The sequence below is a fragment of the Cucumis sativus genome, chromosome 3, assembly GCF_000004075.3.
Source record: "Cucumis sativus cultivar 9930 chromosome 3, Cucumber_9930_V3, whole genome shotgun sequence".
Taxonomy (NCBI): domain Eukaryota; kingdom Viridiplantae; phylum Streptophyta; class Magnoliopsida; order Cucurbitales; family Cucurbitaceae; genus Cucumis; species Cucumis sativus.
In genome coordinates this window covers 3,163,379-3,214,205 of record NC_026657.2, presented here as the reverse complement: position 1 = coordinate 3,214,205, position 50,827 = coordinate 3,163,379, and the positions used below count along the sequence as shown (strand labels likewise).

Genomic DNA, 50,827 nt, shown 5'->3' with positions numbered 1-50,827 from the left:
GTAAAGAAGAGAGTGGCAGTGCAGGTAGGTTCAGTGTTTAGACAGCTTTTTTTTTCTTTTCTTTTTTTGTATCCATGCCATTTTAATTACAATTTTTTACAGAGAGATAAAAAAAAAGAAGAGAAGAAGGAAGAAGATAAATTTATGAACCAAAGCTTACTTTTTTCTTCTATTTATTTCTCTCTCTCTTAATTATTGTTTTTTTTTTCCTTCTTTTTCTTTAGAAAGTCGGTCTCTTGACGCATATTCACAGATTGGGAGGGGAGGGGGGGGGGGGGGGGGTGGAATCGTGGTGTGTTTAGTGCTACAAAGCCTGCTTTTTTTTTTTTTTTTTTTAGATAGAGAGAAAAAATTAAAGAAAAAAAATAAAAGAACCTGATGCCCGTTTGATGTGTTAGTGGGTGGTGCTGTTTTTCTCTCCTTCTTTCTCTCTCTTTCTCTCTTCACACTTCTCTTTGTCCATATCCCCTTTCAAAGACCCTATTTTTCATTTTTCTTCTTGTGAACTTGCTGCTAATTTCATCATCAGATGCTTAGGTTTGTGTTTTTACATCTCTGTTTCTATGGATCCTTTTCTGGGTGTCTTCCTTTTTTCTTTCCCATTAATTTTCTTGTTTTTGTTGGTTAATCTCTTGCCTTTTGGGTTATTTCATGATCTATCTCTACAATTTTCTGTCTTGGTTTTGTTTTGGTCTTTGGGGTTTGAGTTCTGTTTTTGATTCCTGTTTCTTTGGATTTGGGTTTCTTTCGTTTGAGCTTCACTGTTCACTCTACCAAGATTTGGGGTTCTTTAAATTTGGGGTTCTTCTAAGAAAATAAAGTAGATTTCTTCCACTATGGTTGTTTTTGCTGTGTTTTTAGTTTTTGTACTGATTGGTTTCTTCAATCGGTTGTTTACTTGATGATTCTTTGATGGGGTTTGTCTTTTGATTTTGAAGTTTCTTCAAATTTTATGCCTTTTTTGGGTTTGGTCATACGACTCTTCAGATGAATTCTCTTCCTAATCTTTCCTCTTGCTATCATCTACTTATTGCCGGAGATGGTTGCTACTTTAGAGACTTTTCGGTGTTGATTTTGAGCTTTATTTTCTGGGTTTAATCCAACATGAAATGATCTTCAAAACTCAGTGAATTTTGTTCTTGTTTCTGCTTTTGGGACTATTCTTCGCTTATCTTTTTGGTTGTTTTCTTTGACTATTCATTCCAGAGGTTTTCTTCATCTTCCTTCTCATCACATAAAATAACGTTTCAGTTGGTTCTGGAGTCTTCTATTCTGCCTTAACTTGCTTGGATCTCTCTTATAATTCATGATTTCATGTTCATTTCTTTACTTCCTGTAGGTTAATGGATGAAGATTCTGGTGGGGTTGTTTTGATCTTTCTTCATCTGGGTTTGGTTTGTGAGGATTTTTGTGTAAAAGAAGACTGAAGAAGGAAGAAGAAAACTGAAAAAAAGAGAGAGAGTAAGAAATCAGGAAGAGAGAGAGAAGGAAAGGACTGTACTTTTCTTTTTATATATGCTGAAGTCTAAGTTAAAGATAAGGCCTAGTAGTGGAGATAGTAGTAGTAGTAGAAGTAGAGCTTGTGACTGTTTAAAGAACAGCACAAGATCATTAGAGAAGCTTTTCATCAGATGTTATCCATTGAAAACCCTCCACCAGATCCCCCATATCAGCAACTGAAAACCAACAAAGATGAGAGACCTTCTCAAAACTTCCCTTTGCCAGAGGAGGATCTATCAAACGCCGCCACCGCCGCCGCTGCTGTTCTTGACCACTCCACATTCTCAAACTTCTCCTTGAGGTAATGATTTTAACTTCCTCTTCTTCATCATATTCTTCTTCTCTTCTGCTGTTTCTTAGCCTTTTGATTTGATGAACAGTGGATCTATATGCTTTCAACCTAATTGTAAACCCCCTTTGTTACTTTAATTAATCATGTCTACAACTTTCTTCTGTCTTTGTGTTATATATTTGTTTATTTTTTAACTTCAAAGCCGTAAATTTCTCCTGTTTTTCTCTTTGATGATCTCAAAGTTTCTATGCGCCCCCCATCTGGGAAAGATCTCTGCTGGGGTAGATCCACATGGTAAATTGTTGCTTGCTTGTAGTTTGCCCCACCAATGGGGCCAAACTCAAGATACCCATCTTGTCCCTATTCTTATACCTCTTAAGCTGTTTATACTTAACAACTTTTGCTTCTCAATGGGTTCATTTTACCTGTTTCATTCTTCAATATTCTCATAACATGTTTATATTTCTTTTTACTGAAAATCTTTGCCTTTCTTCTTCCTTGATGTTACTGTGGATGTCGACTTCACAGTCAGGGTCATTGTCTCTAGAACTGCATTTGGAAACTTTTAATGTTTTTCTTTTTCCCCACCATATCATGTATTTTACAAATTTTGATGATGTTCATTCACCAGACCAGAGTGGTCAACATCGTTTGATTCTCTTGATTCACTTTTATCCTCTTTTGGAACCATTCATTTGCTTTCTCGGTCATGTATTAGTGTGAATAATCTTATTTTTTCACGATTTTGGTTATTGCTAATTCTTTGGTCTCTATACTTCTAAACTGAAGACTTGTGGGTTTGTGAGAGTTTTTGAATATATATCAATCATCATTTTTATTAATTGAAAGAAATGGTTTTGAAATGCAGAGATTATGTCTTTGATTCACGAGGCAAGGATATACGAAACAACTGGCCATTTTCCCTCAAAAGTTTGCAGCTTTGCTTGAAACATGGTGTAAAGGATTTATTACCACCTTTACAGTCTCCTAATTGTGTGAGAAACCAGCGCCTTGTGGAGCTTGGAGGTGGAAGTTCAACATCGGAGTTCCGAGATACAAGTGTTTTTCATGAGGAGTTTTCTGGGCCCAAAGAACATGTAGAACTAGACACATCAGATGCTAAATTGGATCAAAAGCAAGTAAGCACTTGCATTGAATCAAGTTCATGTAGATGTGAAGGAGAAAATGGTTTCTCTTCCACCATGACAAGCATCTCACAACCCCAAAAAGAATTGGTTTCCACAAGTGGACCATCTAGTTCGTCTTTAAAACCCGATCATTTATTGGAAACCCCAGTTGTAGTACAGCCTTCTGGTTTTCCAGCATCTGAAAAGAACGGAAGTAAAATTAAAACCCCGGGTAAAAGGTGCAAGATAATAAGAAAATCTACCAACCACGGTGAACAAACATCGGCTGCAGATATTGCTATGAGCTTTAGTACGTTATCAGAGTCTATGGCTTCAAAAATATGCCCTGTCTGCAAGACTTTCTCCTCTTCATCAAACACCACTTTAAATGCTCATATCGATCAGTGTCTTTCTATAGCATCGACTCCAAAGTGTACATCAGACTCTAAACTCACAAGGTTGAGGATCAAGCCAAGGAAGACGAAGTTGATGGTTGATATTTATGCTACAGCTCGTACTTGCACGTTGGAAGAGCTTGACAGAAGAAATGGTACAGCGTGGGCTAGTTTGTCAGGTCTTCCTGCTCAGGATATCGAAAATTGTCAGATTAATGGAGGGAAAAAGCAGAAAGTGATGCCTGATCATCCTGATGAGGATGACATTGGCAATAATGCAGGTGCAGTTTATATTGATGCCAATGGCACTAAACTTCGAATTTTGTCCAAGTTTAATTCTCCTCCATCTAATTTGCCAAAAGTGCAAAATGATCTTGGTTCGAAGAAACTCGGAGGATTAAAGGGAAGGAAGTTTCATTCAGTGAAAAAGAAGAAATACCATGCATCTAAACATCACAAGCATTTCAAATTAGCTGCTCAAGGTAGCAAAGTTCCACCTCAAAAGTGCATTTCTCAGGTAAATACTGGAAACTTGAATTTTCATATGAATTATGGTGAATATTTTATGCACTTGAAAAATCGAGGTCATTTTCACAGTTTCTGTTCTTTTTTAAATTGATGTTTCTACAGTTAGGGTATTTTCTGTAATCATGCACCTTCTTTCTGTTAAAGTTATGTTATAATGAATTATTTACTAATCATGCAATGCTTAGAACTGTAATATTATTTTAGAATATCATTCCTGCAAATTTCTACCAATATGACATTCTCATTTAGCGTCGTATGGATTCTGAGTTTATCTATTCTCAATTGACTGTTAAGGTTCAAGAAGGAGAGAATCAATGGAAAGGATGTAGTAGCCTGGAGGCACATAAAATAACAAAGCAAGCGAAACCCCATGATTCTGGAACTTTACGACAATGGGCGTGTTCAAAAAGAACTAGAGCCAGTAAGAGCTCCAGAAAAGAGGGCTATCAACCTTCTACATTTAAATGGCATTTGTCTCATGAAACGGTGGTCGACACTGATCGCTCGGTTTTAGCTGACTCTTTTATCGAGAGAAGTCAAGTTCGGGATCAGACCAATTTTTCTGAGCATTGTGTTTCATCTCCTGAAAGCAGTGAGAGAACTGATAACTCGGAATACGAAGCCCATATTTCAGACAAAAGAGGGTGGTCTCTTGTCAGGAGGAATCTGAGGAGTTCATTTTCTGGAGAAATGGTTGATAGTGGTTCTCCAACACAAACGAAAAAGACTACCAACCATCTGAGCAAAGGTAGCGGTTATGTTGACAACAATTATATGGTAAACTCTCAAAATACCAATGGCAAAATCATAAAAGATTATCAGCCATCTGATTTTCCGCCTGGTTTTAACAAGATATCAAGAAATTACCATGCAAATGGAGTGAAAACCAGAAATTTGAACTCTTCTCGAAGAAAAGAGATACATGTCAGTGGTCGATCATCTACCGGGTCTAAGTCTCCTCAGTTTAATCAATTTTCTACTTATGAAAAGCCTGATGAACATTTTGGGTCACATGTAGATGAAGAGATAATTGCCTGGCATTCGAGTTTTGATCACAGCCATAGTTCATCCGATGAGAGCATTGAAAGTGATCAATCTGCAAAGGAAGAGGTTACTGAAGTAGCATCTCCCAAAGTAAGCATTGAACTCAAAAACAGAAGTAATAGAGAAGCAATGAGCAAAGCCATGGCTTTGATGAGTAGTTCAGATTCGGAACCTGAGTATGATGGACGCCACAAGGACAAAAACATGGATTCTCATGTTAGAATGGGTGCTGAGTTTCAGGAAAAAATCAAGCGCCTTGAGCTTGGTAGTAAAGAGAATTCATTTCACGAAGATGTTAGTGTAGATTCTTCTTCAAAACTAGCTCCAAAGGAGGGCTTCATGTGCTTTTGTAAATCCATGGATCCACAGTTTCAGAAGACGAACAATAATGTCACTCGGTGTGGCATGCTACAATCCAGTCAGAATTGTTCCTGCTCCTTCTATGGATCAGATGGAACAAAAGGTGGTCTCAGTGAATCCAGTTTTGGTCATGGACAAGAGATGTTTTTTGCCGATGAAGACTGCAGTGCTATGATGGGGCATGATGCTCAAAGGGAATTGGATTCTGAAGCCCGTCAAGGAAGTTCTTGTTTCGAGGTAGATCCAATATCTATTCCAGGACCTCCAGGATCATTTTTGCCGAGCCCCCCCAGGGATATGAGATCTGAAGAATATAGAGGAAATTCTTCATTGAGCAATAGCTGGGTTCATTCTTGTCAAGATCAGCATGATTTGATTGATGGGGATTCATCAGGTTCTCCTATTTCTGCAACATCAACCATCTCTAACTCGACAGCATCCAGATCTTGTTTTAAGCATAACAATTCATCTGGAGTATCTTCCGATATATTTCACGAGAAACTGGGGTCTGTATCTTCAAAAGCCGGTGCATTACCTTCTGTCGAAAATGATGTTGGCTTGACTCATGTAGTTTGTACAGATGATGGAAGGATAAACGGTGATAAGTTTAAAGTCAGTAAGTTATCTGTTGAAAGGGGAACTCCTGGTGCTGTAAATGATGGCCAACCTTGCCGTTGTCAGAGGGTCGACAGAGTTTCTCAAGGCATCAATGTAACTTATCAAGAACCACAACTGACAAGGCAACAGATGTCGACTTTGGAAACCATGCCAACCATAGACAGAAAGCAGATAACTTATAGTCTGAATGTTAGACCAAACAACTTGGATATTATGCCCGAAGGGCCTGCTTTGAGCAATGGCCGACAGGCAACGCCGGAGAATATGGGGTTCCCAGTCAATAAGTCGCCTTTCAAGTCCTATCCTATTGATGGTTTCTCCGATTCAGGACCGAGGTTTTCGAGTAATTGTGAGCCTGCCAGTCCAGTTACCTCTAATCCAGTACTGAGGTTAATGGGTAAGAACTTGATGGTTGTAAACAAAGATGAGGAAGATGTAGCTATGCCAGTTAAGAAGACCCAGCCGCATCCGCAACAGCAACCACAACATCACCATGTCTCTAGTCAGGTTCCAAGTTTTTCTAGCGGTTCCATGCAAAATGTTCGAAATCAAGCCTCTGGTTCCTTTCCTCATTGGCCACATCAAGATTCTTTGAAAGATCAAAATGCAGGTAATGTGTTGGGCCAGTATCTTGATGTAAGGTTGTCAAAGGGCTTCAGGAACCCTGGAAATCTGAATATGCCATTATCACATGGGCGGGAACAGACCACTTTGTTTCTGAAGCAGCAGACAGATGGTGGGCATACAGCCTCCCAAGCATATGAAAGGGACTACACAAACGAAGCATTGAACCGGCCTGAGCGCAAACTAAGCGAAGCATCTATGTACAACACTAGTAGAGCCCTCAAAATGCCTGATCATCAGCAAATGAATTCACTTTCTACAACCAATGCCATTAAGGAAATTAATGCAATGGGTGATACTTCTTACTGTGAAGCCAGATTCATTGCCAATGATCCAAAGTACCCTGGAGGAATGAGAACTACTCTTCAGATAATAGCACCTGCTGTTTCAATCCCTTTCTCTTCCAGTGGCAATCCATTGCATGTAAATGCATTTTGTTATCAGCCAAAGGATGCTTTAAATCTCGATAAACCTGCACCAATACACAATTCCAGTTTTCAGTCGACCCCCTCCCGCAAAGATCGTGCCAGTCCTGTGAAGTGGGATTGCAATTCAGAACCGCCATATGTCTGCAGGAGGGGAGTCTTTTAATAACTATATTATATCCACAGTAAAGAGTTACTCGAGATCTTTGCTCGTCGTAGGTTTTGCTAGCAAGTTCCTGCCATCAAACAATCAGTGCTAATATCCAAATGTTTCTTCCAAATGTTTGGTCATTTTTTTCCAGTAGCCAAATGTTTTTGAGATGCTTGTAGGCTTGTGCTGACTTACAGAAACCATCAAGCGATGACGAAAGCAGACGGGTGACGATACATTTTACCAGATGAAGAAGATACATACAATGGAGAATCAGAGAGGGGGGCTGTGTTACTAGCCAGTTCTAAAGCTATGAAGAGAGTAGATAATATATATTGTACAAGTGGTTTTCGAAGAATAATCGTCTTGAACCTTTGACCAAAACACAATGGAACTGAGCTTTCCCGATATTTAAAGCGTTTTTTCCTGCTCATTTTTCCAAGTAAATAAGTATTAGTCATTCTTTTTACCTAACCTTGATAGGTCTGAATTCATGACAACCGTTCGTTTTGGTGCTAGTCTAACAGGTTGCACAGATTTAATACAAAACATGACTTATTAGTCCATACACGTGACTAGGAAAAAAGAAGAAACAGACAACAAAGATAAAAAGGAGATTCCTTCATAGTCAAATCAATAGCAGCAATAACCATTACTGAGTAGAATATAGTTAAGCTGCACTAGATTAGATTAACTTCCATATCACTGTATTGAATATGAAATTTTAGTTGTACAATGAATGGAACAGAACAAGCCAAACTTGATGAGATCCCATAATTAGTTGACATTTTTGTCATTTGATGCAGTCTTTATCTTTCTTAGTCAAGATCACATTTTGATGATATAATTAGCTGTATTTTGATGAAAACAGAGATGGTCAAGTCTTGTTTTTGTATATTGATGTCATTTTCTTGTCACACAAGATCTCTCTCTCTCTCTCTCTCTCTCTATGTGAAGAATTTTGTTGTCAAAGAAGTGGAAGGGATTTAAGTCAGGTTGGAAAAGCTTCTATACGCATTCTTCACACACAACTCTTAAACATTGCTTTTATAGCAAGAAATGCATTGATGGAGTTAGTATTAGGTTGTTTATATTAGGGTGGCACTAGAAATTTTTTTAGATAGATGAACATGTTCTTGCATGACAAAGGTGATAGGTGGACCATATATATATGTGTGTGGCACGCGTATATATATCTATATATATATCCGTTAAAGAATTGATTAGCTGAGAGAGAGAGCACTTTTAAGAAGAGAAGGTAAAAAAAAGAGAAGTGATACGGATGTTGGGAATATTTGGAGACAAGAATGGAAATGGAGGGCTATCCCTTTAAACTTTTGATCTAAAGCTCTCTCTCCCTATCTCTCTCTTTTTCTCTCTCATTACTGCTTTTTTCTTGTGTGTGTCTATGGAACCAAACCTTTTTCTCTTTGCCCAAAACCATCATTAAAGCCATATTTTGTGTTCTCAAGTGCTGCTTCTAACTTTTGATGAGATAGTTTTCATTCCTACAGCTAAACTAGCACTAAACTTAAACCAGGATGATCGTATACTTATTAATATTAGTTGAAGAGAAAATAACCGTGCAATGATAATATTAAACTCTAAATGTTCAAGTAAGAGTAAGTCAATGATATATTTCTTCTTTTTTATGTATATATTTAATAAATTTAAATTCTTATTTGATCTCTATTTTTGTGGGTTTAATTCATTTTCATACATTCATCTTCAAATAACTATTTTTAACTTTTGTTTATTTAATCTATGAACTTTTAAAATATCCTTTTTGGACTTGTCTCTTTTCCTTTTAAAAATGGCCATTTTAATCTATATTTGCATATTTTTTTAACACAAAACGTATACAAAGCAGAAACTCAATTGATACAAATCTATGACTACACTTCAAGAACTTTTGTCGGTAACGTCTTGGATGTAATGTTTGGTGTTTCGAACATGTAAAGGGTTATATTAGCATTTGTCATATTCATAATATTTACAAATTTGACTTTAGGGTTTAGAGGAGTGTGTTTATATATATTCTCTAACCCTAGAAGCACTCATGATCTATAATCTAAATTATTTTTAATGATAAGATGTTTTCTTTCTATTCGTAAATTGTGAACGTAGCTAATATCGTGTTAGTGAACCATGTAAAATATGTGTGTTGATTATCTTTTGTTTTACACATTTTCTCTATTTATGATTGTTAATTCTTGACATATTTAATGCATTACGTGAATATGCTGAAGTTAAGACTAACTTGAACTAATGCAAAAACTCAAAAGTATAAAAACTAAAATTTTGACTATGGTATTACGTTAGTTTATTGATAAATCCTAAACCCTAAATTGGTTGAGAAGTGAGTTGGATTTTTTTTTGTATGTATGTGATTAATAAATACATACTTTGCATGGTGAAATCTAGACTGTTCCCAAAACTCTCTCTAGAAAATGGAGTCTTTGCTACTGTGGTCCACTTGCTTTGCTTCCACTTTACTTTACATATTGCCTTACATTACTCTCCCCCTCAAAAGCTTTCAACAACATTAAACAATTTAACCCACTCGTGGGGCTCTCTCTCAAACATTTCATATTACCCACCCACAACATCCCCAACATATAAAAATCCCATCCTATGCATCACAAATTTCACCCTTCTTAACATTCACTTCCCTTTCTGACCACACACAGGAACTTACCTTGGAATCCGTAAACTTGTCCCCATCTCGCTCTCAACATATGTCTATATCATTTCCATTGTAACCAAAGTCTCGTATTGGTTAGAAGTTAAAAGGATCGGTTTTGAAGTACTATGAGATCTCTTTGGAGTAAATGAATGGTAACATATAATTGTACTATGTTGTTTTGATTTTTTGATTTTGACCATTTATTCGTTTACTTTTTCTTTTCTTTTTTTTTTTATTCTGAATGACTAAAATTTTAAAATGCATTACTAAAAGTCTTTTGATAGAGTTGAATGACACTAAAAGTAAATGTTACATATGGATTAAATTGTACTTTGGAGCAAGTGGCTAATAGAAAATGGATCGTGATGAAACTGGCTGTTTATATATTGTTAATTAATTTAGCCATTGCCCTCTTCTGCTATAAGTTTATGGGCAAGTCATTTTTGAGCCAAGTATTAAGATAAGCATTTAGCCATTAGTTAAAGGCTCTTTCCAATGTATATTATCAATGCCATAACCTTATCCCATCTTTTTCTCTTGGGCTTCTCATTTATATAATATCCTTTGTGCTTCCTGTTGTCATTTTATAAACCAACAATTATAATTTATGTTGTGTTTGTATTGAGTTCACGTACATTTAAAAAGTCAATTCTCAATTCAAACAGGCCATAATCTCATTTAAGCCAAGCAGTTTGAAGAAAAATTTACAAAACGAAAGAAGTGATATGTTCATTCCATTTCAAGTGTGAGTTCAGCAAAAATGGCATAAAAAAAACACTAGCATTTATGATCCACATTAATCTGATTTTACATACAACACTTGGTTACTGAACTGTCAAAACTAGTTTACCAAGTGCCTGGATTTATTAACTACATCAGATCTTGCTCCGAAGCCGAACGATCTTCGCTAACGTTTCTTGTGCTGCCAGGGTTTGAGCATGGTTATGTCCCAACATGACTGTTCTTATACTTATGCAAGTTCTACATAGTTCTTCGGCGCTGTCGAAGTGTCCACCTCTTAGTAGTAGTTTCGCTCGAGTTTCAAGCAATGTAGCTTTTAGCAACGTCACATCTTGCCACACGTATTCATCAACTCGTTGATAGCCTTGGAACTTTTTCTTCCAACACAAGGACCCTTCACACCAGTCTTGTATTTGTGATACAAATGACTTCTCTACTTCCTCAAGTGCATTTGTGCATACCTTTAGCAATTCTAGTGCTGAGTTACATCTCGAAAAGGTTGTGAAGGCCCGAATCGCCAAAGGAAGGGCAGCCTTTTTTATGTATAGGACCATATCAACAGCCTTTAGTTGTACGAATGGAGGTTCAGATTTGAAACCAAAAACGAGAAATGCAGATGCCCATAAATGATCCAAGTTTGCCATTGTGTTACTACTACATTTCCTTATCCCTTGAACTATAGACTTGGCAGCTGATAAACCCTCCTTTCTTTTGGCAAACACTTGAGTTATGGGATGGAATTGGATCCAACTACCAGTTTGCTTGTTCGCCTTCCGGGCGAGTCCGAACTTGATCAGAAGAAGAGCTGATTCTTCCTCACTCTTCCAAGCTTGTGAAGCTAAACAAGTGGAGCAACAACCAAACATGAAACTCAAGTATTTACTCCAAATTTTAAACCCTTTTCTTGAGACAGCCATATCCTTTGCTGCTGTGGCTAGTACAGACACTGAGATGGGTGCTGGGGCGAGCCAGGCACCGACCAGAAATATTCCGGATGCTAACGGTCCATTAGTTTGCTCCAATATGGAAAAAGAAAAGTAAATGATCTTCATCAGGAAGGGATTGCTTTTGCAGTAGTGCTCTTCGTTTATGCTTATATAAGGGCAGGGAGAACATTCATCGATGGGTACTTGTTCAATAGCTTCAAAAAGAGAAGACGGGGTGATTGCAAGCTCGCAAAGCAGCGATCCAATCACCCAAAGTCCATATGTCAATCTCCCAAGCCTCTCATCGAACTTCTTCAGATATTCCAATTCATCTGCTGGGTATTCTTTCTTCCTTCTTCCTCTCATCAAAACCATTGCATCAGCCAAAGCCAATGGATGAATGTTAATCATCCGAAAACTCATCACCTTAGAGAGTCTCGTAGTGATGATCACATGGGATCCTCCGGTGTTCCTCGGCAACAAATCGTTCAAATCTTTCCCTTCCCACCAGTCCTCTTCTGCCTCAAGATTATCAATGATTAACAAATATGGCATGTCTCCAAACAGCTCCCTCTTGACTCTTTTGAATGCCTCTTGTTCTTGCTCCTCGAAACTCCGAAACCGTCCTCTATCCTTTTCAGCATCAGCACTTATGTCTAACCCTAAGTTCAAAGATAAGTTCAATATATTCTGTCGAAAGTACCGAGCTTCACCACCGACCCATAAAACCATCTTGTATCTTTGGGAGTATCTATAAGCAAATTCCAGAGCAAGTTCTGTCTTTCCAATTCCAGGGTTTCCATTGATGCACACTATGCTGCTGCTCATGCTCTTGTGATTCCCACTCTTGACCATTTCTTTGTGCTTCGATCTCTTGAATGAATTTCTTCCTTTAACTGGTTCAATCCATGTCTCCAAAGTTGGATTATCAGACCTCCCTATCTCCAAATTGATGAACCTACTTCCCCTCACACTAACGGGCTCACTTTCTTCATCTGCTAAGCCTTCAGATTGCTGGCTGGAATTCCCTTCAACGATCAGAGTAGAAACCGTACCGTCTTGCTTGTGATAGCTTCGATTACCAAACAGAGTAGCTTCCATTTCCATAATCTCCTTTTCCCTCCCTAAAAAGCATCTGTTTCTTGGAAATGGCAGCTCCTCATATCTTTCAACATCACTTTCAGTACTCATCCTCCCAAGCTTTCCCCTCAAAATCCCAGCCGCTTTAGCTATACAGCTTCTCCAATTACCTTCATTGGCTTCCAACTTGTATTCATGGAACCTCAACAATCCCTGCACTGTCTCTTTGTACTCTTTATCCATGGAATTATAGTTGAGAAAGCTTGAGATCTCCGACGACTCCATGTCGAAAAAGAATGGAATCAAGTTCTTCTTCTGTGCAAAGAATCTCACCTCCTCCAAGGTGAAATGGTTATGGAAACTAGAGCTTGTGAGGACGACGACTCCGAAAGTTACTGAGCTGATAACGCGGTCAGCGATCTCGTGGCTTTGGTTATCGGAGTACTTGGACCGGTCAGCAATGAAGCAGGCAATTCCTTGAAGTTCAAGTTCTGATTTGAGCCACTTACAGAAGCGTATCAAGCCATTAGCTTGGCCATGAAAGCCAATGTAGACATCACAGCTTCTGAGTTTAGAGGTGGAAACAGGAGAGAGGGGGCCGCCGCATTTGGCGAAGGAGGTCCGAGGAACGGGGAAGGAGAACGAAATGCGAGGCGGGGCGGAGTCGGGGACCGGAACACAGGCGACAAACTGAACCTTAGAATCAGAAGGGTCATCGGAATATTCATATTGGTCCGAGGGAGGAGTGTAGGAACTACTCGGAATATCCTCAGATTGGGAAACCAGCGGTGAATGACAAGTCAGCGCCGCCGTGCTCTCCGCCGGAATAGGCTTCTCTTCTGGTTTAAGGACCACCGCCCTCGGCGAAATGTACGGCGACTGCAAAGCCGAAACAAACGCCGATGACGGCGGCGATAAAAGGGAAGGGGAGTTATAAGGAGATGATTCGATTGAGCTTTTGAGCTCCGGCAATGCCAAATCGGAAGACGTCCCAGGCGGTTTACTGGAAGTTGGAGCTATTTTAATGGTGAGACAGGTGGAAATAGCCGGAGTAGATTCTGATTCAACCCCATCAGAATCCATAGCTTTAAAAAACTTGAAAGCGGATCCAACTTGAGAAACTTTCAACTCATTCACTCTGATTTAATGCAACAGTAAAAAAGAAAAACCCGGGCCTTACTCTGTTCAACCGCCATGGAAGAACAGAAAACAAAATGGAAAGCTCCAGAAACAATAAAGAACCAAACCCAAAACTCAAAATCGAAGAAACAAAAAAAGTTAAGAGCAAAAACGAAAGATGGGTTTTCGATGAAAAGAGAAGAACAGAAAACAGGAACCCTTAATCACATTTTCAAATCAAAACCCAAGATCAAAAAGAAGAAAAAAAAGAAACCCAGAAAGTTGCAGTAAGTTACCTTGGCACTGCTTCATTGACGGCCAAAAAAACCCATATCTCTCTCTCTCTCTTTATCTATCTCTATCTCACTGTGAAACAAGTACTACAAGTTGGATCTGAGAGGCATTTGAATAAAGAAAAAAAAAACAGAGGAGTGAATAGTTTAGCCATATTCCTCAGCCATAGCTTAGAATAAAAAATAGAAAAACTGTCTCGAAATGGGGCAATGGGTTTTTGTTTTACGTGCGATTGAATTCCATTTACAATGGAAAGGGGAGAAAAGGGTCAAAAGAAAAATGGGTCACAGTCACAGAGACCGAAAATTAGTCAGAAAAAACACAGAGGGAGAGAGAGAAAGGGGGGAGGGGGTATTGGGAGTGGAACCATTAATCCATCACCATGGATGGGCTGTAAGTGAAGAGAAACTTGAACAAATTAAAAAGTAAAGTAGAAGAAGAAGAAGAAGAAGAAGAAGAAGAAGAAGAAGAATAGTTGTGAGAATCAGATGGAGACGAGAAAGGGAGGAGATGAAATTTGAATGAAGAGGGAGAAGAGGGGATTGGGTTAATAATAATAATAATGTGTTGAATCTGACAAAATATGAAACAATCTGCTGTGGAAATTGTACCCATTAAGACCAGTCCAACTGAACCAGATGCTCAGTAGTAGACATTGTTTGATACCAACCTCTGTTTTTTTCTTCCCTTCTTCTTTTCTTCTCCTTTATTTCTTTCTTTCTTAAATTAAAATACATACTCTCAATTTTGAGAAATGGCAACAAATAAAACATTTTTAAGCAAAATATTTAACCAATTTCTTTTTATTTTTTTAAAAAAACTCTTCATACATATATATTAATATTACATCATTTAATCACATCTAACACACATCTTTGGTTGCATTTCACAATCGTCTCAACTGTATCGACTCAACTATTTTTCGATTACTATTATATTTAATGACTCGATGACCCAAATCCAAAACATGAGCATTTTACTTTTCAGACTCACGCTTCCCCTGTATCCTTTCTCGATATCTTTTAAGTCTAGATTCACCCATCAACTTTGAGCTTCCATGGTAAGTACAATTATTATTTTTATAATTTTTTAGTCATTTAATATAAAATTTTAGTATTAATTAATTTTTAAAAAATAATAATTAAATATATAACAATCATTTTATAAAATTACAAATATAACGACTTTTAACCTATTTTATTATATTTACAATTTTTTAAAAATATTGGTATATAATTAAATTACTCTATTTGCAATTATCTCTTTATTTTAATTATTTTTAATAATTAATAACTACTATTTAAAATACTTGTTTATTTTTAGTAATTGAATAATTAATAATCAACGTAACAACAAATTAAAGTATAATTTATGACTACATTTCTCTTACATCTAATTTAAGCAATTATTTAATTTTAGTTTATACATATATAATTTGTAAATCAATTTCAAATACTTTTAGCTTTCAAATATTAATTATACTACCTACCTAAACACATATATTAATTATCTCAAACATTTAAATATCAAATATAAGACATTTAATGTTCATATCATCAAACAATTATATGTAATCCAAACTAGTTATTATATATAAAAAAAAAAAATCTGTATAAAAACATATAAATAAATTCAGAATATATGAACTAAAATTAAGATAAAATATATAAAGTAAAGTTAGATACTTAAAAGTACAAAATCTAAAATTGAATAACTTTTACTTACGTTGGTCAGATTGACATTTTAACTTTTTTTTTTTCTTTTATGACTTATATCAAATACTTTTAAAAGGTAATAGGAACAACGAACCTCAAAATTTATGAAATTAACTTACGATTTAATCCTTATTTAGAGTTAATATGAGCTTACATTACCTACTTTGTTTAATAAATCACCAAGGGCTTTTGTTTCACATGCTACCATACAACTATACAACCAATTTAATAACACACCAAGATTAACGGTAGAGAGTTTGAGTACGAACAACATTGATTAAGGACATTAATTGTACATTAACCTAACACTAACCTTTTCAAACTAATTATCACTAATTTTGTTGTTTTAAACTCTCAAAATATCTTTTTTATAATTATTTTGTTTTAAAATTATTCAATTAAAACATAAGTGGATTAGATTTATTAAATTGTTTAATTTTCACTCTATGGTTTCTCTAAAACTTGTTGGGGTGGTAATTACAATTGCAATTTCTCTTGTTTGAAGGTTAATTACTAATTATTGCATTAATATATTTTTAAGTTAAATTGTAAAAAAATTTCTTAAAACTAGTCATCCACACCTATTTTTTGTATATTATAAATATAGTAAAATGAGTGATATTAGACGGCACAACTATGAGAGAGAGTTATTCACCTTTTAAATTTGCTACTTTAAAAATATAGTTAGATGAATCCTATTATCATTTCTTTTTTTCTATTATTTGAAGCACTCCAAAATTCATATAGTTAAATATTTAAATATTATTTTTTTAAGGGAAAAATACTTTTTAGTTTTAAAAAATAAAACAAGAAGATATATATATATATATATATTTTAAAAAAAGTGGGATATAAATGATAAAAAGAAGAAAAAGAAAGGTAATGGACATTTATTTAATGTAAGGGACCCATTAAATAAATACATTAAATAAATGAATAAAAATTACAATTTAAATTATTATTCGAAGAAAAAGAAAATAAAATGGAGAGAGACTGTTGTTACTTACAAGTTATAACCTATTTTGGTCTATGCACTAAAAAAACCCATTTCTTCTTAATTCTACTTTGGAAAAAAAATAGTTATAACTGTGCTTTCATATCTTCGTTATCTCAGTTCATTCATATATCTCTTCTATTGATGGTAAAATTTGTTTTCATAATCTCACAATCTCTCTCGTTTAATAATTAGATGTGATTTCAGTTCATTCATATATTTCTCTCTTGTTAATGGTAAGATTTAAATAAGTAAAAACACAATTGAAATTCATTGTGACAATTAATAAACGATAAATTTTAATTTGGAGAAGATCAATATGACCTGCAATTAGATGGACAGATATACGCATTTGAGTGTCTCTTTCCATATAATTTTTTAACACTTGAGTTAGAAATATATATATGTCCGTAGAAGTAGAAAATTTGAGTATTAGAATGAATAACTTAAAACCAGCTCTTCCAATAAGGTAGGCTTTCTAAATTATCTTATTATCTTATCATCCTTTGTCGGTCATCCAGATCTTATGTGTTGTATCCTTTCTTTGGAAGAGTCGAGGCTTTGCATGTTAGCCTTAACCTGTTTTGATTTTAAGTTATTACTTTCAACTTAAATTTTATGTTATCCTCTTGATTATGTTATTGTTGTTTCGGTTTTTACAAGTTCTTTCTACTTATCATGTCATAAAAAAATGAATTGTTGAGAGAAAAACGCAGTCCCTATTATAAATAGATGCCATTAATTGTCAAGTGTCACACCCTCCACATTCCACTATATTGCTATGCGTCACTTTCTTCCACATGGAATAACTTTGCTTCTTGCATTGATATCAATCCTTAGTAACTATTTTAACTTAAAACCTCCCCCAACTTTGCCATTGGTGAGTTTTGCATGACAAAGGCACCATGAAATTTTCAAACGAAGGGAAGAAAGTGGAACTTTTTCGATTTTTGATTTTCTTAATTTTTATTTATTTTAATATTATATTTTCTCTATTTTCGTATTCCCATCGGCTCTCTTTTTTTATAATAGTCTCCCCATTTCCCCTACAAATTGAACTCATGAATTTAAGTATATGGTCCAGTTAATTAACATTTGACCATTTTGTGAAAATCATTTATATTCAAGATCCATCTAGGGCTAATTACTACATTATATTTACAATATTAGGCCATTGCATTATATATGTTTATCAGCATTAACTCAACTAGGTTAAGTTTCAATATTTTACTACTCGATGACTACAAAAATAAATATATTTTCAAAACCTAAGACCAAGTGAATTTATTTTTATAAACCTAGGAACTCAGTACATTTTTTTAAACTCGAGAATAAAACACACACATTCATTAAAATTTGCGGGACAAAAAAGATATATAGTTTTTCCTTTTATGTATTTGTTTTAAAATTAATTCATTAATTATATACTTAGACACTTTTCGGTACAACAATCATAGGATAGGATTTGTCGAGCATCGTATACCATTTACCAAACTATTGAAAATTATTTTAGAATTTTAGAATTTACAGGTGTGCAATGAAAACAAAACTGAAGGCATGAGATTAAAAGATGGTTATAGAAAATGATTTTAATTAGTATATGGATAGAAAGTTAATTAATTACTCCAAATTCATGATAAATGAGTATACTTGGAATCAAAATTATTAAAGAGGAAAAGGAAAAAGAAAAATAGAAATTGTAGGAAATGAAAAATCCAAAATAATAATAATAAAAGAAGGATTTAATTTATTGCTTGATGAGCTAGAAAACCAAAGCAAAATAATAATGCATGAATTGATTATCCCATGTGCTTGCTTCTCTTCTTAATTTCATTTTATACAACTTTTAGTAATTTTGATTAGTAATGATTGAGGAAACTACTATATTTTTTTATTTGTTTATGTGATTCTATTTATTATTTATTATTTATTATTTATTATTTATATTAATTATTATTTAAAGTAGATTCTACTTAGCTTTAGCCATTAATTATTAAAGAAAAAATATATATAATGTAGATATATCTTTTAAGATGTAGGCCATCCATCTATGAATAATTGACTATGACTAAGAGAATATATGAGATTTCAAGGATATTTCTCTTTTATATTATAACAATTCTTTTTATACAAATAAAACTAATAATAATAAATTTACAAATATAAACAAGAATTTGCTTTTAAAACAATTATATTCCTAAAATATATTTCTATAAGACGTTTTTGTTGATTGTTTTCTTTAAAGAAAAATAAGTTTAACTATATATATATATATATTACTTAATTTTGAATTATTTTAAAAATTTGTTAGTGCAGATGTAAAAGAAAATTAAGGTTTAAATCAAGTTATATTTTTCTATAGATAAAAGGAAATGGAATAATGATGGAAGGTTGATTGAATTGTTTACAATGTTCACAATTAATTAGGAAACTCTAAATATATTTTAGCGTAATTTCTAAAATGTTTAGGAAATATATAAAATGAAACAAAATAATAAATCATACAAACTACTTTTGAATTAATAAATAAATATTTTATCTTCAAGTTAGTAAGTATTTTATTATTAGTTTGTAGGACAAAGTTGGAAGATAATTATTTAACTATACTAAATAAAAATTGATAGAGATTTTATATTTTTAAATTTAAAACAACCGTCTATTAATTAATTACAAACTAACTATAATAATATTATTATTTTTTATTCACATTTATAACCTTTCATATTTTCTTTCTTTCTTACAAAAAAAAAAAATGATGAATGTAGCTAAAATCTAGTTGGTTGATTTGGTTTGAAAACTAGGCTTAGATTGTTTGGTTGTTTAAAGAATAAAATAAACAAAAGTCAAAATGTTTAATTTAAATTTTAATATATAGTTGAGTTTAGTCGCAGTTAAATTTTCATTTTCTATTAGTTTGGTTGCTACATAAGGACCTAGAGTGAAGAGAATCAAAATAGAGAAATTAAAAGAAACACAAATGTACATATAAACTCTTTTTTATATCTCAACTTAAATTCTTTTTTCAACCGGTGGTTAAAGTATGATTTATTTTTGTTTGGGGTAAGTTAGGAGATGGATAGATTGAGATGAGAGTTTAATGAGATGAGGGGTTAGAGGTAAAGTCACATGGAACATTAAAAGCCCTCCAAAAAGGCAAAGTCTCTGATTTTAATTATTAATTTAAATAGTATAGTGTCCAACTAAGTTTGTTGGGTATTTCTTTTGAATTTGATTTTGGAGAGAGAGAGATGGAGGAATCTTAATAAAGAAATGAAAATTGGAATATTTTGGAGATTGGAATTAAGAAGAAGAAAGAGGAGAGAATGGGTGGGTGGCCCATTGACCAGCTCTAAAGCACCTATTCTTATTAAGAATTATTATGACCAATTAGAAGTACTCCCTAAGCCCAATCAAATTCCTTCTCCCTCTTTCTAATTATCCTAATTCTTCACATTATTCTCATTCAACACTTTTTTCAATTTTCAAATATTTACTCTTTTTTTATTTAATATCAATTTTCACAACTAAAATACATCACGCAATCCATAAAATATAATATTAAAATAATAAAATATAATAACTAATATTTTTTACAATTTGTATTACTTCTTTTAATATCAATTTTGTACCCCTAAATTTTAAAAACTATACTGAATCAATTTAAACATGGATGAAGAATGATTGTAGAGAACAAAACATATCAAAATTTCATATTATATTTTGAAATTGGAATGAAATTTTGTTCTTTTTCATCTTAACAAAAAAAAAAAATGGTAACCATATGTAAAAGAAAGTTCATATCTTAGATACTATTTGGGTTGTAAATTAATATACCTTTAAAAATAATATTAAATTCTTGATCAAAAGTTTGAAATTTAAAATGGAATAAAAAGTGGTTTTCACTTCCAAAACATATTTGGTTTTTAAATATGATTAAGAGGTAATTTTTTAAGTGACAGCCATGGTTTGTTTTTATACCATTTATGATCTTTCTTTTACAAAGGAAAATATTTATGAATTTGACCAAAATAAACCAAATTAACTTAATTTAAAAAAATAATTTTATTAAAAGTTAGGTTTTAAATATGCATTTTAATTTTGAAACAAAATTTTAAATTTAACTATCAATTAAATTAAGTTTTTGGGTTAACGAATGAATTAAGATGTTATGGTGAGATGGACGGTTGTTTCATTTACCCTTTTATTTAACAAGTATAATTTGATTTAAATGTATTGTTCGCTAAAATAGATAAAATATTTGTGTTTATGATGTGTAGTAATTTTTTACTCTTTGGTAGTTTTCTTTTTATGAGTATAAATATTTAAATTTTTAAAATTGTTCTTAGAAAAACCAAAGAAGGATTATACGTTTAAATAAATAAAAAAACTAACAACACAATAATTTTTTTTCCAAACAAATTCTAAAATAACTTCTTCCAAAATGAAAAATTCTAAAATAAAAAACGGCTTGAAACTATTTTGAAATGATAAATAACACACATGGTATTCTAAACTCGAGATTAAAAGATAAAATTATCTTAATAAAACTAGTATTAAAATACAATTTTATCAATAATTATGAAAATATGAACGTAAATGCATTCTAAAAGAGTTTCTTAATTAGATTATCTTTTCATTTTATAAATATCATAGTTATTAGCAATTCAATTTTTTTCAATTATACAAGTGTTATATATATAACATTTCTTCATATTATATATATATATGGAAATAATGTATAATAACATGATAAACATAAAATAAATTAAATGCAAATTTTATACGTAATTAAATAAAATAAATATCTTCTTATTTACACCTATTAAAAATACCAAAAAATATAATAGAAACAGAGAGCAAGTGGAATATAGCCATAAAAGCAAGTTTAGTTTAATAATAATATAATAACAAGTGCACGAAAAAAAGAAAAGCAAAGATTATTGGTCTAAAAAATCCAAATTTACATGTGACTTAACACTTTGAATCATGTCGGTTAGGAAGAGACTTAATTATTCGAATAATTTTAGTAATTGAGTTGCGCTTCAAAGTTAGATATTTCCATGAACTTTGATGGGAAAGAACTTTCCTAACCTTTTTTTGCCTGCATATAGTTGATTGCTCTTTTTCGATTCTTCGCTTACCAACTAATGTTGAGTTGATAGACACATAAACTGGATTAAACTATGCTCGATCTCACCTTTTGTTTCTTTTTTCCAACCCTCTTCCATATGTCTAAAAGCAAACTACCAACAATATTGTTGAACATCACACGTATGGCTTATTGTTGTGAATAAGAGAAGAAAACTTGTATGTATATATAGAGTGAGAAATACAAATATAGTAAAGAAAGAAATAAACGATAAAGAAACTAAATGGTTTATGAGAAAATGGAATGGTTTAGAACTTATTTTACTTCCTTCTTACCATAAAATTTCACCATTTTTCTAAAAAAAAAAAAACTTACAACTTCTCCATCACAAAAAAGTAATAAATATTGGAACCTTACCACTAAAGTGAATATTTGAGGAATAAAGAGTCATGTTACTCATCCAAATTCATAAGAGACACATGTGATGGGTAGATCCAAATTAGAAAAAGAAGGAGGACAAAGTCTTAGGTCATCCTACCTATATATAATTGGAAATCAAGTGAAGTTAAATTTATTTCAATTATGTGGAAGCTTGGTACACCATTATTCTCTCCTTCAATTCAACCCTTAAAGCTTATGTGCCAAGCATCACATTGTATGCAATTCTTTTTTTGTGCAACTTGCATGATCCTAGGTCATTTAATTTTAGTTACCTCTTGTCCATCACCTCATCACCCTCACTTTTTTCCGATCACCTCATTCTTAGTTACCTTATATTGGTTACGTCGTCTTCCTAATAAAAAATTTCATCGTTGAAGCATGTGCAAGTCAAGTGATATTTCTTTTAGCCAAGTTGTACATCAACAATGTCTACTTGAATTTTGACTTTAAGAAACGTTTAATGATCATAAAACTAATTTTCTTTATGAGTGATTTTGGACCAAAAAGATAATTCTTTATAATAAGTGCAAAAGAAAACTTAATCAAGGCTAATAAAGAATCATGACAAGCTAAGGAAAGGGAGCTGATACCCCGATCAACCTTGAGTTTCAAGGGTGATCAGGAGCCCACTTGGCTAATGATCCAAAGTTGGGTCTTTGACCCAATTTCCTATGGCTTGGCCTCGAAGTTCAGCTTTTGCACAGATACACCTCTGAGCCCAAGAATACCACATAGGATTCAATTAGGTTATCAAATAACTAGATTCAATTAATATATGAAAAAACAAACAAAATCTGTTAACGCTAATCTATATTGACAAGTCTAAAAACAAACAAGAATTGTTAAGACTATTATCTGCTATGGCAAGCGAACAAATTGAAATAGAGAAATCTTCTCACCATCCTTGATAGAATGTCCTATTAAATATACAAAAGATCAAACAATCTGCCACATGATTTTATAAACGCGCATTCAATTCAATAACCTCCTCCACAGTGGGTCTCACAACAACAAAATCAACCTCATCTACTTTCAATAATCATATTATATCAAGTTCTACCCTAATTGAATCAACGCCTTAAGATACAACCGTCATTACTCCTTAATCTACCAAGTATCACCCACACATCCACCAACAAACGATCGCGATCCTCTAAAACAATCAAACTACCAACAAAAGATCATGATCCTCTAAAACAATCAAACTTTGTAATTTAACAAGTTTCTTATATAGTTAAACAAAACTATACCTTAATAAAAGATTAAAGGAAAGAGAAAAAAAAGAAAGAAAGAAGATGAATGAAACAAAGGGCATTGCCATTGTTAATTTGTTCATCACAAGGAGAAGATTGATCAGACGGTGAAGGATGGGTGAGCGGTGTGGGTTTGTACTGTGTGGTGCTTAACGCAACCCATTTGCTCGCCATCTGGCCCCATCACTCTCCTCCACGTTCTTACTCTTTCTTCTTTCCAACAAATTTCCCTTTTTTTTCCTTTCTCTGTTTTTTTTTTCTTTCTCGTCTCCAGTTCTTCCCCCATGGCTTTGATTCTTTCAATTCCCCTTTCTTTCTATTGATTTACCACTTTCCTTCTTCATTTCCGGTTTCCAATTCCCTTTAATTTTCCTTCTCCCTCTGCTCCTTTTCAATCCCCTCTTCAAAACCTTCTACTTTTGGTTGGAGGTGGAGGGGCTTTGAAATTCAAGGTACGTTCCCATTTCTTCCACTATCTTGCTCTCTCTTTTCATTTTTGGGTTTACTAACCCTCGATTACTTGTGTTGATTAATTTAAGAATTTGGGCTGTTTAAGCTTCTTGTTCTTTCCAATTTATTAACCCTGCTTTGCCTGTTTTACTTGCGATCGAATACCCACTTTCGATTTTGTTTCTGGGTTTTGTTTTCGTTTGCTTTTGATACATGGGTTGATTCGGTTTTTGTTTTTTTTTTTTCAATGTAATTTATTTTTTAGTATTTGGGTTATTAATTGATTGTTTCGCTATGTTTTTTTTTAGATTTAAGTGTTGTTGAGGCGGAAGGATTCCTGTTGTCTTGATCTGACTGACATTTCGAGTATTTGGGGTGTCGGAGATCTCCTTGGATTTGTTTTATGGATTTTGAAAGCGAATGCTCGGCTCTTGAATCTGTGGAAGACAATGAAGTGAACCAGGAAGCTATTCCTTTTGATGATGTCAACCGAATCAGAATCAATGGCACTTGTGCTAATGATGCTGACCAGTCTTGTGCTGCTGAAAGTGGTCTTGATGCTAGGGTATCCATTTCACCGGCTGCTAAGGGAGAAGATTTAAGTGGAGAAGCTTTGAATTCACCTCCTTCCATAACCAAATCTCCTATTGACCTTTCTTCTCCTGTAACAAAAGGGTATGGATTGAAGAAATGGAAGCGTATTCCTAGAGACTTTGTGAAGGATATGAATTCAAGTGATGATACTAGTAAAATTTTGAAGAGGGCACTCTCTACTTCTGGGAATCCAGTTAAACCTCAACTTTCTCCATCGGAGAATAAGCAAAATAATGAAGGTTCTGTTGGATCTGTAACCCCGTTGAGGAATATAGGAAATGTTGATGGCTTGGTTTTCCATGGTTCTAGTTCCAATTCCAGGTTTGCTACGGGGTCTGCCTTTAACCATGGCACAGATTCTGAAAACAGTGAAGATCGAAGTAGCAAATCTTCCACAGCAGCCAGTGTTCCGAAGGCAAGGTACGATCTGAATACCGTCTTAGGACATGTGCGGGAAAAGAATAGGATAAAGAGCATCAGTGGGAAAAGTACAGGTGGTTCTGGCCAAAAGGGTCAACAGGGAAAGGGACGTGTTGAAGGCAGTAAAAAGGCAAGGGGAGAAAGAATCAAAGTTGAGAAGGAGAATTCTCAGTCTAGCATTGAATCTGACTCAAGGAGCTCATGCTTTGTCTTTAGGCAGGGCACTCTTGCTGCTGCTAGCAATGGGAACCAAAATGAAAGGTCCGTTACGGATGATGGAGACAATAGCGATGGAGCTTATGCAGGTGATCAACAGTTTAGTGAAGAAGCTGAAACTGCATATAGGAAAGAGGATGAGGTAGAAGCTGAAGATGTTACTCAAGATAATCTGGCAGCAGACTTGTCTTGGGAAGTTAAGGATGAGAAGGATAGGAATCACTGGTCACCCTTGAACAAGGATCCCATGGACGAGTCTATTATCAGCCTCCAGTCTGCGCAACATGCGCTTGAAAAAGGTTCATATACTATTTCTTTAAATTTTTTGATTCCCTATAGTTTTTAATTGCTATCATGATGGGATTATTAGGCAAATGTACTTGTATCCGTTATTTTATACTCTTCCTAATCAAGGATCGTGGTATTGAAATTCTAACAAACAATTTCTTCCCCTTAAAGACTTTTTTCTTGAGACTTCATGATTTGATAGTGAAGTAATGATTTATCATCCATCATGGCTTTCTTGAAGCTTTCTTCATGGAAGCCTTTAAAACTGTCATCAACATATCACCATCTTTCATAAAGCTTATGGATGTTTGAATCTCTCGTCATCTCCCACATGCTTTGGCTTCTAGTTGATATTGGATAACGTTATTTTATCACTTTTTGGCCAATGTTTATATCGATGCATTATTTGTGACAAATATGATCAACTGAAATCCTTGCTTCTTTTTCTACTCCCTCCCCTTCTACATAGCTAGCAGTCTGATATTCTACAGTGATCATTGGCAAAAAATTTAGTGACGGACTTGTATGTAAATAGGCCTTGAGACTTGTTACCTCAGTGTCCCAACTAGGTCTACATGTCGTTGAGTTAGCAATCATTAGCTGATCATTTGTGTGTACTTGTAGAGAGGCGGGAAATTTTGTACCATTGAACAAGTAGAGGAGTGAAGTTGTTGGTATGGCAAAGTTTGTGTGTGATTTTTGATATTAGAACATGTTTGTTGACTTGAAAATATCACCTACTGCCCATGGTGTGCTCAAGCCATTGTAGAGACCAAACTATGTCATTTCATTCCTTCATTTTTTCTGAGTAAAAATTGTTTCTATTAAAGAAAATGTCCTATGAGTTTTCTAAGCAATCAAATGTAGTAGAGAGTCAAACGTTTACGAATAGTTGAGATTTATGCAAGCTTGCATGAACAGTTATGATTATTATATTTTTATTTATTACATAGTGTCAGGATGGTTGATTAGGTTGTCATTCCACATCCGATGTGACTTTTTGTGTGTGAAATTCTGTTAATTTATCAATATGTTATTCTACACCATGGAATTTGGTTTTTATCCATCCAATCTGGCTGTTTCTTGCTGGATTTTTCTGCAGAGTTGAGCTAACAATGTGGCATCTAACAATATGTTACTCTGCACTTGCTAGAAATCAAGAAGCTAAGGGAGATTGGAAAGGACGAGATAGCATCTTCCAGCATAATCAATGATGCTGAACCATCAAGTTTTGCGTATGACAACCTAGAAACACAAAAATCTAGTTCATCTTTCCAAATGGGGCCCGGGAAGGCTGCTACAAGTTCTGCCGAATCCACAGTTCTGTCCTTGACAGGAAAGGTGAAACTTTTGGAGACCAAATTAGAGGAGACGATTGCCATGCTCAAATCAAAGGAATCCCGAGTTACTGAACTGGAATCATCCATTAGCACCAGCAAGTCACCCAAGGAGGAAGAAGTAATGGAAATAGAGAAGGAATTTGAGAGGTCTTTTAGGCAAAGACTGGAAGCAGAAATTGAATATTTGGCAATAGTAAGAGCAATTGAGAATCTACAATGTGGAATAGTAGTTGATGGTAAAAAAAATTTGGCAGATGAGCAAGTAGAGATGATGAGCAGACTTAGAGAAGCTGAAAGTAAAGCTACAGCGCTTAAGGAACGAGCAGAGGGATTGGAAAAATACTGTGGTGACGTATTGGAAACCGAGGAGGTTTTAACGACTCAAGGGGAAGTATTCAAGGTTAGTTCTTGTGCATTTCTGCAGTTGATACTCCTGATCCTCGTTCTTTGGCTTTTTGTCTTGCAAATGCCTTCACCTGCTGAACTAGTTGTACCAACATAATTAAGCCTAGAAAAAGGAGATACATATTTTGTGAATTGAACAGTGTTTTAAACTAAACGTTTTTTTTTTTTTTTGGTTCCCTTTTATCATTTTGCATAGAAAGAAAAAAATGGAGGAAAAGGAAAGGGGCAAGTAGGAATCTCAGTTGTAAGTTGTTTAATGGGTTTTTTTGTTTTCCTTTTGTTTTCTTCTGCTGTAACTGTTGTAGTCATGATTTTTGATAGACAACTAATAGAGCTTCTAAAAACGTTGCAACCGCTCGATGAATTGGTATACGGTATTAACTTCTTGGAATCGAATGCATTCATTCATTGAGATTATATGTTTCTGTTATTAGTTAATGTATTTGATGAACAAACATTATGTAATAATATTATTATTTATGGCTGTATCGACTCGAGGTGGCTGTAACTCAACCCTCGGGTCAAGTTTATTGGAACAACTCTTGTTCTTTTGGGAAGACTGTAGGCATAATACTACTTGGTGGAAATGCCATATTGTGAATTATTGAAGACATGATATTGATGTTGATGTTGTGCACTGAAACTTATTCTTTCTTTAAAATGTTTTGCTTTTTGGTGACTGACAAGACAATCCCAAAGGACTAGACATTGCTCTTGAAAACTCATTACATAAGGAAATCTATGTCTTGACTCTGTGGATCTCATCTTTTTAGTTGGAGAATGTACATTTTATTCAATTGGAAATTTATTTCTTACAAATTCAATTAGTTTAAGGCAGTCATAAGTATTAAATTCACGAACTTGAAAGGTTTGCATGGCAAGAAAAGAAGAAGAGAATTTCAAAGGATAACTTTTCAAAGATTGGCTACATAGTTGTGACCTTTTTAACTTATTTTATTTTTATTTCAATGAATTAAATAAACGAGAGTTAATTGTATATTATTAAAATATTTGATTAATCAATATGAAAGTTGGAATTTTTATACTTCTTATATTGCAAGGAAAGTTAAAGAAATAATGCACCTTTTATCACTTTTTGTGGAAGGGCTAATATAAACCACCCTACGCAACTTCAAAGGCTAAAGTTCAACATATCTAAACTTGTAATTAAATCACATTAACTTTCTTTAGAAAAATCACCACTTTCACTCTTTTGTATTTACACCAACCAAACCAAGAATGACCCCCCAAACTTAAAGATGCAAAAAGCAAGATTCAAGACTGGCTTCCTCCGGTGGCAGCTTGTTGAGATCAAAATCCAGCACTGGTCTCTTCCAATCCGTTGGATCAGTTGACGAATCTGCCATCGACATGGTTGGCTTTGGTTCAAAGCTCGTTCCAATGGTAGCACTTGCAGTTTCCTTTTTAATGGCAGCGTCTGTTTTATTGGCTTTGTTATGGCCAGACTTATGTCCTCCCAATGCTTTTGGATTTGTGAATACTTTGCGGCACATGTTACATTTATATTCCTTCTCCAAAGCCCCATTATTCTTATTTTCTTTAACGTGCACTTTTCCAATTGTCGATGACTCCTCGTAATCAGAATGAGTCTCAGTCTTCACTCTTTTTTTGTTGAGACGATCACTAGGGATAACATTAACGACAGTATCGGTGGTGGTAGTGGAGGAGGTAGGAGAGAAGGTGCTCTTCCGCCCTCGTCGACCAGTGAGAAGCCAAGAGTGTAAAAATTTAGAACAATCAACGACGCCAAAGATGGGAGAGGGAGAGGTTCGTCGGGTGGCAGCTGCAGTGACCGGAGTTGAAGGTTGGAACAATAAGCCTTTCTCCATTGGTGTTTCAGTGGAAGAAAACTGGTTCTTGCAATCGTTGTCGTCCACCTTGGGAGCAGCATTGGTGCTTCTGATCTTGATCTTGATCCGGAGTGAATTGCCATTGTGATCCATTGATCAGGATAAAGAAGATATGGGAATTAAAGAATTAGAGAATAGAATTTAGGGTTTAAAAGGATTGAGAAAGTTTAATGTATTGTTTAGGGAAGTGAACGAATCTCACTTACACACACTACTGCTTTTATTTATATATACATACAAGGAAAAAGGAAACCTTTCTTTAAAAAAATTTCAAATTTCAAGAGTTTCCCAAATCATTTTAGGTTTAATTTTAAAATATATCACTGTTTATTTGGTTCATGAATTTATGAATTTATTAAAAATAAAGCTTTTAAATATATTTCATATGAATGAATAATTTAACCATTTAATTAAGTTTTTTTTTGCTATACTTAAAATGCTTCAAATTGGACATCCTATATTTAAAACTAATTTTGAGGTAAAAGTGTGTGTTAAAACTTGCGAATAGTAATATTAGTTTGGAATGTTCTAATTTTCATATACTAAAATTAATGTTAACAACTTCATACAACTTAAGAATGGACTGACATTAACAAATGTAGTTCAAATAGAATTTAAAATATTCTATTCTGTATTTTACGTCAACCAAACCAAGAATGATCATCTCAAACTCAAAGACGCAAAAGGCAACATTCAGGATGTTTCTTCGTCGTCTGGTGGTAGCTGCATGTTGAGATCAAAATCCATCACTCTCTTTTGATTGGTTTGATCAGTCGATGAATCTAATGACATCGTAATAATCTTCGGTTCAGAGGTTGTAGTTTCCTTTTTAATGGGAGCATCATTTGTTTTTTTGGGTTTGTAATGACTCGACTTATGTCCTCCCAATGCTCTTGAAGTTGTAAATACTTTGCTGCATACATCACATTTATATTCCTTCTCAAGAGCTCCATTCTTCTTCTCGTTTGAGTGCACTTTCTTTTTCAGTAGTCTCTCGTGATCAGAATGAGTCTCAATTTTCACCCTTTTCATTTTATGTTGATCATCAACGGTGGTGGCAGTAGAGGTAGAGGTGGAGGTGGAACTTTTCGTGTGGAGTCGTTGATCACTAGCGATAACATCATCGGTGGTGGTAGTAGAAGAGGTAGTGGAGGAGGAGGTGCCCTTCCGTCCTCTTCGACCAGTGAGAGACCAAGAGGTCGGTAAAGATTTAAGGCAATCAACAACAATATTGTTAGAAGCAGCAGGCGATGGACAAGAAGAAAGAGAGCTTGATGGTGTGGTAGTGGCAGTTGGAGGTTGGATTGATAATCCTTTCTCCATTGTTGTTTCACAATCAAACCTCATATGATCACCAATGGAACATAACTGCTTATTATCATCATTTTTGTCCATGGAGTCGACGTTACGTTTTCTGAACTTGATCTTCATTGATGGCAATAGACAAGAGATTAAGGAATATAGGGAAGTGAGCAAATCGAACTTAAGCTCACTACTCACTTTCATTATGTATATATATATATATATTGACATCTAAATCTAACTCCATAAGGAAATAGGAAACTGGAAAAATAAGGAAAATAATTATATATTTTGGTTTTTGGTTTTTGGTTTTTCCTAATCCTTTTAGGTTTTTAAATCTTAATAACTAATTTTAAATATTTATGATTTAGTAATTTTTGTAACTATAAAATTTATTGGAATCGAATTTATTTCTTTCAACCAAGTTGTTATATCTTAAAGAGAGGAAAATATTACTGAAAATAAAATGAAAATGTAAAAGTGGGATATATTTAATTAAATAAATTCATTCTCTATCTAAATCTTCCTTTTTTCTTTTAGATTAAAATACAATCTTTGTAGTTAGATATAGTTACCTAGATTTTCTCTTTAAATATCTATTAAATTAAAAGATATAAAAAAAGAGTTCTCGGCTAATTAAGTTGGAAAATTGAGTTTCTTAGCTTAATTAAATAGCATATATATATATATATATATATATATATATATATATTCCTCCACTGATTAAAAACCCTAATCTTCTTGATGATCAAATGATCTTTAAGTTGATTAATTATAATTCAAAAGAGATACCCATTCTTGATATATGTTTGACAAATTCTTATTAACCTTTCTTACCAAATTTAGGAAAATAACTTCGAGATTCAATATATTTAAATCATTTTTAAAGATATAGTATGTCCTCTCAGCTAACTCTATGGATCCTTCTCTATATTCACAGCTTGATCTCCACACCTGATCTTAGTAAATGCTATTTATGCTTAAGCTCTAAGCTCTCTTTGGTGTATAGGCTCTTCAAGGGTTCTTAGAGCTCTATTTAATTAGGCTCACTTTTGTGCTCTCTCGAGCTCACTCTAGGCTTCTTTGAAGTTCGGATGAACTCTCTATTATATTACTCCTATTTTTGAGCCCTTAAGCCCATATGAGCATTCACCCACCATGAGAGATTCACTATGCTTATTTTCTAAAGCCTCGTTTATGCTCGCTCTTAAGGCTTGTCATGAATGCTATGATCTTTTCCCAAACCATTCTTCAAAAAAAGTAGAAACAGAAACAGAAAAACTATTTTCAAATACATATATCTTTCAAAATTTTCAAATGGTATAAAAAAGGAAACCCCGAGTATAAACATAGCAACCCAATAAATTTATAAAAGGATCAGCCGAATCAAAATCTCAGAATCAAAAGTCAAATTTCTTCTCAATCCTCACTGATATTTATATAAACATGGATTAGTGAAAAGAAAATACACAAAAGTTATGAACACAATCCCAGAAAACAAAATTGAATTAATGAACAAGAACGAGATGAAAGAAGAATTTAAGCTCCAAATTTCAGAATAATCCATATAGAGCTGATTGAAGTAGAGTCTTAGTTTAAATCTGCAAACAGCAAGAGAGAAGACCGCAGCAGCTAACATTATATATGGATACAAAAATGGAGCAATGAACAATGTTTATATATATATCTTGCTCGAAGACACATACTTCTATCTAACCAGCTAACCTATACTTGCTTTAACTTCTTTTGTTGTTGTCGTCTTCCATAGTTGGGAGTTCATTGAGATCGAAATTAAGGATCTTCCTCTCTTGATGAGTAGGATTCGTCACATTCGAACTGGTACGTAATAAAATTTTGGATTTGCGATGACGGGATTTATGGCCTCCCAAAGCTTGGTGAGACACATACTCTTTCTCACAGCTATTACATTTATATACTTTATTCAACTCAATTTCATTAATTTTCTTCATTTTCTTCACCTGTCTTTGATCCTCCACCACATCGGGATCAGAAAAACGAGATTCAAGTTTAGCTTCAGTTTCTAAAGAGGAAGATCTGGAGGAAGAGGAGGAGGGGGCAGCAACAGCAGCAGTACTGATACAGCCAATGCCCTTACAGCCCCTTTTGGCAGTAAAGGACCAAGAGGGCAGAGGCGAAGAGGAAGATGAAGAGGAGGAGGAGGCGATGGTGATTGGAGGTTGGATACCCTTCCATGATCTATCAGGATGAGACCTCATATGGCCATACAATGCTTTGATGGAATTGAATTCTCTATTGCATACTTTGCATTTACATTTTGTAGGCTTTTCTTCTTCATGACCTTCCAAATCAGACTTCATTATTATTAATCTCAAGAACTCAAAAGCTCAAAGCTCAAAAGCTCAAAGCTCAAAGCTCAAAGCTCAAAGAGAGGAAGAAGATCATATGATAATGATCAGTTTTAGGGTTTAGTGAAAACTAATAACAAAAATAATGAAATACTCACTCTATACCTATTAAGTGAATATAACTTATAAGGAAATCTACAAGTTTATTGGAGAAAATCACTAAAAAATCTCCAAGAGAATCACAAGGATTATTTATTTAAAAGGATTAAATAAGGAAGGGGGTTAATTACTCTTTGTAATCTCTTCCAATTAGTTGCCGTCATCGTACCATTATTCAACCAATTTCTCTTTTTGTAATCTCTTCTGTTACTGTTTTTCTAAAAATATTTTGCTGTTTGGGAAATTTTAAACATGGTTTAGTTAATTAGTATGGATCCACTTTATAATCAATGTTACAGTTTGATGCTCATATCTTGTATGTATAGCACATGTTGTCAAAGGAAAAAAAATATGTATGGGATTCTTAAGAGAATTTCAATCTTTAACCCTTTGGACCAACTAATGAGATTTCTGTGCTACCCATTAAGAGTGTTCAAAAAAACTCTTTGGATTTACCCTTTGTTAAATCATCTTAAAATTAGATTTCTTTTACAAAAGAAAAAAATTAGCTAAACAAATCCTTTATCATCACTTAGGTGTCGCAAACATACTAATAAGGAAGTTGATAAAATGACGACAAAATTTACCACAAATTAACTATATAAATAGTTTGTATTTTTTTTTATCATATTCTTGAAAAACCCTCTTTTATTATTTTGTTTTTTCTTTTTCTTTCCTATTTTTCATAAACTTTGCCTCGGCAAAAAATTCCTAACCCGTAAATATAATTACGTTTATTCTTAATTAGTTTGCAATAATATATAACTAATGAAGCAAATTAGGGTAGATTAAGGTAAAGGTAATTAAGTAGTTCCCAATTTCAAACCCCTTGTCTCATTGAATATTCTCTCATATGTTTAGAAATTTTTTAATTTTTTTATAAAACTATTGTGCAATTGTTTTTATCGGATTAATTTAAAATATACTGATTTTGAATTTTTATTTGATAAGATTTTAAAGCAAAATTAAAGAAGGTTAAAAGAAACAGAGTTTAGTTGTTTGTTAGATACAATGGGGATACTATAGATAAACATAAGATTACATACCTAAGGAAATGGAAATTGGTTATATAATTAAGAAGAAATAGTTGCTTTATTTTGTGGATCTGTTAGAGGATCCAAATATTACCCAAAAAAACGTTTCACTTTCATATAGTTTATTAAGAACCTTCAATTTCATGTCCTTATTATTGCACACTTCAATGTGCATAAAAAATGACCATTCTCACAAGGGTTCCACATTGAGTATTTCACTATCAGCAATCGGTAAGAACAATCTGTAACTAAGAGGTTTGACATTGATGACTCATGAGTTGAATCCATGTTTGTTACTTACTAAGATTAATATCTTCAACAGTTTCCTTCACCTAAATTGTTGTAACTTGAAGGAATAGATAGATTAGTATGTAGATTAATAGTCATATATATATATATATATATATATATTAAAAAAATTAGAAATCAGTCCAGAACTCAAGATAAGTTTAAATACATATGCACATTATGTGTAAAAATCTTCAAAATGGTTCAACTTAAAAATCTAACCACTTGGTATAATAGACACAGGTAGCAGGAGAAATGATGCCATTTGGGGTACAATAAGTGATCCTTGGACAAACTCCACAAGGAATGGAAGCCATTGCCCCTGTTTTAGGCTCCCCTTTGAGGCCTCCTCCTTGAGTACAATACTTATAACAAATCTTCCCAATTGGAATAAATTCAAATTCACCAAATCCAGAGCTCTTCACTTCCATCACCTGATTGTCCAACACCAAAGCATTTACAATCTCCTCAATTTGCTCTCTTGACAACTCTACTTTGAAAGCACCACTCTGTTTGAAAGACTCCACAATTCCTTCAATGGTCATCAACTTCTTCCTTTGTATCATTCTTGCACAAACTTGTTTGAGAGTATTGATGTAGTCTTTGTCGAGCTCCCCGTCACGATACCAGTTACCACCGGTTAATTCCTTAGCTGGTTCGAAGTCATTTGATAGGTAGAACTTCTTGCCTTTGTTTTGATAGTGTTGGACTATCTTTATCAGGCCTTTGGTTTGAAGAGACTTGAGGGATTTTGTTACTACACTTTCAGCAAACTTTGTCTCTCTTTTCATGTCAAAAGTGCAAATCCCCATGCTTTGCTTGCTGCAAATTAGGTCATAGAGAACTTTTTCTTGCCCAATTAGAGCTCCTCCAGACGAATTTTTCGTACCCAAATCTGGCCTTTTTCTCTTGAGTGATGATGGCCCTTCTGATTTCCTCATTGCTGCACCAAATATTATAGTGTTTCAAACAAATTGATGTTGAGTGTCTAATAATTTGCTTTCTACCATGCTTCTTAACAAAAACAACCGATACTCATTTCGCCGAGAGTGTTTTTTCTTTACGGATAATCCAAATCTGGTCAAACTAATAGATGTTGAGAGTGTCTAATATTAGTTTTCATTATTTTTAAAAAATTCATGTCACTGACATTAATGAAACTAAATTTGAGTAATCTGTAAAGAAAACTCCTTTTCCCGATCCAGCAAAACATCAAACTTTCAATATATATAAAAACTAACAAACAATAATCACACACAAAAAAACACCTTCAAATCATTCAGAATTACCTTTGAAAAAGTGTAAAACAAAATATTAAAATGGTTATATAATCAGATTCAAATCACTCACTAAAATAAAGGAAACAGGGGAACAAAACTAAAATCTAGCACTAAATTTTTCAATTTTTTTACGAATTCGAACTAGGGGTATAAACGGGTTGGGTTGGGAGATATTCTCAACCCAACCCATATTTTCGGGTTAGTTGGGTTGGCAACCCGAATTAAGTTTTCAACTCAACCCAAACCATAAAATATGGGTTGGTTTGGATTGTAATTTTCTTTTTTTTTTCATTTTTAAATTCTAATGTTTGCAAAGTTTAAAAAGTAAGAACAAACCATCTACGTTTATTATTCTTACTTGGAAGTCACAATTATAAGTAGCTCCCTTTGCCATAAACAAAATCACATATGAACAATGTAATAAAAAGAAGTCACCCAACAGAGAGGGCGAAATCAAATCACATAGATAACAACTTAATTCTCTGTGCTTGTTTCAGCGGATTGTAGTACTGGTACTTACAATAATTAATACAATGACCAAAACAGGAACAGGAAACATAGAAGATCTCTTCTACACAACATTATTTTTTGCTTTAGGAGTCGAACGTTTCAAGGCATTAACAAACTCCTAGTAGTAAGAACAATAAATATGTTCTTAATCTTCAAATCATCTGATTCTAAGATATGTATCTAGATACAAAATAATACAACCTTTTTAAGCATTCAGCCACTGAACTAAGAGATTGAAAGAGCTAATTTTTTTGTTACAAGCTAAAACAGCTTCAAGAGAAGCCATATTCAAAAGCTTGTAACTTGAACTTATAATCCTTGACAGTTTCGACACGAGGAAAAAACTGAGGACGGAGATAAAGGGGCATGAAATATAATGTAATAAAAAGAGTCCCGACTGAACAATTCCATTCTCCTGTAGTAACTGATGGGGAACAAATATAATTTCAGTATACCAAAAGTTGAAAGCAGGTAAGGTGAAAAAAGTAAAGAGCTGCAATAATGCTCCACAGTTACATGTTTGTGTAGCAAGAGTAGAAAAACGACAATCCTCCTTTTCCATAGATAGAATGCAAAAACTATCCCTGACAAGAAAAAAAAAACTAAGACTTCCAAAGAGAAAACGATAATCGTAGACCTGACTCACTGGCTAGCTAGATTACTTGCATATTTAGCTCGTCTACTAAAAACAGATTGGCATGAACAGTAAAGATCCCAGACCGAGTACCATGATCAAGTACTTGGGATAAATCATCTTTCAGTGTGGTTAGATACTTGTTAAATCCTCTTTTTTCTCCACCCCAATCCCAGGTTCATCGAGAAACCATAACCACAAGGCATAATAAGAAGTTTCAATCGAGAGCTTCAAAGATCATGTTTAATTTAGATTATTAAGCTTTAGACATGCATCAAACATTGAAGTATAATTTTGCCAGAGTAAATAATTTTAGTGTACCAGGCTGTTAGAATGGCCGTCGGAAGGAGTATCGGAGAGCGACAGCCGAGAGGGAGACGGACGGCTGCTGAGAAGACGGAGACGGACGGCGCGCGAGGAGGCGAAACGGAGAAGAGGGAGACGTACGCCTAACCTAACTTATTTAACTTTATTATATAAATAAATAATATAATATATATTATATATATATATATTAATTATAAAAAAAAATCGAAATATTCAACCAAACTCAACCCAACCTTTTTAAACTAACTCAACCCAACCTAGATCCAATGTGTTCGATAGTCCACGTTATATATGAGTTGGTTTGATTGAACCCAAATAAATGGTTCAACCCAACCCCACAAAAATATAAAAATTCAATCCAACTCACTCCTTACTTTTTTTTATTAGGTAGTCTTAATTGTTTGGTTGTCCGATAATTATATTATTTAGACACCACTATTAAACTTACGTTTTAATTAAATTGGACTAAAACTATATGCTACAGTTTTCAGTTTTTACTAGTTTGTGTAATCGTCTCTCCTCATATCATGGATTCTCATTTTGAATAATAGCCTATTTAGTCTCGTGTTATATATATAATATGAAATTTCTTTCATACCTTTAATTTTCTAAATAATTCAAATTTTTAGAAGAAAAAAAAAAGGATTGCATAGATGTTGGTTTGATATCAATTTAAATTAACAATTCAACCAAAAAGCTAAAGTCAAATTACACTATCATTAATTCATGATGTTTAATATCAATCATAAAAAAAATTTCATTGGCTGTTCCTAAATTTATTATTATTATTATACGAAATTTTGTATGCTACTTCTATTTCTTACTTGCGACAACAAAGTACATTTAAGAATTACGTGAGTCTATATAATTAATATTTAATAATGGAGGTATCTAATGTGTACGCTAGTAGAAAATTGATTTTTGGTTTAAATATCATTTTGATCGTTGTGCATTTAGAATCTAATTTAAATATCATAGTCTATATACTTTTAGATGTTAAAAATTTTTAGAGGTTGAAAGTTAATTTTCATTAAAGTTGATATATTAATAATAGCAACAATAATATTTCATCTATCTATAGAATCTAAAGGGTTGAGGGGAGAAACATTTTATTTCTGTTTTGCTCGTTTTACTCTATGGTTATTAGGTAATATGCATCTCAATCACAAACTATACGGTTACTAGTATAATTGCACTAAAAGTAGGTCCATATGAACAAGCTTTATTTTTCAACTCAATATCATACATTGTCGGTTTTCTACCTCAATTTAATAGGAAAACTAAGGGAAGTGGTTATTTAAAAAAAAAATCAAAATTTAAGGTTTGAAACAATAAGATATGATTGAATTTACTTGGGGTTTGAAATAAGAAATGTGAGTTATTACAGTAATAAGTTATTATAATGAAGTTATAATATAGTTTATGTTTGGAGGGTAGAATATTTTAGTTTGAGTTACAATATTATGTGTTTGTAACGTAAATTATTTTAGTTTAAGAAAAAAGTATAAATACGATAACAAATGTGAATTTTGAAATAGTGTTTGTTAAGATTTTAAATGATATTTACAATATCTTCGAGTGGTTATTATAATCTTATAACTAAAAATGTGAACTTTTAGAAAGTGAATCTAAACAAGTTAGTAATAATTGAAAATGATATATTTTTTAAAAATAATTATTAAATAAGTAGATCCTTTTTAATAAACAATAAGTGCATCATCCATTTATGATTAACAAAAACTACTACAAGGATAGTACTAAAAACAAATATAGAGGATAACATTATTGAGTTATAAAACTTTAAGGATCCAAATTTAACCTATATTAGGAACCAATTGTATTAGTTTTTTTTCCTTTAAATTACCATATTATATTTTTCATTATTTTCTATTAAAAAGTTTAGAATATAATGTTGCTCTTTTTCTAAAAAAGAAAACTTCATCGAACCAACGAGCTAACCATAACCTCTTCACAAAGAAAAAGGAAAACCTAATCAGAAAAACAAGAGTCTCGATGAAAAGGTAGCAGACAATAAACACAATTTGAACGAGGGTGGACAACATAATTGCACTTAACAAAAGAAAAGACACGACCACAATGAGCAAACTTCACTGTAACATTAACCACATTCTTAGAATATGAATGGAGAGGATAACACAATAATATGGTAATTAAGGACTTGATGTAGGTTAAATCTACGGGCAAACATGTGATACGAATATTTCTAAAGTTAGAGACAACTCTTTAACAACAAAATTCTATATTCAAAACAATTTCAAAAGCTTCTATGTTAGAACCATAATTCTTCCTTAAGTCTAATGGCCAACATGAGTTCAAGCTGATGGATAACTCCAATGTTCCCTCTAGTTCGACAAGATTCGAGAGTCGTAGAAGTCTAGGTAGGTGGTCTCCTCCCTCAATTGATGAATCAATACTAGTGCATCACAGAGTGAATAATTTGAACTCTCGTGGATTTTCTGCACGCTGATCTTATACATGTTGATCCATTAAAACTTTGAAATGTGGAATCGATCGGAGCTTTGAACACTTGTAGTTCATTGAAGCCATGAATGAGACCATCATGTTTAGAAATTATAAATAGTTGAGGTAAGGTGTTTGATGAGAAATGATATGTAACATTAAATGAAGTATTAATAAAAAAGGTAAGTTGTTAATAAAATTGGGGCATGAAAATGTGTAAATTAGGAGAGTTAAGGGATAGTTTATGGATTGGGAACAAAATTGTAGAACACACGTGTCTAGGTTAATTGTCCGTTACGTTTCCTTTCCAGCGCTTTCCGCTTCCAATACCAATCTCTTTATATTCCTTACGTCCGCTTCAATTCAGGCCATTTCTCTTCACCAACATTATACTTCTCCGATCAACTTCACCTTCTTCTCCAATTCCTCTCTAATCTCTGATTTCTATGGCGATGCCGTCTCGTGAAGCAATTGATACTTTCATCAGCGTCACTGGTGCCTCTGAAGCCATTGCCGTTCAGAGCCTCGAGGTTTCATTTCTATATTCTTTTTCCCCATTTTTTTTCTTTTTAATTTCATGTAATCGCGTTTCTGCTGTTTCTTGCTGATGGGAAGATGATGATTTTGCCTCAGCTTGATTTTTGTTTACTGTTGTTGATGTTTGATGTTTAGGTAGTTTGGGACTTTAGGTTTAGGTCATTGCTTCTGAAGCTGATTTTGTGGGTTCTTAATGGGAGTGTTTAATTTACTCTGTTTTTATGGATTTTTGTTCAATTTTAGGTATGAATATGTGGGTTGTGAATTTTTTAGTGGTATGTTTTGGTCTATTGGGTATATTTGTTGGCAGTTCGTGGGGTGTGTGTTTTGCTGGGATTTGGGATAGTAGAGATTAGGAGAATGTTAATGTTAAAAGCATTGGTGGTGAGATTGACTTCTTTTTTTGGTTGTGAATTGCTTCAATAAATCAATTCCTTTTTTTTTTTTTTTTTGGTGTTACATTTAGGCACATGGTTCTGATCTCAATGCTGCTGTGAACGCTTATTTCAATGAAGGAGATAGAAGTTCGTCTGTAAAGTATGCTACTAGTTCCGTTTAAACTTCTATTTTTCCGTTTGTAAAAGGAATTGAATTGCTTACCTGCGTATCTATACTTTTTTTTTTCCCTGTATTGTATCTAACCATGTTTTGAATGATGAACTTGGACTCTTCCCTTTATCTCCAGCGCACGTCAAGCCTCTGTTTCTGGTGAATATGATTTCATGGACATTGATGATCCAGTTGAAGTTGAACCCCAGGGTCCTCCTCGGTCTCTTCTATCTACAGCTAGAGAGATAATGAATCCCTTTTCAATACTTGATCAAAATCTGCGCCAGGGGTTCTTTGACCGCACTTCTGATTTTACAAGGTCTGCTCCACTTGTGACTCATCCAAGAGAGTCTAGGGAGATTCCCATAGAATTTAGAGATGGTAGTCGACCATCCAACCAATCACGCCATGAGCCGACAATTGAGGATGTCACTGGAGTTCCAGATGCCCATGGTCCAGAGGTTCATGGGACTGTCGTAGTTGATGATGGGGAAGATGAAGAACCTCCCGTTACTTCTATAGCACATGCACCAGATTTAGACCATCCGGCTGTTGCGAGTAACATATCTCGTGACAGAAATGCTGTATCTGGTGCCTTTGAAAGTGATGAGTTTCAGGACACAAATGATATTGAAGAAGAAATGATTCGTGCTGCAATTGAGGCTTCAAAAAAGGATGTTGGGCAAGCTTATCCGAGTGATCCCATAACTACGCACACTGTATGCAGTAACGCTAAAAATGTGGTGGAGTTTTTTATTTGATGTGAGGCATTGTGCGTATTGTGGTATATATTGATTTGGCCTTTTATATTAATGACAGGATTTAAGCAACACTAGAACTCAAGAAAACCTTTCTCACTTGGATAATTTTGAATTTTCACCTGAAGCTTCATCTGTCAAGGTTTGTTCTTATCTTAAAACCCCTTTTTTTTGTCTAAAAGCCTATACCGTCTCATGCTTGACTTGTATTGAAAATGCAGCCAGAGGAAGGTTTTCGTCGGCGAGGGGAGAATATTGGAGGATCTAAGGTAGAAGCTTCTAAGTCAACTGAGGTGGATGTGGAGCTGAGAAAAGTCAGAGGACTGAATGGAAGGTATTCTTCTCAACAATTGTATTATTTGTTAACCATTCTAGCCAGATCATTTGGACCCCTTTTGGAGTGACCAAAAGCAATTATGACAATGTAAAATGACTGTTTATTAATTTATCCAGATTGAATCACTTTTCAATCTGGCTGCTATCAGGTGGATAAAAGTTTTGAAATCAATCATCCTAAAACTTCGTATCTTCTCCTCAATATATATTTTTTTAAATCCAATTCTATCCTTCCATAAATGTTCTTTTTTTTTTTTTTGTAACAATTGGTTTTCCTAACTTTCTATCAAATCATTTATGTTAAAATCAAATTTTACTTGCAGTTTTAACTTTATAGAACTTTGAATAATTATCTTATAATAAATTAGACATTAATAACAATGTAAAAATAATTGTAGTAATACGCCATAGCTAAACCACAACAATTTAGTATTAGTTTTTCAAGCACTGTGACTAAGACATCATGGGTTCAATCACGACTACCTAGGGATTAATTTCGTACAAATTTCCTTGACACTCAAATGTTGTAGGGTCATGCATGTTGTCTTGTGAGATTAGTTGAAGTATGCATGAGCTGGTCCAGACACTCACAGATATAAATAAATAAATTGAAGCACTATATCATATTTTCAGATTTAAAATTAATATTAACCAAAAACTAATTTACTTAACTTCTAAATGGTTTTTCTTAAAAGTAGAGTTGCCACAATTATTTTAAAAGGTACAAAAATCTAAATCTAAGCCTTAATATAAATTACCATTGACCCCCTTGTTCATGATGATGCCTTCTGAGAAGAGTCTGTAATTTGAGTTGTATTGTTTGACAAAAAAGTCTGATGATGTTATATTGGAAAATTCAGGATGGAAACAGGAAGTACGTCTGCTCAAGATGAAGTTGAAGACCTAGAGGAAGATAATTTAGTTAGGCATCGATCTAAACGCAAGTCCACTGGTTATGTAGAGCCTGCAAAGGGGGATGAAGTAGATGTAAACCTTGCATCTAGTCCCAAGCATTCTGATACTAGTAATAATCCACAGCGCAATGGGAATATCTTTCCTTCTGATGAGGTACAGAATTTGGCATGCCTGTGTTTTTACCTTAATTTCTACATTGAGATTTTTCCTCTTAGCTGCTGATCTTATAACTATCCCTTTTAACTGTTGACACTTCTCTATTGAAGTGGGGTGGAATTTCTTCAGAGGAGCATGATGAAGCAGTCATGCTGGAGGCTGCCATGTTTGGTGGAGCTTCTGAAGGAAGTTCGTTCCATTTTCCATCTGCACCACATGAATTCATGAGAAATCAAGGTTCATATATTCAGCCAGCCCCTCGCCCTCCTTCTCCTTCTTTAGTAGCTCAGCGTTTGATAAGGGAACAGCAGGTTTGGCTTTGGTGTTTTAATTGAAAACCTATTCAGTTTGTTGCTATTTGTTGTGTCTAATTGCAAGTTACTTACCCATGCAGGATGATGAGTATCTTGCAGCCTTGCAAGCTGACAGAGAAAAAGAATTGAAAGCCTTGGAAGAAGCTGCAGCTGTTCGTGAACAAGAAAGACAAAGAGAGGAAGAATCCCGTCAGAAATTGGATGCTGAGAAGGTAATTCTGGTCATTTCTTTTTCTCTCTTGTGTAGATTTCTTTTCCCATCCAACGTACTTAATTGATAGAATATTATATATAAATATTTGAAAGAAGTTATGTGTGTGTTATGTCTGTATGCTCTCTTGTTGTGCTCTTAGGACATTCAGACTCCCGCACAGAACATTGTTCTCTATTCTGAGGACTCTATTAACATTACATATTACTAGTCACTATTATACAGATATGAATTTTATCTTATGTGGTGTATAGGACTGTTAGTTGATATATAATTAAATTTATTTTCACCCTATCACATCACCTTGAGGTTTTGGGTCTATGGGTGATTTAAGAAGGGGACAAAGCAGTGTAATAATGTGCTGTGTTAGACTCACCAGATGTGATTTTTTCAACACATGTTGAACACCTAATCTAAAAATTGATCAGGAGTTGGATGATTGCAATACATATAGCTAGCAATTGTTAACCAGAACAGAGCATAAGAAATTAATTTCCTCTCAAATAATTGGTTGTCATTTGATAATACTTTTATACAACGAGCATAAAATGAAATGTAGGTAAAGTTCACAATAAATTTTAGAGTAAAAACCATCAGGCTTATTATTTCAAAAAGGAATATGTAAATGCTCAAGTACTTTGTAATATTGTATAGAATGTTAAATGACTGGCTTTTATTACTAGAAATATTTAACTCGTTTTTTCGACCTCTTAGAGCAGTGCTGCATTGCATATTTCAATACTTCTTTTAGATGCCTAATATGAAATATCATAAGGCAGTACTGTCAGAATTCGTAGTGTGAGTTTCATTAAAGTGTGAAAATTATTCTATATATTACATATTTTTAATAGACATGTCCTTATGGTTTCTGTTTTTCATCGATATCCCAGCTTTATTTTATTATCTATTAAGTAACTTGATATTAACTGGAGGTTATCATTTTTCTCCATACCAAACTGAATTTGTTGCTCACATTCTTATTTATTCGAAGGTTGCTTGGTCCAAAAATAGGGTTTGGATAACATAGCATTGTTCTGATCAATGTGAAGATATTCAAATTGAATTTTGTTTCTTAAACAAACGTTCCTTTCCAAAACGTTTTATTTGAGTTGATTAAGTGTAATTTCTACTGTAATCCCTTTCCTAAGGATGTTTGAGATTCCACTCCCCACTAGTTCAAGTATGATGCATTGTAAATGTCTTCACTTTCTGGAATTCAGTAACAGCGAGCAATCGTCTGTTCGAGATGTTCACTCCATGGTTTCTTAATTAACAGGAACTTGAACGACGCTTGGCAGAAATAGAAGCTTCTCTACCTACTGAACCAAGAACAGATGACGAGAATGCTGTGACACTATTAGTGCGCATGCCAGATGGCAGTCGCCGCGGTCGTCGATTTCTCAAAACTGATAAGCTACAGGTGAGTTTTATAAAGATTGCCGATGGTGGATTTGTATTCTATGCCCCTCTTTGCCTAACTGCCTGTGATGTGTTTTTGTAGCGGCTCTTGGACTTCATTGATATTGGTAGAGTTGTCAAGCCCGGCTCCTACAGATTGGTGAGTACATTCCATATGCTTTGACGAGCAAATATCATGTGGCCTGTTTCTGGACTATCAGATATTACTTTTATTTGTCTTTCGATAAGCAAACAAAATTATTTTTAAAACCTAACCTGAGACATGTTATTTTTATTTTCATGAAACAGGTGAGGCCATATCCTCGTAAAGCTTTTGGAGATGGAGAGGGTTCATTAACATTAAATGAACTTGGACTAAACAGCAAACAAGAAGCATTGTATCTGGAGTTGATTTAGTTGAAACCGCATTGGTTAAATGATATATACATGAAAACTACTACATCTTCCCCTCTCTGTTGGAGCTTTCTTTGTGTGGATGAAACAGAGATGAGCATTTGAAGGTATAAAATAGAACCATTAATGCGGAATAATGGTGTTTGAAGTGCAAAATACAATCCCTTGTGCCGTGGAGGTTGCCTGTTTGCAGCTTTTCCTGTTAATACGATGATTTTAATCATCATTGAATTCTGTGGCTGCTGCTTTGTACATGACTAGTTCGATTCATTTTAGACTCAAAACATTGCATATATTAGATGATGGTTAGCCAAAATCTTTAGAATAGCCCCATAAACATGGTTGTTTTGTTCTGATTTTACATTGTTTTGGTATCTCAAATTTTTTCTGTCCGTTTGACATTTCAAAAAATTACAACTTGTCGTTGTAAGGATGATTATTATTTCGAAGACATGGGTAAGGTCTGTGATGGCTCAAGTCAAGTTGTTTAAGAGCGTAGGACAAGATTGAAGCTTTTTTTTTAATCAAGGATTCAGAACAAAATGACGAGGCATACTTTGGGGTGGGAGTGTAAGAACAACAAAATGACGAGGCATACTTTGGGGTGGGAGTGTAAGAACTCAAACCGATTTGGTCCGAAGGTTCAGTCCTCTCTCAATATCTCTTAACTCTAACACCGTTTTGTTGTTCTATAACTCTTGAGTTCGAGTTCATGAAAGGAGGGTCATCATAGATTGACTGCTTACTCTTTTTTATGAACTCTTGGGATTGGGATGTAGAGGGCTATGTAGGGGTGAGTGGAAGAAGATGGGTAAGAAAGCCTATGGAAAAGGGAAATCTTCTCCCAAACTCATCTCATCTGACAATGTTTATCATCTTTGTGGCACACACTTTGTCTTCTAATCTAATTCAACCCAAATTCTAAAACCCAATCCCATCTACAACTTGTCTTTCTCCTAAATCTCTCCATACAATACAAATATCAGTTGCTTGTTTGGGAATTTGAATAATTTATGCAGTGCACCAATTCAATATTTAAATTTGATGCTCCATTAATACTTTCTAAAAAAATTATTGAGAATCAAAAAGTAATTTTCTTAAACTAATTTTTTGGATTAGGCTGTGTTTTTTATTTTTCAAGGTCCTTACTCCTTAGTATATAAGTATCTTTTTTTAGAAAATTCACGTGGCATCCTTTTTTACTGACCAATCTTTCCTTGAAAAGAAAAAAAGCTTTGATTGTTTTTAAATATAGAAATTTTAATCTGAGTTTGAAAACCAAATTTTGTGATCAATGTAAATTGAGTAAATAAACTCAATATTATATTTAGGGAACCAATTTTAGAGTTAAGCTCATTAAGAGGTTTCGGATTTAAATTTTTAAATTTTTTAAGTAATGTAAAAAAAAAAGGTTATTTTAAAAGTTTTAAATTATGAAACCTACATATCCTTACATTCATACTATTTATGATGTACATCTTTGCTTTAAATGTGAAACTTTGACGATCAAAAGTGGTTCTCCAAAAACATTATTTCACAAACTCCACTAATTTAAAATCATGAATACTCATGAAAAGAAAATAAAAAGCAATGGAATAAAAAAATAAGATGAATAAAAATCAATGAAATTGTATTTCTTTATTAAAATAGAAGTAGTGCTGACCTTCGAAAACTTACATCACTGAAAGAAATATTGTAATGAATACTTGCACAAAAGAATTAAAGAATTGCAACAAATCTATTATAGACTCTTTTTTCTTTTATAATGACACTGCCTATGATTCTATATAATATTAATACTCAACAAAAGAATGAAAGAATAATCAATCACCCGTTTCTCTATGCTCTATTTTTTCTACCCCTACAAAGAATTTTCTTTTTGTATAACAAATTACAATTGAAATCAAAAGAATGGTATAAAAAAAAATCAAGAAGTTGGATGGTTAAATGAAGATGAACTCCCGGAAACTTCTGCTGGTGACCAAGCTGAGACAGTGTAAAGTGGCTGATCTTCCCAAGTTAGGCAAATTGCTTGAGCTGTTCCTTCTTCTTCTTCTTCTTCTTCTTCAATCTTTGTTACATTGAATCCATGAGCTGCTGATGAATACATTTTTAAGAGGAATTGAGTCTGGAGAAGCTCTCGATCGTCGTGAATCCTGATGCATTGCATCCCTCCTTGCTGCTCCATATCCTTCTTCCATTTCTTGAACCCAACATGTCTTTCATACCTCTCCCTTCCTTCACATGCTATCGTGTTCCTTATCTCCCTCCCAAACATCTCCTCCACTTTCAACCTGGCCGAGCTTTCGGGTGGAAGGCTTGTGTCAAGGGAATCAAATACGGCGGCGTAGTACTTCAGTGTAGCTGCAACTCGTGTCTCTAACCTCGGTTCGTTGTGCTCGGCTTCTTGTTCAGCCATGACAACAATGCTTGGGTTTGTGCTTCTGATAAGCCCCAAAAAGTCTCTCAATGCTCCTCCATTGCCATCATAGAGAGTCTTGTGAAGTTGGAGTATGCAATTTACACCTACACTCTCTTGCTCCTTGACATGAAGCATCCATAGCCTCACATCCTCCAACCGATCCACCACGGCATGGAACTCAAATGGTAGCCTCAATGCTTCGGCGAATCCTGCTAGTCTATCTCCCGTTTCGTTCAATTCCTGCTTCGACTCACCGATCCCGGTGATTCGAACATGACTTGGTGGGTTTGCTCTAGATGCCAGACTTTGGAACAAGCTTGGCCATTGCAGCCCTTGCTTTATGTCAAAGTCTATGATGTGAACCTTGTCTTTCCCTTCAAATGCTCTTAGCAACATCTCATTTGCTGTGAAATGGATGAATTTTGGGATTGGACTCACCTCGTTTAGCAGACGTAGCGCTGTCCCCGTATCATCCTCCATCCGATCGTATTCCCTCGGTGTTGTTATGTGAAATACCTGTGGCCAAACTCTGCTCACTCTAAGTGCTAGAGCTTCTGTGTAATATGCAATCAAACGTGTAATTGGTGATGAACCTCTTGGTGAAGCTTGAGTTCCAAGTTTATCAATCAAGTGGGTAATCAAACCAATGTTCTTTGATCCAATTGCTTCAACACATGCCATTAAAAGTCTTATCAGTTCAAACCCTTCTTCTTCTTCCCTTTCATTTTCCAAATCAGAAGCTTGATGGTGATGATATGAAGGATTTCTTGAGCTTCCATTCCCAATTTCTTGCACTGTTGTTGTTGCTGCTGACACATTCTCTGTTGTTACTCTTCTTCTCAATGCAAATCTCTCACTTTCTGATGATGAACTCGAACCCGAACCCGAACCGGAGGCTTCTTGAGCTTTCACATGGCTGCTTTCCTCTCCGTCATTTTCTTCTCCCAAATCAGCAATCTCCGACAAAAATGGCGACGGTGACAAAATGACTTCACTTCCAGGAAGAAAGCAGAATCCTTCTTCATCGACATCAGGCTGATGAAACCAGAAACTCCCACCCCCACCTCCGAATTGGCTGAGAATTAACCCGTCTGCGGCGGTGTCGTCTCTGCATTCTCTCTTCCTCTTGGCACTGCTAATGGAAGAATCATCATCATCATCAAACCCAACTTGTTCTGCAATTCTCTTCAAGTTCTTACCTTTCCCCTTCCAAAACTCTTGCTTGATCTGCTGACTGGTGGCGGATAGCGGTGGGAGTCTAATGTTCTGCTTCTCAACAGAGAGCGCAACTGGACGGATTGACGGGGATCGAGCTGTGGCAGAGGCGTCTTTGGAACGGGAAAAGCTGCAGGGCAAATCCAATCTCTGTGTGCTCATCGAAGTTGGCAACTGCAAATGGCAAGCTGGAAATGGCGGCTGTGCTTCGCTTCTCAATCGATTCCTTGGTGAGAGCAATGTTGAACTAGAACACCCAGCCAACATCCTCTATCTTCTTCCAACTCTTTTGCTTCGTTTTTTTCTAAAAAGAATCAACACAACACACCCCCACAATTCTATTTTCCCGTTTTTTCCCTCTGTTTTTCTAAATTCCTTTTAGTGTTTATAATCTAAGAAAAGAACAAAAAAAAATGAATTCCCTTTAAGAACTACAAAGAATGAAACTACGTGAGTGTGTGAAAAATTCTACAAAAAAAAAAAAAAAAAATCATATGAACAAAAAGAATAAAAGAAAAAACAAAAGGAATCCGATGAGAAAGAAAGGAAGAATCAAAAGAAACACTGTGTGTGTAGAGCAAAATGTGTGTCCTAAAATTCAATCCCAACCCCGAAAAGAAAGAATGAAAGAATGTTGCAGCTGCCTAGGAAAAGAAAATCATCGGATTCCCAAAGTTTCAGAGGAAGTTCATTGGAAAAAACAGAGAGAAGATTTACTTACAAACCGATGCAGAAGAGAATTGAAGAACCATAGTCGAGAATTGAAATCGAAGCAAAATCTGATACTCAGAACAAAGGTTGAAGCCATCACACCAAAATCTAATAAAAACAACCAAATCCCGAAATCCGCACAACAACATTCATCCAAATCCAACAACTGAAGAAACAGAGAAAGAAGAACACAAAAACCCATTAAGATTACACAGAGAGAAACAGAAAGCGTGGCTCTGTGTTTTTGTTCAATTAAATTTCCATAATTTACCTGTCTCTGTCTCTGTCACAATTTCCCTTCTTCTTCTTCTTCTTCTTCTTCTTCTTTTTCTTCTCCTTTTGTTGAATTCTCTTCTCTTCTTGTTAGTTTATCTATGATTGATTTGATTTAGCAGCAGTGAAACAAAAAACGATGGACCAGAGGGAGAAAAGAGTATTATGGAGTGTGGGGACGATGATGGGTGTTCGTTGGATTTAGATCGGAGGGTGGAGAAAGAGGGTGTAAGAGACCGTTGGAGTATGTCGGTGGAATATGACCGTTGAAGGAAGAAAATAGGGAATTTCTTTTTCTTTTTTTTTTCTCTCCTTTGAATACGTCACGTGCACTCGCACGTGACATCCTTCATAAATATATAAACTTTATTTTCTTTTTACGTAGACCGACCGTTGGGTTACGTTTCAATCACATTTTCTTTTGCTTTCTTTTTCTCTCTTTCGAAACTTACCCCTCCCTTACCCCTCCCTTACCCCTCTTCTTTTTATAACTAACCTTTACACCTCTCATTCCTTTCCTACTCAAAAAACAATACCCTCATCCCTAGGTTTAATATCATCTTGTATTTATTACATGATATTACGCCACACCTTTAGTTCATTTTATTCAATTATTAGATGGTTACAAGTAAATCAATTTAAATTTCACACAACATATTTATCCAAATAACAATTAAAATCTCATTTTAAGTTATTTGATATCAAAATGTGGTTATAAGTTGTTGTATTGCCACCCAAAATTACTAAAATAGACCGTGAAAATAAATTACTAAAGTAATTGAGTCAATTATTGGCCAAATTAGTTCGTCCCAATCTCGAAAGAGAGCGAGCCATCTTTGTCTTATTCTTTTGATGGTTGAGGCCGAAACTTGGCAAATGTCTAACGAGACTACATTTGCATGACCTACAGTCACACTTGAAGCCCAAGATATAGCAAAAAAAAAAAAAAAAAAAAAAAAAAAAAAAAACTCTTGATCAAGGTTGAGGACGAGGCCGACCTTAGTCAAATACAAAACTGAACACACTCCTTGGCCTGATATGTTATTTCCTTTTCTTATATGGTAACTTGGAAACCCTAAGGAACAACTTAAGTCAACTTTTTCTATAAACTTTGTGACTTTGTTGAATGAGAAATTTCAGCTAACTAAATTATGCAACTTCATGACAATGAAAATTGAGCTCATTTTGAAAGTTATAATTTAAATCGACTTGAGGGTAATTAATTTTTTTTAAAACAAATCTAATTTAAGTACATAAAAGAAAATTGGGCCAAACAAGATATTGAGCTCA

General features: G+C 34.2%; 7 protein-coding genes across 8 annotated transcripts; 3 read left to right on the top strand and 4 right to left on the bottom strand.

Moving 5' to 3' along the window:
* Positions 1–325: 325 nt before the first annotated feature.
* LOC101208094 (hypothetical protein) lies at positions 326–7,524 on the top strand. Its single transcript, XM_011652155.2, has 4 exons — positions 326–537; positions 1,340–1,801; positions 2,661–3,831; positions 4,137–7,524. The coding sequence occupies exons 2-4, from the start codon at positions 1,632–1,634 to the stop codon at positions 7,077–7,079; spliced, it is 4,284 nt and encodes a 1,427-aa protein (XP_011650457.1). The 5' UTR covers positions 326–537; positions 1,340–1,631; the 3' UTR covers positions 7,080–7,524.
* A 2,878-nt stretch (positions 7,525–10,402) lies between these two features.
* LOC101212498 lies at positions 10,403–14,617 on the bottom strand. Its single transcript, XM_004148244.3, has one exon. It carries the CDS (start codon positions 13,578–13,580, stop codon positions 10,626–10,628), a length of 2,955 nt encoding a protein of 984 aa, XP_004148292.1. The 5' UTR covers positions 13,581–14,617; the 3' UTR covers positions 10,403–10,625.
* Positions 14,618–23,563: 8,946 nt separating this feature from the next.
* Positions 23,564–27,741, top strand: LOC101208338 (WPP domain-interacting protein 2). The gene is made up of 3 exons (XM_004148229.3): positions 23,564–23,854; positions 24,161–25,381; positions 26,524–27,741. The coding sequence occupies exons 2-3, from the start codon at positions 24,256–24,258 to the stop codon at positions 27,210–27,212; spliced, it is 1,815 nt and encodes a 604-aa protein (XP_004148277.1). The 5' UTR covers positions 23,564–23,854; positions 24,161–24,255; the 3' UTR covers positions 27,213–27,741.
* Positions 27,742–29,679: 1,938 nt separating this feature from the next.
* LOC105435066 (putative protein TPRXL) lies at positions 29,680–32,627 on the bottom strand. Its single transcript, XM_011654423.1, has 2 exons — positions 32,268–32,627; positions 29,680–30,411 (listed from the first exon to the last, which is right to left on the bottom strand). Exons 1-2 carry the CDS (start codon positions 32,625–32,627, stop codon positions 29,680–29,682), a joined length of 1,092 nt encoding a protein of 363 aa, XP_011652725.1.
* A 1,607-nt stretch (positions 32,628–34,234) lies between these two features.
* On the bottom strand, positions 34,235–36,999 carry LOC101208578 (DNA-directed RNA polymerase III subunit RPC6). Its single transcript, XM_004148230.3, has 2 exons — positions 36,842–36,999; positions 34,235–35,039 (listed from the first exon to the last, which is right to left on the bottom strand). The coding sequence occupies exon 2, from the start codon at positions 35,035–35,037 to the stop codon at positions 34,306–34,308; it is 732 nt and encodes a 243-aa protein (XP_004148278.1). The 5' UTR covers positions 35,038–35,039; positions 36,842–36,999; the 3' UTR covers positions 34,235–34,305.
* Positions 37,000–39,663: 2,664 nt separating this feature from the next.
* Positions 39,664–45,277, top strand: LOC101208817 (plant UBX domain-containing protein 8). Of its 2 annotated transcripts, XM_011652152.2 has the most exons (11): positions 39,664–39,858; positions 40,332–40,402; positions 40,551–41,133; positions 41,234–41,314; positions 41,394–41,506; positions 42,369–42,576; positions 42,690–42,890; positions 42,974–43,105; positions 44,381–44,524; positions 44,606–44,662; positions 44,812–45,277. In XM_011652152.2, the coding sequence occupies exons 1-11, from the start codon at positions 39,775–39,777 to the stop codon at positions 44,917–44,919; spliced, it is 1,782 nt and encodes a 593-aa protein (XP_011650454.1). In that variant the 5' UTR covers positions 39,664–39,774; the 3' UTR covers positions 44,920–45,277. The 2 variants fall into 2 exon arrangements, with proteins under 2 accessions (XP_011650454.1, XP_011650455.1); XM_011652153.2 differs by lacking the exon at positions 40,332–40,402 and having other exon boundaries at positions 39,698–39,858.
* Positions 45,278–46,525: 1,248 nt separating this feature from the next.
* On the bottom strand, positions 46,526–49,720 carry LOC101209060 (scarecrow-like protein 28). Its single transcript, XM_004148232.3, has 2 exons — positions 49,536–49,720; positions 46,526–49,430 (listed from the first exon to the last, which is right to left on the bottom strand). Exon 2 carries the CDS (start codon positions 48,818–48,820, stop codon positions 46,844–46,846), a length of 1,977 nt encoding a protein of 658 aa, XP_004148280.2. The 5' UTR covers positions 48,821–49,430; positions 49,536–49,720; the 3' UTR covers positions 46,526–46,843.
* Between the last annotated feature and the right edge of the window lie 1,107 nt (positions 49,721–50,827).

Coding starts and splice junctions, on each gene's coding strand:
- LOC101208094 (XM_011652155.2), top strand. CDS start 1,632: ATGTTATCCATTGAAAACCCTCCACCAGATCCCCCATATCAGCAACTG. Junction 1,802..2,660: donor TTCTCAAACTTCTCCTTGAG/GTAATGATTTTA, acceptor TTTGAAATGCAG/AGATTATGTCTTTGATTCAC. Junction 3,832..4,136: donor CTCAAAAGTGCATTTCTCAG/GTAAATACTGGA, acceptor TTGACTGTTAAG/GTTCAAGAAGGAGAGAATCA.
- LOC101208578 (XM_004148230.3), bottom strand. CDS start 35,037: ATGAGGAAATCAGAAGGGCCATCATCACTCAAGAGAAAAAGGCCAGAT.
- LOC101209060 (XM_004148232.3), bottom strand. CDS start 48,820: ATGTTGGCTGGGTGTTCTAGTTCAACATTGCTCTCACCAAGGAATCGA.
- LOC101208817 (XM_011652152.2), top strand. CDS start 39,775: ATGGCGATGCCGTCTCGTGAAGCAATTGATACTTTCATCAGCGTCACT. Junction 44,525..44,605: donor TCAAAACTGATAAGCTACAG/GTGAGTTTTATA, acceptor GTGTTTTTGTAG/CGGCTCTTGGACTTCATTGA. Junction 44,663..44,811: donor AGCCCGGCTCCTACAGATTG/GTGAGTACATTC, acceptor TTCATGAAACAG/GTGAGGCCATATCCTCGTAA.
- LOC101208338 (XM_004148229.3), top strand. CDS start 24,256: ATGGATTTTGAAAGCGAATGCTCGGCTCTTGAATCTGTGGAAGACAAT. Junction 25,382..26,523: donor GCAACATGCGCTTGAAAAAG/GTTCATATACTA, acceptor TGCACTTGCTAG/AAATCAAGAAGCTAAGGGAG.
- LOC101212498 (XM_004148244.3), bottom strand. CDS start 13,580: ATGGATTCTGATGGGGTTGAATCAGAATCTACTCCGGCTATTTCCACC.
- LOC105435066 (XM_011654423.1), bottom strand. CDS start 32,627: ATGAAGTCTGATTTGGAAGGTCATGAAGAAGAAAAGCCTACAAAATGT. Junction 30,412..32,267: donor TGGTGGAGGATCAAAGACAG/GTGAAGAAAATG, acceptor CCATCAATGAAG/ATCAAGTTCAGAAAACGTAA.